The sequence below is a fragment of the Bombus bifarius genome, unplaced genomic scaffold, assembly GCF_011952205.1.
Source record: "Bombus bifarius isolate JDL3187 unplaced genomic scaffold, Bbif_JDL3187 scf7180000007966, whole genome shotgun sequence".
NCBI classification, from domain to species: Eukaryota; Metazoa; Arthropoda; class Insecta; order Hymenoptera; family Apidae; genus Bombus; species Bombus bifarius.
Window position 1 is genome coordinate 6,104,870 of NW_022884352.1, and position 62,865 is coordinate 6,167,734.

Below are 62,865 nucleotides of genomic sequence, written 5' to 3' on the forward strand. Positions count from 1 at the left end.
ATAAAGAACAATCTTTCAGAGTTTTGGAGCCATGGATATAGAAACACATCTTATCTGACGAATATATACAATAGATTGAGAATAGTAAAACATTAGCTGAGCAGGTTAGAAATATAAGAACTGTAACAACAATTATTTATAGCATTTTGCATCAATTCTCTAAAAATTGAATACAATTTATCCAAGTAGAATAGTAAATCCTAATTACGTGATTAGATAGACAATTTCGAGACAACTTCAATAGTTGTAAATAATGAATTGTACATATTTTGATATGGAATTGACAATGTTGAAAATAATCAAACACTAAAGCCTACCGTCGTCTGCTGTAAAACTGCATCGTCTGAAAAGCATTCACAACCTCTATTTACATTATTCAACGAGCAGTTTAGACAAAAGTGCAGAATTTCATAACGAAGTAATTTCCATTATATCTTTACACAACTGAAGAATATTACGCAGACGATTGAAGTCCAGGTCGAGCAAGGTAACATGGACCGTTGAACAAATGGACTACTATGAAATGTCATCTACCATTCTTTTGTCTTTGATCACCTAAGTGAGTAGACGCGCGGACAAGAATCGAAGAACCAATAGGAAATAAAGCGGGAAGTACAGAGATGATTCGAAAGTGGAACAAACGGTTGTACTAAGCATGTATCGCAAAAGAGTAGATTGCCGGGACTGCGGCCGAGGATAATAAAATTGTACGGCCGGTATTAACACGAGGATATTATGTATTCGGCGAGTGGCGAGAAAAGTATGTTGGAGGGAAGGGAAAGAGGGTTCCATTAGAGTAGCAGCCAATCCATAGGCGTAACAACCTCGATAAAGTTAACTCCGTGAGTGTTCGCTTTCAGTACGCGACGAGACATCTCTTGGTGTGGTTCTCGCAACTAGATCCTCTGCTGATTCATAGTGCACCCATCAAAACAAGTTGTTCTCCAACGTTGTTTCTCCAATCAAATACACCACACCAACAGTTATTTTTCACGGTGATAGAACATACAGTAGAAGGAAAAGAAAGAAAACTGAACAGGATGAATGAGAGAGATCTACAGTTGGCTAGAGCAATGGTGGATCTTGAGTTGGATGAAAATGCTCCGAAAAAAACGATTGTCATCAAGATGCACGATAAACAGCAAACGTTCAGGTAGTGTTCGTATCAATATCTTGTTAAACTAACCAATTAGTATTCTGTTAAAATAATTGACGCAAGATTAAAGTCGAAAAATGGTTTGATTATAAATTACGATTATGTATTGATTGGTGAACTTTAATTGATTCATGAACGATCTATAATTTAGGATCGATAGGTTGTTCCAATTATGGAATATCATTTAAATTTTATGAATCGTGTGTGAATCTACGTCACCGATTATAATGCGCGTTGCTTGTTACACGTATTAACTCGCGTATCGTAATAGTATTTGATTTTTGTCGCGTGTATAATTAATAGAAGCTGCTGGCCGAAAATAAATTGGCAGTCGCGTCTATCGGGCCCGCAAGGAGCGCGCCTGTGGAAGACGCGTTAAAAATAAGAGATACGCTCATTGATTGTGAGGCACGGCCGTGACATCCATGGACACGAAATTTCCTTAGAATTGGTGTAAAAGTCAAGGCCAAAGAATGCTCAAACCTGCTACGATATCGATTAATTTATATTAAGCAATAGGTCACAATGTGAGGCTGACTTTATTTTTCGAATGTTTTTGTGGTGTAATGCTCAGCATTCTTGCCTTAAAAGCAATTGACTGGAATTCGATTCCTAACCGTCGCCCATGATTTATTTTTTCCTTTCTTCCAGTATTATTATTCAAATGAAATCCACAAGAGAAACTCGTGGTAACCACCCATATTTCTACCTTTTCAATCAACCAAGTTCAAAATTGTCTTTTTATTTGGTTTTAGATTTTTATTTACTTTTTATTTTGTTTCTAAATATGTGATTTTGTGAGTATCTTGAACGTTTAAAAGATGGTGGCCTTTATAAATAGACTGAGGATTTCAATACAAATTTATATTTGTATTATTATTATACAGTCAAAGAAATGAGACTCAATCAGAGTTTTATTTCACTTACTAAATATTGAATAGTTTACTTTGAATATACTTTTGTACACACTCTCAGATATATGCATGAATATCCTCACTCTAATTATGAGGCTAACTATAATATTATACAATATTATCCCGCTTAAATATTGGTTTATTGGTTTTCCATGATAATTTGTAAATTTAAATCTAATTATTCGCATTTCGAATATCTCATATTAACATACATCCTTTTAGTCATTAAGTGGCTTTAAAACCAGAAAACCAATAAAAATAGACTTATTATGTCTTTTATCCGTGATCTTCAAGTATGACAGAAAAATCACAACAAAGATGTTTATCTTTCTATCAAAGATCTTAATTTCTTTTCCTTTTTTTTTTATATAGTCCTAATACTTTCTACGTACTACAAGCTTAGATCGAAACTCTTCACAGAAATGAATTAACCGATCTAGAGCAAGGCCGGAAACGGACCTTGCCATTCTTATTTCTAACAACGCTCTCTATTTTGGAATAGTGCATACAATGGAAAGCTACGTATAAATGCACTCAATCAATAGTTTATCAACAAATGATATACACACTTGTTAATGACCCACAGCCTCATTTCAAATTCTAATGAGATCTCTATATTATTAGCAAACGGAGTGAATTACATAAGTCATTTTTATATCTATTTTAATATTAATGTTTCTAACCATCCTTGTATGCATACATTATCTACTTATCGTTCTCGTACAAATACAAAATTTCTATGATTCAGTTTTGAAACAGCTGATACTGAAAGTTCTTCAAAATGTTAAGGATTTGATACACGTTACTTGACTAATCTATTCTTCACTGATATCTAACCAGTTCTCTTTCTCTTGAAGCAACACGCGGTGCGAGTTAACAGTCGATTACTTGGAGGCAGTGGAACCGCGAAGGTAACGCAGATTTCTACTTTTTAACATTCTTGTCCTTGTAACTAGCGCCATCAGCATGACAAAAGAGTCCTTGTATGATCTTTTGTGCTTTTTGTGTTCCGTAATATCTTAAACGAGATATATCTGTAACGCACCGTTTATGTACAGTGATGTGCAAAAGTTTTTGGCCAGACAGATTTTTCACTTTACATTGCAAAAGCAATATTTTAAATTCTGCCAGAATCAAAATAGGTCCAATATCTGTCAGCAAAAAGATAAAGAAGCGTAATTAATATTATTTTGCTATATATGTATTGGTATTCTTTTTACTCGCCATATCTTTATACGAAATATTAATCAATATTCTTTTATATATTGCTTTTGCAATATAAAATACAAAATCTGTCCCATCTGAAACTCATATCATGACACTGTATACGTTTACAATGTTTGAGTTTTTGCTTGGAATGCACATCCATTCCTCTTGTTCCTGTTTTCGTAAAGAAGCAAACTTTCTCGTAACACACACGAGAACGCTTCCTAACCCGAATTGCTTCCCTTCCTCCTTTAGCATGCTGTACGATGTTACTTCAATATTTCTATAATTTAAGGCATGGAATTTGTTTCGTCTGTTATTGTACATGTGCTTTCTAATTAGTTCTAGATTAGTTCTAGATATGTTATAGTCATAGCCTTCATCGAATTGTCTATGCTTGTTTGTTAGTTAAATACGATCACTTTATTTGCTAAATACCCTGAAGCATAGTGTAGCTTTTCATAACTGGCGTGACCGTTTTAAAAAAGAAACTAGCTTTCGATCGACCGAATGTTGCAAATTAACCTTGAGCCTTAGAAGGAACTTTCTCGCAGTGCAATTGACACGCACTGAGGATACTGGTTTCCAAGCGTTCGAGAACAAGTTAGTCCTGTCGTATCAAGAAAGTTAATCCAATTCACAGTCGTTCTAGCTGCTTTCATTTACAATCATCGACGTCAACCTGGTTCAAAGATCATATTCCTCGTTACGATTCCTCGTTATTACTAAAACGCTTAATCAACTAGGAACAATAGTTTGGTGCATAAAAAGTTTCACTTTCATTTAGAATAAATGAACATTTAATTAACCTTTGAATGCATTGTATTATTATTTGACAATATACATATGTATATTTCTGAATATTATTATAATAGCTATTAGAATATTTTACGCAAATCAATTCTTTGTGTTATTATAGTAACTGTTATAATATAATAGTTGATGGGTCTGTGAACCACCTGTTGAAAAAAGAAAAAGTTGCCAATATTTTTAAGTATCTCATTATACAAACATGAGAATATGCATTTACGTGTTACAATTTACAAAATCGAGGAAGCAAATATTTAAGTGAATAGCCTGTAATATCTCGCAAATGTCGATTAAAAAATGTTGATTAAATAATGCTTCTGCTTCTATGTAAACAGTTATTCGAAGAATGTGAATGATTACCACGTAACTTATCCGAGCATGGTAACCTGCATGCAGGATCGAGATCGCGGTCGATCTGCCTATATTTGTCAATACTCCACTATCATTTTCAAGATCACAATGTCATTGTCGTCATTCGGCGATAATAGTTTTTCTTCGTCAGTTTATGTGTACTTGAGTGACTAAACGATGATCTCCTTTTCTCCATAATTATTGTAAACAAAGTTTTATAACAAAGCAAATCGACTAGTAGCTAATTATCGGTAACTTTTATTAGCGATAGATGATAAACTTATATCTTATTAGCCAAGGTTATCGCTCTGTATCGCTGATTTTTCACATCGTACATCAAGCAAGAAGATACCCAAAAAGCAGGTTGACAATTTTGTTGCAAAAAAAATACAGATTCATCTCACTTATTCTTAGTTTATCTTGTATAATTCAATTAATATCATTAGTGAAATGCTGAAACTTACGTGTCACGAATCAGTAATGCCAATTGATTTTCTTAGATAATTGGAACAAGCCTAGTAATAATCGTATTTATTAGAAAATAATGAGGTCTATAATCTACCATATGACTTGTCAATTTACTAATATTGTTAATTACTCAATTATTGTGCAAGATTTAATCCAACAGAATAATCTTCATCATCGTTTAACACAATATAACCACACGAAAACTCTTAACTGAATTAGGAAAGTCTATCGAATGATCTTTGATAACGTACTAAAATAAGACTGAGCATGAAATCTGATAAGACTAACAATAAGCCTATTGTCAGATTGGAAGCTTTGTTTATTAGCTAGATAAAAATACTCGTGACTAGGTCAGATTCTTTAACCTCTTCACTGTTAGGTCTGTTATTACCTAACATTTACAGAAACTTTCATAATTATGAAATTAAAAATTGCAATATGACTTCATTTTTTGGAACCAAATTCTAGTCAGCCCTTAGATGATTGAATTTCCACCGATTGAATTCGTTTATCTGAACATGAACTATTACTATATTACTCAGATTATACGAACTAATTATCTTAATAAAGACAAAAACAATTTCAGTTAGGTCAGTATTACAAGTGTAAATATGACACAATTAATTTCCTATAAAAACAAAAGTACGTGTTAAAAGATAAGGTATCTCTAAATAAAGAAATTATCATTCAAATGACGAGTTAATTCCTTTATAACGATACTTAAATTGCAATATAAAATTACATCTTCCTTCGAGAATACGTTCGAGCTAATATGGCAAGACTATGACTAATTCATAGTTGCTTTGAACTTATATATCACGTGTTCAATTTGTGGTGGAAAGATAAGGAAGCTGAGAGTAAATTTGGAGGGGACAGCGGCTTGGGAATTCAGAATCCTCAGGTCAATCAAAAATCACGACGCACTAGTAAAGCACGCGAACACGATCTGTTTTTATCAATGTTCGTTGGGTTATCGCTAAGGTTCCGTCTTATCATTGGAAATTTTTGTTTTTCTCCTTTGTCCAGCAAAACGCCGATCGAAAGTGTACGTTGTCGAGTCGTTTCAGTATAGTGGTACCCGTTATATAGTGATGCAACGTAGTGGCAGTGTGCTGAGTAGGGCGGTTTTGCTCAAACGATATTCAAGTATCGATAAAATTATCAGGTATGGTACTGTTATCGGTAATGAAACAAATCCTCCAAGTTAACCGGGCTATTGCGGATAAAATTTCATGTCGAATTACCATGATAACGAAGATCAAAGTATTTTCAGTTAATCCGCAGAAGTTAACCAATGCAAAATGGTAGAATACGTTTACATTAAATGTGGCATTAAAATATAGAAGTACGAATTTAACTGGCAAGTGTAGTGATAAAAGCTATAAAATACTGGTTAAAACTTTTTGAAAATGAAATTGATAACAGTCATCGTTTTTGCTCTAAAAATTCTATTCGAATATTTTCGCTTAAAATCTGACATTAGAACATAGGAGTGATAAAAGTGATAGTAGTAAGTGTAGTAGTGATAAAAGATATGAAGTATTGCTTTAAATTTTATCATTAGAACGTAGAAATATGGTTTTAAATGGCAAGTGTAGTGGTAGAAATTGTCAAGTAATTTTCTTTTAAGAAAAGATTAATATGTCACGGTTTCAATACATTAAATTATTTATATTTAAAAAATATTGGAAGGACATGCGTGTATTTCTTTAGAAATATTTTCCCAAAGAAAAAAAATATATTTTGCACTGCCCGGGAATCGAACCCGGGTCGCAAGAATGGGAATCCTGCATGATACCACTACACCAACAGTGCTACTTGCAAAGCGTAGATTACTTTTGTGAAGATAAGGTCACGAAATTCCAAGTATTTTTATACTGTTATATTTAGAAATACTCAAAATACAAAATAATTATATAAACATTAGCAATAACCTTTCATCGTTTTATACGAAGAATCCTTGCTCAAGTTTGTATATACTGTATTGTATATGTAAGTATGTATAAAATCTGATGTAGTAAAGTACTACATATATGCAGTTGCATAAAATTTTCATTAAATACCGTTGAAATGAAAATGCATATTTTAGCGCTTGAATTTTTACGATCTTCTTATAATATAGATAAATCTTAAAATACGTAAGAATTTTTGAAAAAATACAAAATTAGAAAATACAAAAACAATCAGAAATACAATGATCAGAAGTGAAACACAACTATGCTCTCGCTTATACAGCAGTGCATATTTAATATTGATTCTACTGTATGTCAGAGAATTGTACAGTATAATATTGAATTTATTAATTCTTATTTTTATGATATATTAAAATTTTAATGTATATAAAATTTAAAATAAATAATCTTCCCTCGCATTAAATTTTGATTTTGATTACACAGAAATTTGATTATGCGAACAATATATGTCATTTTTATTTCTACTGTACCTCAAAATTGATCCCAATTTTATTTCATTCGATTTCATTTTTTATAACACATTTTCCTTCAATTGTAAGCGATGTCATTCGTTAAATTTGCATAATTTTCCACTTTCCTGCTCATCGTGGCAATTTAACTGGGGGAAACGCGATGATCGCTTGTACGTTCGTTTCCACTTGCTCGCCACTTTTAGCGTGTTTCTAAAAACACGTAATCTCACTGTTAACCACAATATCATCCGCAAGCCACCAGTTTTGTATTCCTCCGCGAGAAAGTATTTTATTTCACGAAATGCATAAAATAATAAGTCCGAGCATTATCTTCCTGTGAAAAGCGCTTGTCTGTTAGATCTTATTATAGAAATGTTGCAGACAGATTTTTTCTTGAACATGTAGAGTACTAAAGAAGGTTGTATTTAAGGACAAAATAACAAACCATAATTCTCTGATTCAGTATCTCACAATTCTCAATATTTTCAGTTTTTATTTTTCAAGTGATTCTATTAACCACTCAATGATTCACACAGTACAAAAGCTATATTTAAGAACGAAACTTCCAATTCTTTAAAATTTTCTTTCTTCAGTTTTCGAGTAGTTCTATTATCCACTCTATGATTCACACAGAATAAAAGCTAAATTTATAAATAAAATGGAAATGGTAACTTCTAGTATACGTAGATCCCGAGTTTCTCAAACTTGTCTCTAGTTGACTTTCAAATGGCACTATTACCTATTCGACGATTCACATAGAACTCTCTTTCTTGCTGACACCATAAATCTACTTTAATTTACGCGCCTCAATCGCCACAGATACACCAGCATAAACAATTCGATTCTCATTCCTTCAATCCTCTGTCGTTCCTCATTTACACGAATTTTTGTTTCCACCAATATAATCATGGCAATCGTGCTTCATTACAGTGTTAATGAAATATCAAAATATTTTATATGCTATAAAATATTATACGCTTTCTATATAATAAGTGTTTAAATATCTTCATAAGTCACTGTATGTATTAAAAATATCTATCTTTATCTAAAGTATCTTAACAGAAAGCAACATATCGTAAAAAGCGTAAATTATTATTTTTAATCGCATATCGAGAAAAAAGTGGAAATAATGGTACAATCGGTACGGCCCTGATGAGACGCTTGTTTCTCCACGGGACACTTCACTCTGTTTCTCGCCCATCGGTTTTGCAACGCCGGCACTGGCGGCCGCAATAAATTTTGATCACTTTCATACCATAATTGCATTACACGCAACTGGTTTACAGTTATGCCTTACGACTTGCTTGTTATATATATTCTCGCAGAACGTACCACTGTTTATTATGCAATCGATGAAGCATCGAATGGAGCGCCTCGTATTCGCGAGAAATATTTTCTTCGCGATGGAGCTTTACTGACATATACACCGTGGGTTTAAATCCTTGTTACAAGCGAAGTCAAGGAAATTTTACAGCTCAAGATAAGACGAAAACCAAAAATAACAAGATTGCGTTGTAGACTTCATTTTCAAGAAAATCGAAATTGAAGGCTTACCAAGTAGTTATACGTGGATTTGCTTACTTCCAAAGTAGATCGAAATGAATGATCGACAGGAAATTATCCTTTGTGTGGAAATAAGTGCAACATATCGAATAAATTTTTCTTTTATTTTCTCGTGTTTCCTTAAATTTAAGCCCACGGTATACACATATTTTAGTCTATTCGCAACTGTCTGACAGAATAGGCGACAGAAATAAACAGCATTGTAGTTGCGAAGTCGACGACCGGAAGTCGACTACGGTTTTTCTTATCAAGATATAACGCCGGAGGGAAAACGGTAGAGGAAATAACAATGGACATGAGAGGAAAGGAAATTTCATTCTTGGAGACTGTCTTTCTATCTAAAGATATATAAAATTAACCATTGTGGAATTAGGTAATATGATGTGATTCTTTATTAAACAAAAAATGAATAAAATTGATCGTTGAAAAGTGAAAATAGATAAAATTGATCGTTGAAGAATAAAATTAGTCATCATACATACGTGTAAATATCTATTATTAATATGATGAACCAAAGTCGGATATCCTATTAGATTTTAGAAAGAATAATAAAAATAGGTCGAGTTCAATTCGATTTAGGCTGTCGAGCAGCTGTATGGTCTCTTTGAAAATGAACCAGTTAATCGTTCGTTCGCCTTTCATTGTCGCTTTTACCACGATTAGCGACTAGCTTAACTTAGTGCCGAGACTACCATGAAAGGAACCTTTCTTCTTTCAAGCATTTCTCTTTTAACAATGGGAGAACAAAGGGATATGTCGTGAAAAGGGTATCTAAGTGCATATGTTATCTGAAAGTTCCAGAAAACCATATGGAGCGCAGGCGCAAAGCAACAAGTATGTACATATGAACTCGGAATCTTTGAAAACAAATTAACTTGAGTTTCACGAGAAAATCTCACTCTGATAATAACCAATAATTAAACAAAATTAAATACGTCATGTACTATATACTCTTTGACTTATGTTAAATAGCAAATTGGTGAAATATCACATCCAATAAGATCTTTGTTTACTAATGTAAGACGTGCAGTTTAGAGGTGTTTTTGAACTTAAAATTATACAATCCGACTATACTACGCTGCTACTATTGCCAAAATGTTCTAATGTACTCAATACGGTCTGATATTCGCTAGGGTCCGTTACGAAAACGCAAGGGCCTTGTTGCCAGATCAATAAAGGAAAATTCCTCCGTTCTCCCTTTCCCGTTATTTTAAACTTTTGTACATAGTATGTAGAATATTCCAACCTGGTGTATCCTTTCCAGTTATATACCATATCCAGATATATACGGAATCCATATATATATACACTAATATACACTATTATATATACACTATACAGAATATTCATCTTGTATTGACAACAAGCATTATAAAATTTTAAAGTTTTACGAAGAAACGCAAAATATGAATACAATGAAGTAGAATAAATGGAAATTTCGGTGATACTCTTTCGAAAGATCCTGTTGAAAGGTTTTAGACAAGGTTTACTGAATTTGCCACTAATAGTGATCATCCCTAATTAACAACATTCACTGAATCGTTCTGGAAATTTATTGCGGATGGAAACTCAGCGAGGAAATATACAATCATGGAATAAAATAGTGAACTGTTTTAGCTATTACAATCAAATGTTCATCTATCCAATCAATGTTCAATGTACCGTACCACAGGTCCTTTCATTAAAAATTTGGAAGTTGCTGAAACTTTGCAATCGCAGAATAATGTTATAACAAATGTTGATGGCCACGATCGAACGATCCATCGCCACTTCCCCTACATGTTTTTTATCGTGTACTGCGTGTACATTCAGATAGTTGGTGCAGATTGGTGGGGACGTGTGTGAGTTAGAAAGTCGTAAGTGCCTTTCAGAGGCTGTAGCCAGTACAGTCTTGGTTGCTCAGTGAAATCGGAGCAGTCGTCGATCGAGGTACGCTCGTTACTGTATACCGTATACACTTACGCGATCGTTTCATTCACCAGAATGAGAATTCCGGCTTCCAGACCTCGTTTCTATACGACGCGTTCGATTTCTATCAAAATGTCCCCCTAGGAAGCACTGTTATTTGCGAACTAGCTCGATATATCTCAAACGAGCAAAGACGCTCGCGCAAACATTTCTTTAGTCGCGACGATACGTTTAAAAGCTAGAATTCACGGCCTTGTAAGTATGCTTTCTCTTTTAAAAATAGTTGTGTGTAATTTCGCGATTTGAACGATCGACGAGCGACTTTGTGCGATCAAGGAAAATTATCTTGAAAAACTGACCGATTTCTCGTCGCAATCCATGTAAATTTCGATACCAAATTGGAGACAATTTAAAATAGGATATTTTTGTCTATTTAGGCGATCGATCCTTAATTGCGATTGAAACAACCATTGATATAAAATTAAAATTAGTTTGAAAAAATAAGATGAACCATATTAGTGATCTGAAGATTCCTAATTACGACCTACGTGTATACGTAATTACTATAATTTTTGTTTCCAAAATCAATACTATGCATATATTTTATTTCCATATTCACACGCATCCATCAGAATATACATTTGTAGAAAAATTTGAGATTTACATATAACCTTCGGTACGATAATAAATTCTAAAATATGGTATCGTATATATTACATAATACTTGTAACATATTTTTGCTGCTACTATACTGCCAGTTTAGAAAATAGACCGTTACCGAAAAAATAAACTGAAGCGGACGTTTTAATAAATTGTAAATCAAAACGATGAATAATACAAATATTTTCAACGAGCCATTAATTACTTCTAAGTGCAATCTTTCTGAACTACAAGAAGTAGATTCTAATCATGTTAAAATGAAGACAAATAAGTAGAATTGAATCTTTTATAGAAATTGTGCCAAAAAAAGTTGTTGGCTTATTATATTTGCAAAAATAGTCATTCGTTTGAACGTTGAAAATTGTGCAAATTGCACGTCAAGCATAAAAGATGGAGGCGAACTTACAAGCGACAAGTGGGAATTGCGCAACGCTTGCAAAGTTTCATTTACATAAGCGTGCAAGTAATATCAACTAAACTCAATCTAACAAATTTTTTCCTTATTCCAACTCGCTCTTTGTTAAGTCTAAGCTGGCATAATAATCTTCTTCGTTGCGCAAACGAAAAAAGAAAGAAAGCGGTGCCTCATAGGGCGTTCGAAAGTGGCGCGTTAATCAAGTGTCACGTGATAGGTAGTTGATTAATATTGGAGATTCGTCATGGTCGATCGCGTGTGACAAAAATCGTCAAAGGTGTTTACGACTTCGCAAAGGTCACTGTAAAATCTTATACCAAACGCTATAAAACAAGGGAACGTAAAAATAATTTAAAAATTATTGAGACATTAAAACTATTAAAGTGTTGAATATGTGTGTGAAACCACGAAATGTTTGATTTGTGTAAAATGTGTTGCTTCGACGGGGAAACGTTTAGACTGGCAAATTATTGAAAATATGCAATAAAATCCATGATTCAGCACGAAGTTACTAAAACTATTCGAGAAAAAAAGATGTTGCATAGGTAATAAACATGGTGGGAGATAAACAGAGACGTCGAAGTGTGAGCGAAATGCTCGATTGGCGATGTGTCGTCAGGAATAAAGGGGACGATATGGACGATACATGCATGAACGTGCCCTTCCTCGAGGACTACGACAAGGATACGAAAATGCGTCGCAGGAAACGTTCCGGTACTTGGCCGTGAGTAAATTACTTTACGACCCTTTGAAAGATTGGAATGGAAAAGTAATTCCTTCTTGGGCTGCTATAATTTAATGAAAAATGATAAATACGCGAGAATGGTAAATTTGATAAAATATTGATAAATATGAGACTTAGTTTTAAGGTAAAATTTGTATAGTGGTTGTGAACTAGTGATTGATTGATTGCAAATAATTTAATTACAATTAACCGATTAAAGTATATAAAATAGTAAATTAGGGTCTGCTTAAAATTCGAAATTTTTCTGTATAGTAGTATGTAATCCGGTATGGTCTAGTGGCTAGGATACCTGGCTCTCACCCAGGAGGCTCGGGTTCGATTCCCGGTACCGGAAATTTAATTTTATTTTTGGCTATTTAATATTTTAATCTTAGGTTTATGTAAAAGGCAAATTTTAAACTATGAATAATTAAATTAATTAGAATAATTTTTTGTTATATATAATTATGTATATGAAGCGAGCGTGAATTTTGTTGGAAAGGAAATGAAAAGTAAACCGAATGGTATAGCGCGACTATCACGAAACCTGTACATATACAGCTGTTCAATTTCGTAATTAAACTGGGACCTCGCGTAATCCGATTCCAATTCGTGCGAAACTTGAGCGAAGTTTGCTTGCTCAACATTCTTGTTAGTCAGGGACACTTCATCGCGACGCCCGTGCAAACTGACAATTTGTCTGGCGTATAAACTATACATATTGTCGAATAATCGATGAGTATGGTCTGGGAAAAGTGAAAAGGTATTAAATAACAATTACAGATACATTTACGATTACTGTGTAATGTTATAAATTTTCAAGAAAAGAAATTGTAATGTATTTATCATAAATTGAAAATAGAAATCAGATTACATTAACATAAATTGATTAAAAAAAATTGTGAATGACATTCATAATTTATGTTAATGCAAATTTGGCTGTTAATGAAGTAATACGTATAATATAATATAACTGATTTAATACTCCATTCGATTATCTTTTCTGCTTCGTTTTTGTTAACTTCACATTGTCACTTTCATACTCTAAATTGCGTAAAAGTAGTTAAATAAAATCATCAGAACATAAGCGTATATCCGGTACGCAATTGATTGGTCCACAGTGTTAGAGCATGCGTGGCGTACGTCAGGCGTCGCGACGCCAGCGTCGATCCGCCCGTAGCGTCAACGAGCTTCGTCTATTTATTAACTTTTATTTAATAATGAAACGTGCCTGCATCAATTCAAACCCTTTTCTCTGATATCTGAACATATTCTGTGTGCATCATTGAGAACCTCGACGAAACAGGGCGTCTGTTTTGCAAATCGGTCAACATGGACGACGCAGAATTGAGGTAGGACTGGAGGTAGGTGTTGGTTAACCTAAATCTCGCGCGGGGACATGTGCTCGTGCCGATATCAAACACTGTTCGCTTTTTCCAATCTGTCGTTTATGTAACAGAGGCTCGTGATGCAGGCGTGATGTCGTTTAACGATTAATTAACAAAAATAGCCGACGCAGAAATTATAGAACTACAACGGTGCTTAATTTCGTCGTTGATAAGACCACAAAAACAGGGGATTAAAGTTAAAGGCGATCAAAAAGTTGTGATTTAATTGGTATATACTGTTATCGTTTATGTAAATAAGAATTGAACTGTAGTGACCCATGCATATTTTTAAAAGACGTTCTACGAACTCAAACGTTGTTGTTCCACTGTCTAAATCCAAAGGAACGGGACTATTTGTCCTAGGTTATGTCGCATGGCAACGAAGTAGACCGTTCCAAGTAGAAGGATGACGTTGAGGCCGGCGGAGGTAGACATCATTAAGGGGGCACGCATTGCACCTCGTTTCGCACACGTGTACAAAAAGGTCGGAGTACCTGTTGGAATCGGCATAGTGGGAGTGTTTTCTGTTGCTCCTTTCTTTTGTGAGCGAGAACGCGTTCACGTTTTGCCAGGTAGATTCCATTTTTCGCAGCTTGTAGGTCGGTCACCGATGGCCCTATGGACTACCGTAAGCCTTTACACACCAATAGCGGCCCCGTTTACAACCGTCGCGTTCGGAATTTCAGAAATTCACGTTCGATGCAATCGATTACCGAACCGGACGTAGCCGTGAGCCGATCGTTTTCTCCTTTAACAGATCAGAGTCGAAGAGAGAGCCGACAACAGGTTGGGAAAGAAAATCGATCATGGTGTTTTGCAAGCTTTCCATGCACGGCAATCTGGGCCAAGCCACGATTAGGGATACGTGATCGTTGTTGGCGAACAAAAGGGCTCTTTCTCTTTCTTTCTCTTCTTCCTTCGTTTCTCATCCAGCGTGTTCATTTTTCTTCAGGCTTCTCTTTCTCTCTTCGAGTTTCTCAATCAATTGAGAGAAAGTTGTATGTCGAATAGTTGGACCGAGTGAAACCGAGAGGAAAAAGTTACCTAATGATGTCCGAAAGATCCTTGTAATAATTTGTAAAGATTGCTTCTCATTTTACTATTTTTTTCTTCGATTTCTAAATAATTCGGGTTCTAATGGTTCGAGTATCTGTCGTCATTTGAGATCAATGACACAGCTCTACGATCTATACGTTTATACAGAAGCGTACTATAGAAGATTCGTTGCAAGATAAGATAATATAATACGATATAATTGGATATTATTACGTAACGTTAGTGTTAGTGTCGACAAGAACCATGAAGTTTACGGTATACCGACGGTTCCGTGGAAAGAATCCCATAATTGTTGGCTACCTCCGATCTGATCGTCATTCTGCGTGCAGCCACCTTGGGATTCGGTCCTTTCTAAAAAGTTACTGCCTTCGAGAGAAATGTTCGCTGATACATAATGCTACGCTTGTGACTAATATCATTTCCCTTGGTTCTGGACGGTGACAGTGATGTGAAAATTTGATCGTGTTTGTGGAACAGTGAATTTCTTCGAGATCTCTCGATAATAAGAGAGAGACGCCGATTCTATACCACATAGAATCATTGGCGTACATCGATTGACAAGATTGAAATAAATAATGCACGAAAGATGGTTATTGATGGTTCGCTTTTTTGAATAGGATTTTCCAACATGAGTTCGGAGTTAACAAATTAAAATCTTTTATCGTCGCCGATAAATAATTCGTACATTGCTGATTTAATTATTAAAATTCATCGAAAAAGAGAAAGGTCGTGAAACTTGTTGCGAATTCTCAACTAATTGGCGATCGTCAGGTGCAACTGATCGGTTGATATCGTGAATCTTGAACGAGATTAACGTTCAAGGTGGAAGTAGAGATACGGAGTAGTAGTATGTTTAGTTTATTTATTTTCACTCTTTAGTATATACGAAGAAAATCACTGGCAAGTTAAGATGCTGAATAATGTTTTGTTTAGCTAATTTAGTTGCACTGTTGACTAACACAAAGAGCATGACGCTCTGATGAGAAGACTGTTCTAAGACTTCCTTAAGGAGCTTCGTCTGGTCCTTACAGACTAACTCTCTGCCCCCTGGTTTTCCTTCGTACCATCGTTTCTATGGGAAGGAAATCTATTCTTTCAAATCTTGTAATTGTGTATTCTCGTAGGCACATATCCTCTGGTTTTGTTGTTTGTTTACTTTAGACAAGACTCATCATGACATAGAGTTAGTTTGGGTTAGGTTGGGGTTATGCTTATTACTCTCTTTAATGACGTCATCATCGTAAAATTTATAACCATAAATCACATCAAAAGTAGGAAATTCGGACTTTCCCAAAAAGGAAAAATGTATCGTCCGAGTCAGAAACGAACGGCGACTTCAAATCCCGAACAAAATCCTTTAGAACCGTTCGACTAATTTATTCAACGTACACATAATTTTGCCAGTGCTATACTGTAAATATTAAGCAAATTAGTGAAAAAGGATATGACGAGAGAGGCTCGATGCAAAGAAAGAACGCGCCCTTGAGAGTAAATCTTACTACTTCTTGGTAACTCGCTTAGGGGACATCGCATTAATTTCACATTAGTCGACCTTCGGATTTTAATGACTGCATAGTTCCGCAAAACAAAGACGATTTTGCAACGTTTCAAGAATCTTCGTGTTTCCAGGCGAATGATATCCTACCGTTGCGACTAAGCTTTTACTAAAGTTTTCGCGTCGACTCTATCATGAAGAAAAATTGCTGCTATTAGCGGTTACTCGAGCCGTATCGAATGATATATCTATTTCATCAATTGATATAACTGTTGTACGCCAACTACATATTTAGGGGAACAACAGAGTGGAACACTTCTAATCCAACTGAATATTTAAACATTATATTCTGCTCTGAATAACGTTATATGTGTATATGTATATCGATGCTAAGAATAAGGAATAAGCTAGAAGATAAGTTAAATGGACTTTTTTATGTAAGATCTGAGAAAGGAATTAAATTTAACGTAGAACTGATTAATTCGATAAAAGTCTTACAAAATGGCAGACCAAGTCTCACCTTTACTGGATATTCAGTGCAATGACCATTTTCATTTTAATTGCGATATGCTTGATCGTCTCAGGAACGGATCGATCACCTCGTCGGCAGACAATATTCCACGGAGCAGAGTGCTCAGGTAGACACTGTTTTTTCTTCGAAGATTTATAATCATGTGTCACAGTTATGAGCGTTATGAATTAGCAATTCTACTAAGTTTCTGCGTAAAGCAATTACCGTCCAATTTCTTTATTATGTATATACATTACGTCGAATTGAAAAAAGAAACAAAATATTCATGTACTCGAATATTGCATTTTAATATTTTCACATATATATGTATATTGTATATGTCTATTTGCCAGCTTCTAATACATTGGCCGCTCAGTTTTCAAAGGACTCATCAGTTTTTAGTTTTTAATGATATTATATAACTAACAATTTAATCTCATTCTATATGTCATCGATTAGTTATCATTTTTTTTATCGCTACTTCTAGCTATTTCAATTATCATTTATCAAGTCATTCATGCAAATGTATCTTTTTCATATGATGTTTACTATTAATTCTCTATCTTGACGTCAGTGCCCGTTTGTTACTCCGTCAAAGATTTCATTAATAACAAAATTATAATATAATTAAAATACAGGTTTCTTTTCTCGTTTTACAGCGATAATAACAGAACTTTGTTATTTCTTACGGAAAGTGGAAAACAGATAGATTAGATAAGAATGATAAAATGTTCGTAACTGTCATAACGATGACCTTAATTGTTTATTCACTTGTTTTTTTTTTATTTGCAGGAGAACTAGAAGTCTAAATGCACCTAGTCCCATACAACAATTTGGGCCATGCGGGCGCATCATGAAAAATTCAGCAATGATCATGTGAGTACATATATAAATTTCGAAAATATGTATTAGATCATTCCATAAATAATATAATATACATATGTAACTTTAAAATGTAAAAATTTTGTCAATTTTATCGAGGAATAATATTATTTATTTTCTGACGCTATGCTCCACCTTTCTAGGCTTTCTTACACAACTGAACTGATACTGTTATCGGTTCAATATTAACGCAATTTGACGCAAGTTACAAATTATCGGTGTTGATAGATTGTTTTGCATAACAATAAAGCGCGTAAATTCTACGCGCCAATTTTACAGATCACAATTTGTTTAATTGTCTAAAATAGTAAAATTGTTCGGTAGAAATCCACAATCTGCAACTTGTCATTTATCGATCCATTAACATGTTGAATGTCATGCCAGCTTTGCAAGGTTTGGCCGAGTTACCACGATGAATTTTTTATTATGCGATATATATAATGCTGAAATATTACCCCCCCCCCCATAGCGCTATAGTGCAATTTTGCTCGATTCACTTATTTTTTGAGATTATCAATTACCTCATATTGTTTCTTCGCGTTGCTAAATAACTGTTCCATGTTGTTATGTCCAGAGACTTATCATAAACCCGGACCCGAAAATCCTAAAGAACCGTTACAAGATTTAGCATTTTCTACTTTATTATCAAGGCTCTTAATTGTCACCAAACAGCTTTCAAGTCGAAACGTTCCTTAGGGTTATTGTTCATTAAGGTGAAACACGGAAAAAGCGGGTGTTTCCATGTTCTACAGCCATTGGTGGGGGGCGCACATAATAGATCTATATTTCATGTATAAATAAAATTATTTTCATACATTTTATACTGCATTAATTTCGTCACACCATTGTAGTAACGATGGTAATGATAAAAAATGTATATCTATTGACGTTTGTTCTTCTCTCTTCATGACTCATCTTGGTGCTCCGGCCACCGGTGACCCCCATAGCATTCAACGTGCTAACATTATTAGTTAATAAATTATTGTGCAGGAACGCCCCGATAATTTTTAAATTCTTTTATTGAAAAATTCCAAAAATTGTGGTGTCACATATTGCATTATTACTTTAGAAAGTTGTTTGCCGACCAAATGCAGAATTTTTAAATATATCCTTTTATTCTATCCAATGTTGAACATTGAAACGGTAAAATAAACTTGCTTCTCGACTCTTATTATTATACCGATTATTTCTTTACTAATAGCTATTCATAATTCCATGTATAATTCTTCCAATTCCCATAAATTTTAAACCTTATCTGATTTTTTATTAATGTTATTCGTACTGTGCATGTGAACTGTATGTGTATAATGTCGAACGACTTTACTGTGAAATGACTCGATAATTCCAAAGTTTAAAAAATCATACGAAATTGGAAAGTATCTTCCTCTGGTCTTTTTTTTCGTCTCGGTTAATTAGAAGGTGAGTTTACGAAGCAAAAGAGAGCGTACCAAATAAAAACTACGCTGCACGCGACTATTTTGACCTAATTATCCGTGACAATGACTTTTTAAGCGAACCTAAGCGTTGTTTTGCCAGTGTGAAGTAGAAAGCGGTTTTATAAACTCAAGAGGTACGTTGTTAGCGAACACATTGAGAACCAAGCAGAATATCTCGATCTTCTTAAGTAATATTATGCTAACAATGTTGCTGTCATTGTGACAATCACATTATGCAACGAAAGAATCGAGAAACAACTATGCACTGCGTTTGATTCTGGATGTGTTTTGTACACATCATCGTCAGGAACTTTACATAACAGTATCTAGTTTCATAAATTTTGTGAATTAAAAACAGTGCGCACTAACATGATTATAATAATTTAGTGATTACTGAACATATACAGTTTATGTGCGTAAATGGAAAAGAAGTCGATTAACGATTCTTTTTAGCATATCATTATTTTTGAATGTAAATCAATACGATTCGTGTGCTTAGATAAGCTTTCATTTCAAGCATTTTTAATATGAAAATTAAGACGATTCATCCATTTACATATACATGCAATTAATATTCAGTTCTGTCTATCAAAACTGTTTAATTAATAATCTTTCGTATCGATAAATCCAATGTATAAAATTTTGTAATGATCAATTAAAGTTTTTTTTTTTGTAAATCTGTTACGTCAAAATTCCAGCCAATTTACTTTTTATATCTGAATAAATACAACCAAAGACTATAAATCGTAGTTGAACTTTGCTATCATTATTGAACGATTAAAATATTAACGTGCATTAAATATTTTTGAAATTAATGAAATTTCTTAGAATAATAATGAAGTCAATGAAGGTACGGAAACAAATAAAGCCGTGCACGTGTATCAGTTATTCGCGTCATTTCAAGTATTCTGCATATAAGAACGCCCCACGATGCTCTCACGTGCATACGAAAGGTCTCGTGCGCTTGCGCATCGTCCAACTGTTTACCGTTAAAATACGTAGCGCTGTGTTCGGTCCACGTTCAGTACGAGTACAACTCTCAGTCTAGTGTCACCATGGTTGGTTCTATCAGGTAGGTCTGACAAACTCCATAATTTGACAGTAAATTGCCAAATCAAGAATTACCTCCGTTTTCGCTTTAGTCACGCACATCAGTGTATACTTATCATCGGCTTTCTATCGCGACTACTTATCAGTGAGAATTTTTGGTTCTTACGTGATTTGGCAATTAAAAGTTACACAACGAATTCGACACAGAAAAATAAAAACATTACAAATTGACCTTAAAAATTACACAACAAACTCAGCACAGAAAAGTGGAAACGTTAGAAGTGAATCTTTGATTTATGACAATTGGAAATTATACGTTAAATTATATATTTCTGTTGAGTAATGCGCAAGTATATTCCCTACGAAATAGTTTCTCTACACTATTTTCATTTGTATATCTTATCATTTTTTCCAAATGTTTTTAATAAAATTGTTGACGTAAATCATCAAGAATCGGTAGCAGTAATGAATGATATAAAACCAAGACAATGACCGCGTTCGATCATAAAATATGTACATAATCACACGTTTGATCCCCGTGACCCTAATTTACTGATAAGATTTGCAATCGATTACCTTTATGTTAACACTTAGCCAACCGCGCGCGCTGCAGCGAGCTATACGTTTCCGCCGCGCTCGGACAAGCCAACCTATACGATGTCAACCGCATATTTTTCCAAGTATCTAGGACTAATATTCATTACTTGAAAAACAAAGAAGTCTAAAAATTATTTAAGTGGTTAATTATATCTGGCGGTAATGATTTTATTCAACGATTTCACATATTGTTTATCCAAAAGATCAAATTAGAAGTTTACATTAAAAGTATAAAATAATATAGGTAAAATTAAAAACATTAAAGATTGATAACACGACTTGAGCGTGAAATTACAAATTCATAATGCATTTTAATATTTTTTTACAGTGTCGTATCGTTCGATTATAACTTTGTTTAGTCATAACTGATAGTGTAACTTTTTAATTAATTTTAACACCACTAAATTCCTGTATTTTATTATATACTATACTTTATAAAAGTAGAAAAAGTGGCGAATTAATTGGGAACGATTCCAGATAAACAATAACTGATAATAACAACAGCAACAACAAAAATGAGAACGCGTTGCTAAAGTCAAAAAGGGAGATCTCCCTGTTCGCTTACGCAGCGGTGTTCTTCACAGAAGGGAGGTCTCCCTATTCGGTTGGCTAAGTGTTAAAAAGAGTTCGAGTCGCGCGCGGTAGCTCGTAAAGTATGTTAAAGAGTTCAACCCACCGTATCTTTATAGATTGACAACATTCATTAGGTATAAAAGTCCAATTCATCCTGAAACGTAAAAAAATTCCTATCAATCAGAGCATAAAACTTCAACGTGAGAACTTGTCGATATTATCACTAATTACACCATGTCATGTTTAAGATTAAAGTTTTGTAATAATAAAACCTCCAGAAGAATCTCTTGATATTTTATCGTTAAGAAGTGTTTGAGCGATCAATATTATTGTGAATATCATTGCCAATATTTTGTGTCCACGATATTATTGTCAATATCATCGCCAATATTTAAGGTACTTAAATTATCCTACGTAATAGACATTACATCTCAACATTATCCTACGTAAGAGACCTTCTGGACTCTACAGAATCTTTAGATAATTCGTATACGTATATTGTCAATACAATGTTGAAACCCTTAAATATCGACAATAATATTGATCGTCTGAACGATCCTCTAGAATTTCGTAGAATTCGATTAACAAATTTGCCGTTTATTTTATTGCAGGACCATTCAGGATCCAGCCTCTCAGAGGTTGACGTGGTATAAACCCCCACTTACTGTTCTAGTCATCAAGAAGGTCCGTGATAACTCGGTATTGCCACCGTTTGTACAATTAGTCACATGGCTAATAGAAGTAAGTATTATTCTCTCCTGTCCGACCATTTTGTATGTATATTGTATAATTGATGCGAAAAAACTCCATCGATTCTTTGACTGTTCGATAATTTTAATTGTGCAAATCACTGCGCATAATTTGAGGTTCGATAGCCAGATCTACTGGACAAAGAGGAAAACTATATTCGAACGTCCGTATATATTATTTAGACGATATCATACTTTCACTTGTGCAATCATAGTCAGACTAGTTTCTTTGCGAAGACTCTGTGCTCGTGCTCTAGTCTATCGATTTGAATCACGTGATTGCACTTTTTTCATACACTTATCTACACTTAGTCACATAGCTTTGTAATATATTTCTTGCAGAAGCGAGGTTACGCATTTTGTTAATCTAATGACCAACTTATCTAAAGACCAACGAGCATTTTTAAATTTTCTATGTTTAAAATTCATGAAATTTAATGTTTGAATGTTTTTGTAGGAAAAACGAATGGTAGTGTTCGTCGAGGCGTCTGTTCTGGAAGATCCAGCCTTAGCTAGGGACCTTAGATTTCAGGCGGTTCGAGATAGGCTACAAACTTTCAGAGATGGCACGGATGACCTTCAGGTAATCATTTTTAGCCGCCATAAAACGTTTATTTGTGCTCTTATTGATTCTCAATAATTAAAATATGTTTCTATTGTATTATTTTATATTATATGTGTCATTATTATATGTTTTTATTCAAGGATCGTATCGACTTCATCGTGTGCCTGGGAGGCGATGGAACTCTTTTATACGCCAGTTTATTATTTCAACAATCCGTACCACCAGTCATGGCATTTCACCTTGGGTCATTAGGATTTCTCACCCCTTTTGAGTTCGATAATTTCCAGGAGCAAGTAACAAATGTACTAGAAGGTAAGCACGTAGAACTTCTCAACGATGATCTCAGCGATAGCGATGATCTACGTCCTTCAATATTTCCCTCATTTCTTCCTTGTTGATAGCACAAGGCTTCATAATGTTTAACAAGAACGCGAACCCTTGATATATTTTGTGCAATTATTATATATTGCTAACAATTCCTCCACGTGATCATTCGTTATTCACATTAAAAAGCATGACAAAAAACGAAGGATTTAGAAAAATACGAGACTTACCACAGGCTGTATTTTCTAGCCGTCGCTCGCGGCCCTATGGTGTCGCAGGCAGATCGTTTTATCTGCCCAACGGATGATATACAATGTATCGACGAGCGCATAGTTGTAGCCAAGCAGCGAGCTCTAGAAACGTCGATTTTTGTCCGTTACGTTTTCCAGCATATTGGGGGTCGTCTTCCAAAGAAGACAAAGAAATGATCGCAGGGCAATCAGTCCCTTCTGACGAGCCAAACGTTATAAATCGAGAGGTCTGACGAGCAAAATCAAAGACGCATAGTCTAACGAATTCATTGAGAGATATTGTAAAGTCGAGTCAATTTTCTGTAACATATTACTTCATTCATTGTTAAACAATTTGTGGCGTGTTCATCTATTAATACAGTGTTAAAGTCAGTGAACCACCTCTGTTATCTTAATCGAAACAGGGGAACGACTATTTCGCGGCGTCGATTAACAGAATCGTAGCGAGAATTTACGCCTCTCGCTGACGCATTTTCCTAGCGACCGCGTCTCTCCGCGAACGGTCGTAACGTAAAATAAACGTGTTGATCATTTTACTATATAGCAATTATAGCGCTATTAACATCATATTTATAACCGCAACCATTGACATCATAATTGATTCAACTCTCCGCTCAAGTTAGCCTGGCATTTAATATTCTTTATTTCTTCAATATATTCTTCTAAACATTTGCATAGACAAGAAACAAGTCATATGAAACAACTAAGTTGCTTATTGAAAACCTATTAGCACCCGAGAGTTGTGCTTGAAAGTTGACAATGTGATAAAAAGCGGGTTATAAATCTGACGATTGTTTGCCTTGCTTTAGGCCACGCGGCCTTGACCTTGAGGAGCAGGCTGCGATGTATCATCATGAGGAAAGGAGAAGAAGATAAGGAGGCGAAGCCACCAACGAATTTGCTGGTGCTGAACGAGGTCGTGGTGGATCGAGGCCCGTCCCCATACCTCTCGAACATCGACCTCTTCATCGACGGAAAACACGTCACCAGTGTGCAGGGTGACGGCCTGATCGTGAGCACGCCGACTGGGTCGACTGCGTACGCTGTTGCGGCTGGAGCCAGCATGATTCATCCTTCAGTACCTGCGATTATGATCACTCCGATCTGCCCTCACTCTTTGTCCTTCAGACCAATCGTTGTGCCCGCCGGCGTCGAGTTGAAGGTATTTCCGAATTTTTTTCACTATCCTACCAATATGCCGGATACCTTTTATAGTCAGCACAAGTTTCGGTACAAAAGGTCTTGAATTGCGAAAAAGAATCGAAAACGTAAACTCGGAAAAATTTCGTAACCGTAATTGTAGAATTCCACGAAATTTTATTTGCAATAATCTATTTTTGTTGGAAGATTCTATTCTAGGAGATTCTATCATATTAATTGAGAGATTCTATAGAAATCTTTTGATCAGAGATTTTAGATGTTCGCAGTCCAATATCATAGAATTTTTAGAATCGAGAAACTTCAAAGTGATAGTCAATACTGTAGTCGTAGAGTTACGTAAATTCAGATTTGCAATTGTACAATACAAGTCGATGTTTATTATAATGTAGAGGAGGAGCCTTAATTAGAGATTTGAAGCTATCACGGTGCATCAAATCAGACATTCTGGATGTGAGCCAATTCTTGAGGGAAATCCGTTTCAATGTTTTATCATCATTGCAGCTAGAAAACCACGATTCTAGAAATTAATGTAGCGTTAACATAATAGTCTTTCCGTGTGAGTCACTAAAGGTTCCTTATCATAGTGGTGTCAGTATTTTATGATGTTGCCATAGAAGGAAACTTGGTGGATATCGCCCACATTCTCAGACCATGCGCTGCTTTGTTATCCTCTGAACAAATTTTCAAACCGTTGTTCCAACATATATTCTAGAGAATGTATGCTACATACCATCAATTAGACTTACTAAGTTGTAACATAGATTCATCCTGTTTTTATATTTATTGCGATCTGTGACATGTGTGTAAGAAAAGAATGAATTAATGTCACAACCCAATACATTCTGTTGATAAAGAAAAGACAATTGTTAGAAGATATCATGCTCCGTTGTTGAAGATTAACTGAAAGTTCTTTTCTATCATAGATCTCAGTTTCACCAGATAGCAGGAACACCTCATGGGTATCGTTCGATGGCAGAAATAGGCAGGAACTTTTTCATGGCGACAGGTAAAGATCAATCAATTTCTGAATCTAACTCTCTGCATTTTTGGCTGTTATTACAGATAATGGCTAACAGCAGGGACTGTAGCACAGCTTACGTCTCCTTTGATGGTCGCAATCAACAAGAGCTACGTTACGGGGACAGGTCCGTCCTACTATTAAATACTATAAGACTTTCTGTCTTTTCTTATCTTCATCAGTTCTAAAAATTCCAGCTCTTCTAAAATATTGCAACTTATTACGACATTCCTTCATACATTTTTGAATTTTGTTCTTCCTTCTGAAGTACGTTTCATTTTTCAATGTTTCCATGGTTTTGGGTTCATGAAGAGAGATTTTGATTTCATGGTTTTGGTTTCAACTCACTTGGAGAGTTTCCTTACAGCTACAACTGATTGTTTCTCAGATTTCCAGAATGTAAGTCAACTTACATAGCTGAGAAAATATGATATTTTCCTAGAAACGAGACGTTAGCTGTACTGCAAGCTGAAAGTACTATCGATGCTTCATCTGCTACTACTTATCGCTGTTATCATGTTTTCATATCATATATCTTTTTTTTACATATTTTTAATGTTTTTCTATTATTTTCAGTCTTAGAGTAACCACATCCATCTACCCAGTGCCCAGCATTTGCGCTGCGGACCAAATTACCGACTGGTTCGATTCATTGGCAGAGTGTTTGCATTGGAACGTACGCAAGAAGCAGAAACACTTGGACGAACTAAGTGATTTGACTCATTCATCCAGTAATGACACTTTGGACTCTCTAGATCGCGACAGCTAGGCCAGGCAAGAAAGTCACAATGCACTGCCTTTAAACCAGATCCTAAAAGATCATTATGATTTATCAGTAAGGACTGGTCTCAAAGAACTTCAATGACTCGCTGCATGATACATGAAAAGAACAAGCCTAACCTGTGTTCATTTTATCATAAGAATAGAGGAGAATGAACTCGTCTAGTAGTCGCTGAAGAAACTGAGAAGAAATAGTACGTACCCTCTAAGCGTCATTAGTGGTGCATAAATTCATGGTACACCGCAACTCAAAGCTACCAAAAGAACCTAATAGTATTTGGATGCGTCGTAAAAAACATTGGATTAGCTATGTTGCAGAATTGCAAATTCTTCAAGTCGGATTCGTTTTTACGAGATAAAGGATCATCAAGAATTTACGTATAATCTGTAATTAATGCATCAAAAAGCCGAACAAGAGTGTTTTCCTATATTTCCAACGCATAATTCTACGCTCTACGACGACGTTCTAATCCGCGAAATCATTTCGGAATGGATCTTTATTTCCTTTCTTTTCTTCTTCCTTTTGTTTTTCTTCTTATTGAATTAATAGATTTTTATTAACATAGACAAAATTGAAAATAAAGGTAAAAAACGCAAGGACTATTGTCGTTAGTGATACTAGTAGTAAAAAATTATTTAAGAAGTGATTACATCAAAGCTGTTGAATTGATTTGTGAAAAAAGCATAGTTAATATAATTATTAATATTCCTTATAAGTAAACAATATTAAAGAAAAAGGTTATGAAAGACACCTCACATCATACATATATAATTATTTATTTTTTATTAGTTTTGATGCATTTTAATAAGTCTGTGTTTCCTATATGGATTCATATTCTGTTAATGTTATCAAACTGGTTCTGTTAACTGCAGCAAAGAACACATAAGCGAGAATCAACTAAAGATATTGTTGTTGATAAGTTTTGTGTTCTTACAACGAATATGATCCGGTTAAGGATCATTTTTTTGTAAATGTTGAATGTACTTTTCCTATAAATGAAAATTTTTAATAAAGACATTTTTGTACTACATATAAGGTCTACATCAATAACATCGAGCACAATAATCTAAAATACTTTCAGACATTGCAAAAGATATAAACCATGATAAGAGAAACAATTTATTTCGTTCAATAAGGAGTAATACACCAAAATATAAAACTAGATTAAAAGACAAATTTATGCTGAGATATAAATGAAAGTAAAAACAATTTGAGATATAATAGATATAATATAAGGATAATACATATGCTTGACAGTGAATTAATAAAATAGTATTTTCAGTAAACAACTTATACAGATTAACATAAAGTTAATACTTTCTTTAAATAAAGAAATAAGCTAATACACAAAGTTTAGTTTAGACACTGGAACATTATATAATTTCAAAAAGCTCTATTTCTTAAAAAATACCTTTTTTCATTAAAAAGAAAATATAAAACAGCTAAAAGACAATCCATCATATAAAAGGTAGGAGTCAAACTTAAAATGTGTTCAGTATAAAGGCATCATAAATTTCGACATCAAACCATTTATTTTTAAACAACTAGGCAATTAAATATACATTATGTACAGGAATTATGTAGGATTTTTGAGAACGTGTTGTCTTCTTTGTTAAACAACAACAGCATATAATAGTAAGTAACATAATCTTTCAGATGGGCCATTACAACATAGTGAAGTACTTAGTGCTTGTACCAAACTGTAATATTCTATATGGTCCCACCTAAAGTGTAGTAATAGAAATTCAGCACGGATTTGCGCTGCTTAATTAACGTAAAACATAAATATCTATGTCTAAGCTCTTACATTTGGTTGCATCAGTCGTGGGCATGACATGTATATGCGCGTATTACTTTGCACATACATGTGCAACGTGTACATGCATACATGTCAAGAGAGTAACCTATTCGATAATCTAACATGATCTAATCTAATTTAATATTAATCAATCTACTGATTCGATTTCACTGGTATGTACATCATTAAATCATACTAAAATTTAACTCTAATATTATTCATAAAATAACGGGTATTTCGATGTTTTTCTCGTAGAAGCCACGGTCTGTACGCATACTACAAGAAATGATAAAAAACAATAAAATACAGCTTACCACTACTGCACTTAAATAACACGGCATTCCATCTTTAAGTTAACATCTTGTTTAAATTAAAAAGCAGTCTATAAAAAAACTTTTACTGGGATTATACTCACTCTCTCACCAGTTCGCCACTAATGCAATTTTCGCGTGTTTTTTACTTCGTTACTGCTACGAAACTAATTACAGTGGTGACGGCGCATTTGTCTGCGTTTTGTATTGCGCGCGCTTAGAACAATAAAAAACCCCAGAATGTCGTCAATATGATTTTTGTATAAAAAATATTAAATTTTGTTTTATTATATTAATGAATTTAACGCATTCACTTATGCAAGAATAATTGCATATGCATTGCATAGCAATGGAAAAATTGGTTTTTCCATTTTCTTAACGAATTTATAAAGTATGTAGTTATGATCGATAATCGATACAAACACGTCGCAGCTTAATGACGACTATTCTTTCTACAAAAGTGTATTTCACACTTATTGTTGGTATGTGTTTGAATCGAGCAACAGTTCAAGGATTATGTTCTATGGTCTTCGTAAAAATGATCCTTGTTTTTTCCAAGGATAAAGTGCAACGTGAATGATTGTCTATTTTCTCACAGCATGTAAGTGTTTTTCTCTTCCACTCTAATGCCTGCAGTTGACGTACGTCTCCGTTTTTCCATTTACGATGCGAACGTAACGAGTACAGGCTCGTACGAAGAGTGCAGGTACTCGCTGGTCTGTAGAAAAAGAAGGCACTGTTGTAAATATGTTTTATAATAGGTAATTCCATTAATTATACTAAGACTAAATCTTTAAAGCTATCTCTCAAAATATTTAAATAACTACTCCAAGTAAATTATGCGGTACAAATATTTTTGCTGTTACATTATGAAAAATGTAGCTATCTATGAAATAAAAATTTAGTCTCAATATGATGGAACTGGCTGCGCGCCAGCGTGAAATCACGACAAAAACCACACAGCATCGCCAATACAGCAAAACTCGCAAACTATTAATCGCGATAGTCAACAATCGCGATTGTTTGAATCATTTAACTTATTCAAATGATCTAAGGCATCCAAGTCTGTTATGGCACACGATGTTAAGTGTCACGCAGGTATGCAAGCAGGCAATCGAAATTGTCACATCGGAGTTAGTATTGTTAGAGCACACACTCACATGCCTTCTGATCTGAATCCTGATCCGCGCAAGACGGTTGTTGAATATATAGAGCCGGTTTCAGCGGCCTGCCATCTTGATCTTCAACTTGTATTACCAGCCCATGGTTACTTCCGTTTCCATGAGAATTCCGTTGGTTAAGTCTCCAGAATCGAAGGCTTTGTCTCACATCCAATGCCAAATGGGTACCTCTGGATGTGAGAGGAGTCACAACCGAATCCATCAGGCGTTTCTTCGCTGTTAATACAAATTTTTATTCAGTTAATATTATCATTCGCTGTTAATAATACATTTTTATTCAATTAATGTTATAGATCAATCCACAACTTACATCGATGCCTCTTCAAAGTTTTCGTGTAATAGTAGACCGATATCCTGATCTTCTTCTCGTCTTCCTCCTCCTCGTCGAACGTGCTTTCCGAAGAAGATGTCGTGTTTTCTTGTGGTAATTTGAATATTCTTAATTTAGCTGCGACCACGTGATCGCTGGAAGTCAAATTCAATTGAAAGTGCATATTCATAGAGAATGAGTCCGTCCAGGCATCTTGATCCGTGTTCCGAGGAATTTGACCTGGTGAAAGAGAACGATACATATTTTATACCAGAAATATATTTAGAGTATTAACGAGATATTAGCCTATTAATTAGAAAGCTCGTCAGATATAATAATTTCTTTATTTATGGATCCCCTATTCTTTGATGCATTATTTCATTTATTTTCTCTATTGTTTAATACGTTATTTCGTTTTTATTAAAAATAAGTTGTATCACATTTATATTTTCGGACCCTGAAAACTTAACTGAAATTGATTTATCTATATTAAATTTTTAATCCGCGATTACACATAGTTAAGAAATATTGCTGTTAACAAGTTAAGTAACTTACAGGTCGGTGAAAACATGGTGAGTCGTTCGCGTTGAACTTGGTTGGCATCGGTGCTGAGGTTGAATCTTCCGGTGAGAGCCAGAACCCGCGTCTTGATGTCCTCGATGGCTTTTTCACCCTGGCTGCACACAGAAACAAAGATTTATAAACCGATATAAACTAGCAATAAAAAGTAAACTGGAAAATAAGAAATCACAGCAGCCGACAAATTCTCAATATAAATACTCGAATAAAACAATAAAAAAGGAGAGTTTGCAATTTAAATCTATTAGTAGATAGAAACTGAAGTTTTAGATTGAATCGAGGATAGAAATTGATAGTTAGAGAGTAAAGTGAAATAAAAGAATCAGAAATATTCGAAGAATTCCGTGCCTGATGATGACGACGTAAAAATTTTCACTTGGAGATACGTGTAAGCTTTCCGGGCAGCAAGGCAGACTAATGGATGGTGGTCAGTGACCTATAGGGCCCATAGTGTGGGTCACAGATATTTATTATACGTTCTAGACATTGACTAGACAGCCGACACGAGCACTAGTATATACCTCATTCGTCTCGTCTAGCAGGGAAGTGTTAATGCATTTGTATTATATCTCGAATTTTAATATCTCCTATTAAATGAATTTTTACTTTCGAATGTTTCATCGAACAGAGAACAATCTCATAATCTGAGCTTACGATAACGATAAATACTAATTAACTACTAATTAAACTTACAGAAGAGAAGACTTTCAAGTCTATCTATGTAGAACTTGCATCGACCATCAGGTGAGATTACGGGATTGCATAATGGAAGCTCTAAGTCATTAAACCCGGCAGGAAAAAAGGAGGAGCGTCTTTTCTCTACGTCACTGGCAAGGATTGCTTCACTGGACGCCCACTTGGACCTTTAAGCGCAGCCAATCGCGCGTCAACGACCTCGTTGTTGCTCGACAAACAACCAGAAGTGGTTTTCCTAAACAATCGACTGGTCAGGTTACGGGAATGGTGACCACGTGCGGTTAGACGTCCATGAGAAAATGTGAAAAAAATAGATTTCTTTTTTACGAGTTTCAACTTGTCCCACTTTTTTTTGTATAGGAACCCCTTTAGGGAAGCGGAGAACTAGAAGGATGAGAGTATTCGGACGAAATCTCGCCACGAAATCTTGACGGGTTGTATTCCATTCTAGACATGCTCCTTAATCTAGCCACGTCCAAGTCACGCATTCTACAGCGTCTCGTTGCGTACGTGTCACGTCTGTCTGCCGTCTGGGAAAGGGAAGGACTCGGGTGTCTGGAGGCCGTTGCATCATGAGAATGAATCCAGTGATCCTTCCCGAGTACCGTATTAAGAAAATTGGCTACGTTACGCCGGTTTTGTAACAGCCTTCGGACGAACACGAAGTAGCGTCGGCACGTGGAAATCTAGTCAAGAAGATTTCTTCAATTTCTTCAAGGATCTTTCATTTTTATCATTATGAAGAATTTATTGTATAGTTGGACAGGTCTTCGATCAACCAGGCGAATATTGTATTACAGAATAATCTTTAAAATATTATAAAAAGTATCATAACTTTTAGGAGAAAAAACTTGGAAGCTGTTCTGGACGAAAAAAATTAACGCGAGAAGATTGGTAGGTGGCGGAGGTCAGAAGGCTGAAGAAAATGTTAGATCCCGAAACGGTGAACGACGACCTGATTAACGACGTCAAAAAATGCACGTTGCATCGTCTGGCGGTGAGGTGGGGAGCCACTGACGAAAACTTCCTCCTCGCTCTCCGTTGCGCATCTCGCATCATCTTTGTCGGCATAGGAAGAGAGACGCATAGACAAGGTCAGCGCATTAAATTAAAATGTATTACATAACCTCATAAGAGAGCAGTCCTAACTGCAGTCTGACTAGACACCCGGTGATTATGAGGGTGCTCAACTTAAGGCTGCTGCGTCGTTGCGATCTAACTCACGTCCGCTTTACTATAGACATTGTAAGAAATAAATTAATCCGTCTGATACTATAGAACCACTTTACATCAGCCTCTCCCCTTGATCTGCGTCCCTAATCCACGTTGTTACCGTTGAGTAACACGTATAATTCTTTAGATGAAGTAACTGCGATTACTCTGTTCCTTTTCCTTCGACTGAAACCAGGCTAACCTTTGAAATCGAGCAAGAGGATTCTAGTATCGGTGGATTGTCCAGATCACCCTGTAGAGTCCCGAGGAAGAAGCGGAACGACGGGTACACCGGAGGACTCTCAGCAGGCTACGCCAGTGCCGACACGAATGCATTTACGCGTCTAGACTTAATAAAATAAAAGAAACGCCTTCGCACCAGAGGCCAAGGTGGTGGAGGAGAAGGAGGGCGATTTAAAAACATAGCTAGGGACCACGGCGGAATTTCCACAGCGCGTCCTTCCTGGCTTGCTTTTCGTTCCCGCGTCTGTCTTTCTCGACCACTCTGGTCGATAAATCATTTTTCGCTGGCACCAGAAATCTCTAAACGATATTATGAATCACTAATTTTGTCACGAAATCTTGACATAATCATTTTAAAATAGTTTACGTTCGTAACTGGATTTGTTCAGGTATAAAATTTTGTCAATACTCTTCTAAAAAATTTGAACGATCTTTAATTAATTTTTGAATTTTTTGTTTAGAAAAATATCAGCGAGGAAAAGGGAGGCGAAGCGGTTGAAGAAGCGGACGCTGGTCAGCCCGAGGCGTAGAAATTCAGTGGCGCTTCGTGGTTCTTCGTTTCATCACGGTATTTTTACGGGCCATCGAGATATTTTTACGTGGCGGGGGCAATGATTCGTCGAGAACGCCTTTGTCGTCAAGTATTCGCGAACACAGGTCTGGGTTACGTCGTTGGAAAACCGTTTGCCTTTTTCTTTCATTACGATAATTAAAGAGAAGATTGCCGATTTGGTTTCAAGGGAAAGAGTAAGAAGGGAAGAATGCGTGTTACCTTTTCATGCAGACACAACATACCTCTGTGGAGAATAGATCTCCTGTTGTTATCGCAATAAATCGTATCTCATGCAATACGAGCAATGAGATAATCGTGATGAGAGAGAATGTATTTTTAGATTATGCAAGCCAAGCCAGAAGGAAGGCAGCCGGTCGGCCGGGGGAGCAAAACAAAAAGAGTTCGACAGAATGTATCTGTCCATCTTGCTCGGTAAACCGAGTCCCTTACCCAAAAAGCATCAGATCATAGTGCCATCAGGGTGAAGCTTACCTGTCGAAGCTTGAGGTTAGGTTTCCTCTAAAAGACACAAAAAGCACATTGTATAGATTTTTTTATTAGACATTTTTGCAAAGCGAGACACACGATAAACAACATTTAATGTGAAAAATGAATGAGACAAAAAGGAACATAATGAATGAAAAAAATATCGAGCCATCTACGATTATTGAAATTTATGATCTTCCCCCATGAATCGAATCTGTACTGAATTAATTACATAGAAATATATCTTAATTATCAAGAGCATAGTGAACTGAAGCATAGATTAGGAAAACGCCGAATCATAAAACACATTGATTAGCTCACTTACCCTCGTCGATGAGCAATGGCTAGTTGCAGGTAGGACGACAAATTGGCTAAGGGAAGGCTGCCGGCGGATACGTTATTGTTGGCCATGAAGAGCTTGACAGAATCAGGAGTGTCGTTTAGATACCCCAACGTATCATTTTCGTTATCCTCCGGATTCCAATTTAGTCGGGAATCGCGAGTAGAGTCTTCATAGTCAGATGTCTCATTATCCTCGGTATTCTCGAAACCAAGGGAATCCACGAATTCAGGGATAACTCTGTAAACGTCATCCTCGACCCATTCGAGTCCTTCGTATTCACTGATCCTTTTATTCTCACTAAGTTTCTCTACACTTTTTGAAACTTCTATTTTATCAGTAGAATTGGTAACATGAACGACGATATCTGTACCATTTTTGTCCTCCGAAATTTTATCTGAAATGGTACTCTTGGTGGTACTGACGCCACTCGATGTTGAAAGTGTGGTTGCTATAGGATCATTGTTTAGATAGTTACCCTTTATGTTGGTGCTGCTCAATTGATAAACCAAAGGCACAGTAGTAGCAGTAGTTGAAGAGAGCGGTGACGATGTGGATGCATGAAAGGAATTGCCAGTATTCCTCGAAGTTGTATGTCTCATCATCGAAACGTGATGTTTAGGCATTCTAAGATGATTTTTGTTACTTTCCTCGGAACCTGAGCTGGAATCGAACTCAGAGTCATCGTATCGGATCTTAAAGACCACGTGAGGCTCCATAGCTCTGTCAAAGTCACGATGAAGATTATTTGCGACATCCTGCTCCTTGGAAGCTTTGGTAGCTTCTTCGTAGTCGACAACCGTGGGTTCTGACCAGGATTGCTGAAATTCTAAGTTGGAGGGTAAGTTCTCGTAATCGAGGATCGCCTGTCGATTATACGCCTCAAAGTCGAAATCTTTGTAAGAAGGTGACCTATCCACGTGACGATTCTTTTTACCTTCTCGTTTAACGTTTTCAAAATCAGGTTTCTTCGAAGACGAACGGTCCATGGAATTTTTATTCCAATTTCTACTTTTCTTTTCTCCATCTCCGTACAACACCTTCGACCAAGATTTCATATTTTCCTTTTTCCTCAGTTCTTCGTCTTTCTTCTTGTTCAGCTCCCTCTCACGAATCGCCAGAACTTCCTCTAGACTGTAATTTAGGCTTTTTAATAGCAACATGTCACCCGTGCTGAGATCGCCAGTGATTATTTTTAGGATAGCTTTCTCCAGCATCTTCTCCAGCCTCCTCTCGCTGAAGGGAACGGTGCCTTTAGCTTCTTCGCCCCTCAGACTCCTGCTCTTGTCGCCCTCGGAGAGCACCACGTTCTCGTTGTCACTGGCCGCGTACCTTTTCACGTGGTCCATCAGATCTCCCTTCTTCTTGTCGTCCGCGTGCACACTGCGGTGATGATGGTGGCCCGAGACACTGTTTGCAATCGAGACGACCAACAACAACACGAAGAACCCAGAGAATTCCATGACGGCCACCATCAAACTCTTCTTCTCAGACTGAGAAATTCTCACTTGTTTTGTCCCTTTCTCTCTGTCAGGATCGTACGAAGGCAGAAAATGCCACCACTTCGTTCATTGATACGGTAATGTAGCCACTGTTATCGTTCAATGGAGTCTTTCATTTTTATCGCGCGAGGGAATTCACAACCCCCGAAAGGTAAGCAATCGTCGTGACGAGGTAGGTTCGCTGAAAACCGCGTGGCTCTTCTCGTCGTAGCGAGTGACCCAGAGAACGGATCGACAAACGTTGACGGAAGACGCTGGCTGTGTATCCGCGTTACGAAGAAGTGTTAAATAAACTGGTCCGTGATACTCTGTGACGGGTGATCGCGGACTAGTCTAATCGCATCAGGAAGCCGCGGTATATATGTAAGTAGGAAAGATTCGTAGCATACGTGTGCACGGGCTGAGCAGTAAGTCTCAACTGAGCCGAGCTGGTCTGCTCACGGACATAATTCTGTCTACTCACTAATTCCGAGACAAGCACGAAGCCGCGAGAGGAGACGCGCCGGTGTTACTACGATCACTCGCTTTTTTCTTCTTCTCCTTCGTCTCCTTTCTCTTTCTCTTCGTGCGTCTGTTCCTCTCGCTCCACCCGCCGCGCGCGTGTGGTAATCCCTTTCCCTCGCTCGCCCAAATCCCGCGGTCGACTGCCTTTTCTCGATCTCCGTGACGCTTTATCGCGCTCGCATCTTCTTCTTCTTCTTCGTCTGCTCGATTTTTCCCTTTTTCCAACGATTCTTATCTCTCCTGTTCGCCCCTTTGTCTTTCCGAAATGTCAAAATAGGTATCTCACAGACCCACTTTTTGGCAATGGCGATGTTCTATTCGATAAGATGCAGACCAATACTACTTGGAATTCTTCGCCAGATGCAGACGAGGATTCAGGATCAGTATATCATGACAGATCTAGGAACGTGAATTCGCCCCATGTGACATTTTCGGAAGAATTTTCGTCCGGTGAAACGATTTGTTCGTGGTGTGGGAAGAGAAGGGAGACGTTTTCACGTGTTCGAGAGGAACGCGGACTGGCGTGACGAAGGGGCTCGCGGGAGAAAAGAAGGAAACGAAAAACGGTGGCTCGGAGGCGAGAAGAAATGAACGAGAAGGCACCTTGTATTCGGTTGCTTGTTTCAGGGGCAGCCACGTACGACTTTATAGGGTGTCTCCCTCTCCACCGTCTAGACGAATCCCAAGATATGATCTTTGAATCATAATGTATCGCTTTTAATAAATGCAGCCTCCGCGTGCGTGCGTGAAAATACGTGGCAAAGCACGTCGACGACGGGGCCCAAAAAGAAGAACGGGAACGAGGAAAGGGGGAAAAAACAAGCGCAGACTGAGAGAGACCGGGAGAGACAGAGCGGGACGAAAAATAAACCCGTGCTCGTGATCGAATCGGTCGCCGGGATCCGTGTGAAAATCCATAAATTTGGCTGCAAACGAGAAAGATTAGAAAGGTCGTGAATCTTTTGTTTTTTCGACGGACGACGTAAATTGTGGTGACGCGACCGAATCTGAAAATTAGGTTAAAGGATTCGGTTCTTTGAACCTGTCTGCTGTGACTGTCTCTCTGCTGGACAGACATCGGCCAGGCGACCGTCTGCTTTCTGAAATAAATCATTTGCGATATGTTATAGTGCGCCAGGGCGAGATTTATCGGAAATGGTTCGCGTCTAAAATTCTTCATAACAGTCGTTCGTATCTATTCTCAGACTAGGTAGGGTTAACTAACACCATATTTCTGAATAAGAATGATAGAACGATAAAGAAGTTGCTAAAAGTTAAGATTTTACATTCTATTTTGTATCTTAGATTATGCTCGGTTATCCCTGTAACAAGTTGAAGGTATGTTGCAACAGTAGAAATGTATCTTTTAACAAGAATGCTAGAATAATATAGAATAAATTTTCATGCTAAATCTTTCTCAGAATTAAGATAAATTTAGATTCTATTCTGTATCTTAGGTTATCCTCGGTTATCCCTCGGTTTGTCTAAAGCGAGTTGAAGATGTGTTGCAACAAGAAAGCCTCTTTATTAATGATTGATTTCTCTTGGCAGGTAGCCATCGTCCAGGATAAACTTTGCTAGACTACACCTCCTCCTCCTTCTCCTCCTACACACCTTCACATCAGAAGATGCCTGGAAAATTCTGAATCAAATTTTCGTTGAACGCATCGTGCGTTCGGACCAGTCTACCAAAAGGGTAAATTTAGCCGGGTGTATGCGATCTTTCTGGAATCGAATGAATATGTGGCAGCGGCAGGATCACCTCGATCGTAAACAAATGGACGGGGTCACGAAAAGAGAAAGAAAATGCGAGGGATACTTTATTCACCCCCGGAGCTACAGCGAGCGACTGTGTTGACCGATGCGTTTGGATCACGGGTGCATATAATCGCAGGTCGCTGCGCACACGCAGACACGTGCACGCATTTAAATGTACAAAAAGAGGGAGGCCACATGATACTGACGGACAACAGAGAAGTTAGATGGCAGACGTCGGGTGAAAGAGAGAGAGAATGCAATTTGATCCGGCGAAGAGAGACAAGTCGAATCGTCGAATCTCTCCGACGCGACGATGCAATACAGTCACGTCTGACGTCACCTCCGAATCCTCCGTCGCGATTCGGACGTACGGACAGACAATCTGGCGTCTAGACGTACCAAAATAAATAACGCGGGGCCTTGCCTCGCCATCAAACTGTTGTTTGCAATCGTAACACTTATCTGTCGGCCTTGTCAGGCCCCTCGCGTCGCGGATAGGGATGAGGAATAGAGCGGAACCCTTTCGGAACCGGCCCGTGGACACCCCGTGTCGTATTAATCTGGATCGTTCGATTAACATCCTAGGAGACATCCATTCGTGACTGGGTGCTTTTTGAAATCAGTAGAAATTTCAGTTCAGCGAGTTTGTAAAAGAGTGATGAATTTGGGGTAGCTTAAGTTTTTAGGAAAGTTTACTATTCAGGAAGCATAAATGTAATTAAACTTGCTGCGTTCTTTTAGTCATTTTAGACCCAATCGTGTTTTCTTATTTTTAATAAATTTCTTAACCATTTCAATCTAAATGCGTATGAGTTTTAGTCACTTGTTTTAGCCTAGTTCTAAACTTACTCTAAAATAAATATGTATATACTTTATGAAAGATATATATATATATGTATATTATATTCTCAACTTCATTTTCATATTTTTGTGATAAGAAAATATAATCATCTTTGCTTAATCGATAGAAAGTTTGTAGATTAGGAGGTTACACTTCAGGAAATTATGGAAAAGTATGAACTATCTCTTAGATATCTTCTTGTTTGATAAAACAAAAGTAAGATCAAGATATAAAAATACGATTCGCAGTACAATTATCAGAATCTATTTCTGCGCAATTCGCGTAATCCTTGTAACTTATATATTCTTACGCCAGCTCGGCGGAATCATCGATTGTTCGATTGACGCAGAAAAACATTGATAATAGTAGCCGGGTTGTGAGCTAGACAAAATGTGATGTAGGTTCGATGACTTTCTCCACGAACCCAAACTCTGTTAAGATTTCGACAAGTTGCCAGATTCTCTTGATACGTCAAACGACTGGTCAGATTTCCTTGATATCCTGATGTAAAACGACTAGTCGCAATTCGGGGAAAAACTATGGACGTGTTTGCGTCGCCCACGTTTGTCGAATTATTTCTCCGTTTGGAATTGAAACGTGCGAAAATAACAGTGAGAGAGAAATGTTAAGTGTGATACAGCTCGGTCAAGGGTGAAAAGGCAGCGCGAGAACACGTAGACAAGAAGGAAAAAATGGAAATGCTGCAATTTACATGACTCGGATACATCTCTCTTCCTCTGACACCTTCACGAAGGCAGACAACTATCGAGATAAGGAATATACCTGGAATCCGGTAAGAAAGGGAGATTTGGTCTCGCCTGCTCGATCCTCGGGCTTCGTGGAAGCGAAATTTGAATTTCGAATTGTATTGCGCAATCGCACCCACGCATAGGTGCACTCGTTCCGCCGCCTCGCCATCGCACGTGGAATCTTATGAAATCGAAAACATCGGTGTCCCGTCCACCCTTTTTGTAATATTCCAGTATTTTTATTAGACGAAAGTAAAATATTCAACATGAACGATCACGCTCCTAGACGATTCTCGATCATAGATTTCACAGGTACCGTTACATCATGCATAATTACAATGACTGACAAAAGTATCGGGACACTTAACACAGAAAATTTTGACAAATGTATTACGCGCGTTAGATGAAACTTTTTGGAGTTTCATTAACATCGTAATCAGAGTCGACTGTCGCGATTATATTGGCACAGTTTGATTGCAATTTGAAAATGTATATAAAAGTTTATTGCCACAGTTTATTCGTTGTATTTGAGAACAGTCAATTATTTCCTGCTGATCGTTGATCATTGAATATATGGTATTAGATTCATTAAATTCAAACCTCGAATAAATGACATTTCATTTTTACCAACCAAATGATTAACAGTTGACTGTTCAAACGCTTTGATAATATTTTGCAAAGCACGTGCTTGTAATAAATATATTGTAACTTGTACATTTTTTCAGAACGGTTTCAAACTTTATCCAATATAATAATGTGTCTGACTGCAATGTTAATGAAACTTCAAAATGTTTTATACAACACTCGTAATAAATTAGTCATGTATTATTGAGCAGTAGTAGACCTTTTGGATTTTTGCATTTTTCAAACATTTCCCCCTTTTTTAAAGAAAATATTATTTATTATTGCCGTCCGTCATTATCGATCTTCTTGTCCCGATCGATAAATTTAATATAAAAAGCAGCATTTCGTATTAGATGGTAATTTATAGGATGCAGTCTGGTTAGTCGGAGATCAGAGATAAAATAAATTCGCTGTCAGAGCACAAATTGTTCCTACCCGTCGATTCAACGCGTGTCCAGCGCGGAGATTAATTTCCAGCGGCTACCAAGCTTTCGGAAGATGATCGCCAGTCCAGATAACAGAACATAGGAACTGACGCAGAGATGATAAAGGGCGGAATCCGACTCTTCCCGCCTCGGGAGAAAAGTCGCGTGCTGCGACGAAAGACGACGGATCGGATTCGTCGCATTCCGGCGAGACGTGCCCGAGACCACGAAGAGAGGAACATGAGTATTCCAATTTTAATGCGTACTTGTATTTCCCTTCTCTCATCCCGTATCAAACGTTATCGATACCTTTTAATAATGCAGGAATAATTCAAGAATCGAATTAAAAATGCATTGCCAGTGTCGAGAAGGGATTTAAATCGATGCAATTCCTGAAGAGAATCGAGGAATATCAATGAGGCCAATCATTCACGACTAATTTGAAGTCACAAGACACGAATATTCCAATTAAAAATGCATTACAATCGCCACACGGCGTTATTTAAATCGGAGTCGTCGATGATAAATCGCTCAGGATTTCGTCGAAACAATCGTCGCAACGAAACTTGTTCCTGGCTCTGTCGTTGGCATTTCGGGGATTCTTTTTTAAATGTTCCAGCAGAATCGCGCGAAATAAGAGGAACAGGAAGATGCCTCGGAAGAATCTTCAATTTTCTTCGGTTCTCATCTTCTAGGACTGGCTGGCCATCTGGTTTACTGTTTCCATCGTGGCCAGCAACTACGCATTTCCGCGCGTTAAATTCCTCTGTGGGAATCACACTGTTCACTTGGATCAGATACGATACGTTCGGCTGAACCAGATCCATGTACCAGAATCCGGCGAGTCTCCGATCGTAGTGCAGTCAACGTTGTTTTTTATCTTCCGGCATCGCATTCCCAGACTCTCTGTATCTTTTCAATTTGTTACGTTCAGCGACTTTCGAATCTTTAATTAAGGTTGTGTTTTCATAAATCGTTTTCTACAAACGCACAAAAAGGAAAGATGACAAAGATAAATACGATATTATTATCAATTTAATACGAATGAATAAGCGAACCTAATTTTGAGCTGGCCGACATTAAATGAAATTATTCCAATACTTTCGTGCGCCACAGTATGATCTCCAACTGGAATCGTTAATGCGTTATTTTAATTAAGAGGGACAATTTTTTGCGACCCTTACGAGAATTGATTGTCGATACGCTGCTTTATCCTCGTACTTATCTCTGTCATAAATTTTGATGAATTACCATGAATGAAAATAATTTAGAAAATGAGAGAACATTGAAAACATCTTCGTACAGTCGCTTCTTCTTTTTAGAAATTCTAATTATTATACATCGTTATGCTCATAATGCATTGTTTAGAAACATCCAAATTCGATTAAAATTGTAATATGGTTCATCGATGACAACTGTGTTCCACGAAATTTTTGTTTAACCTACTAAGGAATAAGCTAACGACAGCATAGTTAGAGGACAAGATTGGTGAATTCTCGCACTGGAGGTTCCTTAGAGACGATTTTTCGATCCGGGAGGCAACGTGATGCCGCGACGTGCTGCACCGCGCTGATGTTGAGAAGCATGTGTAACGCCGATGTTTATCCACAAGTTATGCTCTTCGGATTTCGCTATTCTCAACGGGCTTGGCCCCGTGCCAGGGACCTAAAACTGGCTTGCTTAACTTCTACTACGTAGAACAGGAAAATAGAGGAGGTGTGTAGAATTATCAAGGCCGTAGACAGTTCGGCGAAGCGGATAGCTCCGAAAAATGCAAATTGCGCCTGAGTGGCGGGAACGTACGTCAATCGTTCGTTTGACGCAGCCATTTATCTTGAAATAATTTCGGTCTACTCGTTTTCTCTATTCTTAGAAAGAACATTCTCGGGGATTTATCGAATGATTAAGGAAAAACTAATGGTTGAGGGAAATTCTTAGATCGTCCTGAATCCGATCTCTATTCTTACTTTAAACAGTAATTTAATTATGTCTGTAGTAACTCGCACCTCCTTTCTCTAAAATACCTACGAACTGATTTGTTTTCCTTAGCTGAAATTTAGCATCTTCTCATTTTTCAAGATATGTTGAAATATTTGAAGCTCCCTGCGTTTAGCGTCCCTTTAAGGAACGTCAGAAGGTATACAGGTTCGATATTTTTAATCGAACGAAGAAAAACAAAGATGGTATAAAACTTTCGTTTTCTTCAATGTCGATATAGTAGATGGGGCATTTTAGTTAAGAAGGGCAATGATCTTCTTTTGCTCAACAAGGGGTCGCAAACTTTACAAATATCTTATCAATTTGTTATTGATGCTTTACTTCATCCCTCGTGTTTCTTGAATTTTTACTTTCCCTTCGAATTTCTTTTCTCCGAGTAGATTGTCAAGGGCGTGCATTGAACATCATAAAATTTTATTCAAATAAAAATGTCCTTCAAAAAATAAATGGCTTAAAAATGACTCAGATACCAGGAGAATGACCTAACAGAATGGACGTACGTTGTTTGTTTGATCGATGAAACGATCGATCAAGAAGAAACTCTTCTTGTAGACGTTGATCAAGGACTGTTTATCTCTGTTTTTTAACTTCCACCTCTTACGACGCATCGCAGTCGCTGTATAAGCACTGTCTACCTAGACCTAGACTGTCTAGGAAATCAAGTTCTCCGCAGTTAGGGTGTCAGATAGCGCATGAAAAACATGCGGGCCTGGTTTCCTACAAAAATTTGTACGTGACTCGTGTTCCTGTCTCGTCTCCCGTCACGTCTCGGATAGATAAGAGGCGACTCATCTTCCTGATCCACATCGTCTTAATCTTTGCTCCGCCGAATTAATTTGTTAATCACTTCCTATAATCGTGAAATTAAAAATTCGCGAAAACAAATCAGTTTCAGGTAGTTTGATTTTAATTCTTCCAAAGTATGTTAGTACGATATATATATATATATATATATATATATATATATATATATATATATATATATATATATATAATTTAATTATTCATAAGCATGATACAATTTATTTTATATAGAGATGAAACAACGTGCACCATTTTGCGCGATTAGACTAATTAAACTAGAACTACTGATCTTTACCATGCATTCAAAGTATGTTAAATATAGCTAATTAGAACTAAATAAATAAGTACATATACGTAGTCATGTTTCTGCTTCGATGAAAGTAAAAATTAAATTACAATAATTTTCAATAATTAGGAAAAGAAAAAATTTGATACCAATCATTTTAATTGGTAGTTCTAGTGTTAACAAATAGCCGTGATTAACAGATCACTTAGATCTTGAGTAATTGGATTTTTTTGTCAACGAAGGGCTTTCTTTAGCATATTCCTGTCTTCTTGCGAATCGATCTGAAATCGCATCTGAAATCAATTCTGAAGGTTTTCGAAGTTATATTATTCGTGAACCGATCTTTTTTTTTTTGGAAAGACCTTCGATCGGTCCACGTGCGCTTAAGAAATCCGCCTCTCCCATTATTCGGGTACGCGGACAAATAAGCCTCGTTATATAATTTGATCGAAATCTCAGGCAAAGAAAAAAGGGACGATTGAAATCGATGGCATTCCGACTTACGCTCCAGGCGACACATTCATCGTAACCTTTCCCTAAATAAATGGGTGAAAGCTTCAGCGTGCAGGAGTGACTAATTATCTAGTGGCAACATACTCGCAATCCTCTCGGAGGTCGCCGATAAAGCGTTTGTTTGCGCGAGTGAATATTTAACGCGCTGAAGTTCCGTAATACCCGTGTTTTTCAAATTTTACATAGATTAGTGAGCAATTAAAGGAACAATATTATTCTTAGAAGGTATTTGCAAATTACTTTTGTAATTTTCCACAATTACATAATACTTTAATTTTAGTATTAGAAGTTATGTAAAAAATATATGAAGATCACAGGAGAAAATATAATATTCTTCTTGTTGAATTTCTAATCCTAATATCGCCTTCTGGTTAAATAGAAGAATTTTAATACGACATAATTGAAAACTGATAGAAGCTGCTGTGTACAAGGATGTAAGTCTTTTGAAAATAATTGATAATTATAATCATTATCATTATTAACACAAACGATATGTCAATATTACGGAGAGCAATATTTTTAAAGTTTATGAGGAAGACGCATATTTCAGCTCCGTGATCAAATACAAAGGTAGAAAATCATTGAAATTACGAAAAATGCATCATTGTAAATCTGTAAAATTTCTATTTAAAAATTACGAATTGATAACTTTATAAACTCTGATAATTCTAAAGTTAATATAGGATTTTAAGATGTTTCTCAGAAATTCGCTATTGTCCAACGATCTCATTACCTTGTACCATCAAAGAACGCAAAATCTCAAGAACGATTCTTGAAATCGACGTAACTCGCAGTGAATTCCCCTAATTCCTTCTCAATTATTCGCGCGTCCGTCATTAGGTGATTACGGCGAAGGTGATTTCCTTTTTCAAGGTATACGCCGTACGATTAACGCAATACTTCTCGCGCACGATAATTATTTTTATCGTCTAGGAAGCGCGTCTCGCAATTTCCTCCCGGTCAGTCATTACACGGAATGTCGTAGAATCGTCATGATCCTCGTGACTCTCGCCTGAAATCTGAATTGCGAGCAGATATCGTCGATTACGAGCACGGTTTTCCGGTTTGCTGGTGCACGCGGAGGCCGCCAACGACTTGTGCGTGGCTAAACACGGCGGAAGAATTTTGATGGACCACGCAAGAGAAAGTATCGACAGCCGTCGCGACGTTCACCCTGTTAAATTGCGTTTCGCGTCCGCCTTCACCCACGATCCGTTACAACGACGCGTCGTCACGTGACCGACAGCTACGTACCAGACTCGTGTGAAAAAGAGCCAGGAATTTTTTTCGACCTGTCGCCGATACAATTGCCCTGTCTCCTCGAAATTCACGGGTTCTTTTCGAATTCAGGGCTCGTAGGGCTCGCTGGATGAACGAGGCATTCGAATCGACTCCTCAGGATTGTCGCCCTTTTCTGTTATTGCGCAGGTAATTTTCGAACCACCGAAAATTCGTGGCTGTCGGAAGAAATTCGCTTCAAGGTATTCTCTCGTTTAGGTAATTTTCGAGCCATCGAGAGAGAATTCATAGTCTGTCGAATTAACAGACTACTGAAAACTCGTATCCATTAAAAAAAATTCAAGTTGAAAGAAATCTATTTCAAAATACTTGCATATAGCGGTGGCCATCTGTGTACGTAAGACCGCTTCGTAATTTTACGAAATAAACAAGATTAACGTTTCCTACAGATCACTTTTCACAGATCAAACTCGATGGTAATAGTATCGTGTGGCTCTATAGCGTAATTTTATTTTATTTTTGAATCTATTACGGTTAAAAATGAAAAATAAAAATGATTCAAAAATTGCTTCGGCTACAATGATGGACTATGTATCGGTAGTCAATTTTAACAAGCATGTATAATATATAACATATAACGTAACAACATGTACGATAAGCATGATACTCTATTGTCTTATCGCGCTGCAGGTGGAAATCTACGATAATTAGCGCGCTTAACCCGTGTCCCCTACGCGACACGAGGCCGATCGTATGAAACGAGGTCAATTGTAAAATCTTGTACTCGAAATTCATTGTTTCCCCTACTATCCATTGATGGTAATGATTAATAGTCATATCATCTTCAGTGATACAAGAGGCTTATCTGAGTGCACGCGTCCGAAGATATCGATGCCGTAGCATTTCTGATCCGTCGAGCGTTAGTATAGTAGAATTCTTTTCTTTGCCCAAGACGGATCGTGACTAAGAACTTTTGCTTACTTAACGTTCTATAATTTTACATTCAATTATTATTAAATTTGTGCGTTACGTATCGTAAAGGCTGTGATCGAATACGTGATATAATTTGATCGGTATAATTAGTGTTGATAAAAAGAACAGTTTACTCTTCTTTTTCTTATATATATATTTTTTTTCTTTTTTGTGTTTGGGTAAAAATTATTTTTTGAAAATTAGACCATGTGTTGTGCGAAATTCGGCAATTAGTGGACTTACTCTTATCAGAGTTATCTGGTATCGAAATAAGCAATTATTGTACCACTTATCAGTTGCTCGTACGAGTAAGGTAACCCTGCTTCTGCAGAAATAATTGCCTTTTTTTCTCGATCACAATGCGTTAGTTATCTTTATGCCCGTTAGTTAGTTAGTAACAAACTGCGCCTGACAAAGAGAGCACATTTCTGTTGGAAATATGTCTGGGACCCTAAATCCCGGGTTTGAGGTATTTTATATTTAGTTTATTCTGTACAATCATTTCGAGTATTTCAGATATTTTATACTTCATTTCTTCTATACAATTTCCTATTATTTTCTATAATTTTTTCCCTAAAAATATTTCCTCTTACTTTAATTAGTTAATTTCTGAAAAGTATTATCGTAAAACGTTATTTCCATATTATATAAAATATTCTATTGCGTCGAGATTTCAACTGAGAGTGATTAGTATTCCTCAAGCGATTATTTTTAGCAAGTTTCTCCGTTTTTACAGAGTAACGAGTTTAACACATTCGAGATTGAACATCTGACAAGCGAGGAAATGACAAGAAACGTGGTATGCGGCGCGCTTGTGTCTCTTCGTTTGTAATGACAATGATAAAAGATTGTTAAAAGAATGCTATTGTTCAGTGAGATAAATTATTACATAAAAGTTTCGTCAAGTATTTATCAATGATAGTCATGTTTCTCGTTATCTAGAGTACTAGCGAAAACTGTGCAGAATTTTTTATATTCATATTTAGCGCAATATTATTTTCGTTATCACTTTGACTATAAAATAGACTTATATTTTCAACTTGTGTTTCCTTTTTCAGGAAATGGCAGAAAATTCATCTGGTTATTTGCGTGCAGGACACGATGCCTTGAACAATTTTTATTCAAAACATCAGCTACTGTTCAAGTGTCTGTATTTAATTATAGTAAATGCTGTGGTAGTAATTTATCTTGTTTCTGCCACATTATACTGGAAAAAAAACAGTGAGTAATCACGATTCTGAAAATTCGATTATTTCGTTATTTTTATTTAATCCAGACTTTTATCAGATGACGAGAATTACTTCAATTGGTGCGATGGTTACGGACTGCTAATCATCTTATTAGCGATCGCTTATGGCGGACTTTTTTATCATTACTTAGGGCACTTAATTCTCAGATATTGTTGCCGACCATTCAACAACGTCGTCAAAAATCTCAACAAAACAAGGTAAAAATCTACTCGATTTAATAAATGCATGATCGGCCATGTTATCAATGATTCAATTGATTATACCGAATGTTTCATTTCTATTTTTGGTAGATATGGAAGCATTATTATTCAGACGGTACTTTATGCCTGTTTCTTAATTGGAATCATAGTATTTCTCATTATTGACACTGCTAATTCGAGGGAGAGATTAAGGAGTGGACTTGGGATCATTATATTGCTCGCTATCGGATACATATTCTCAAAACATCCTGGTCGCGTGAGTAAATCGCATGTCAGATATTACAAAATTACAATTTAATACACACACTATCAATTCGATATACTACCGAAATTTTTCATCAAATTTTATTTTACCTTCACTCTGAGTAGATTATCGAACGGATATCTTGAGATATAATGACGAGCGTATAAATAGGATACTTATTTCTAAATTCAATGAGTTGTATTATGGAAGTTCCATTTTTACCTTTTCCCTGTAATGTAGGATTTAAAAGTACGCTTTTCATATTCTAAAGCGCTTTAAATATAGAACGGCTTTTTATCTTAAATAATAACAATATTGTAATAGCGTAGATATGGATTTAAAGAATATGTAAATGTGTAACCATACATAGAATGCACATGAAATGCAAAAACGTACGAAACATTCCAAGTAAAGTATTCATTATAGTATCTGATAGGTGAAACAAATTTTTATTTAGCTTCCGATTCTTTATTTGTATTCATAAAGGTATGAATTTGCACAGAACCCTTCCCATTTATATGCTCGCCGCTATTAAAACAAACGCTTAACATTACATGTTCTATTTTACATAAAAATCGGAAAAGTTTGACCAAGAATTGATATTTATTATCTTTACAAATTCAGGTCAAATGGAGGCCAGTTTTGTCTGGATTGATTCTACAATTTCTCTTTGGTCTCTTCTTAATTCGATGGCCCTTGGGTCGATCTATTTTCCAATGCCTCGCTAACAAAGTAGAGGGGTTCTTGAACTTCGCCAAGAGCGGTGCAAGCTTCATTTACTCCGACAAATTAGTCACCGATGGTGTCTTCGCTTTCAGCGTCAGTGAATTCCCTCTTTTAGCCCACAAAATAAATTATCCTCGCTAACTAAAATACTTTATATTTCAGGTGCTGCCTGTGATCTTTTACTTCAGCTTCTTCATCCAGATTTTCTACTATTTAGGTACCATGCAATGGTTCATTTTCAATTTAGGTAGAATACTACAGAGTGTCGTGGGAACTTCGATTTGCGAATCAGTAACATGTGCTGGAAACATTTTTCTTGGAATGGTATGAAGGTAGACCGGTATTTTTTTTTTTTTTTTTTGGATATTGTGACTGTATATTTATTTTCAGACGGAATCACCGTTAATGATCAAACCTTATTTGAACAAACTGACTACCTCGGAATTGCACACCATTATGTGTTCGGGTTTTGCCACGGTGTCAGGTGACTAAACAAAATGTTCGATTATTTCCCTTTATCGAGAAGATGCTAATTATAATTTTTAGGAACCGTTTTCGCCGCGTACATAAAGTTTGGTGCAAATCCTGCTCATCTGATAACCTCCACTTTGATGGCAGCACCAGGAACTCTCTGTTACTCCAAGTTATTTTACCCGGAAACCGAAAAGGTCATAGTCACTTCCCATAATGTTAAATTAGAAAAATCGTGAGTTTCTTTGCAATATAGTGTACTACGGTGATAGTACTTCAACGAAATGTTATTTATCATAGAAAATTTGTTTTAGGAAGGACTCTAGTTTAGTCGATGCTGCGAGCAAAGGAGCTGTGGCAGCGATTCCTCTGATTTTAGGCATAATCGCTAACATCGTCGCGTTCGTGTCCTTTATGGCGTTGGTCAACTCTCTGCTCTCTTGGATAGGGTCATTGGTTGGTTACGAAGAATTGAGCTTGGAAGTGAGGAAACATTAAAATACTCAGAATAATTTCATTCTTTCTGTTTTGTTGAAAGGTCATTCTTTTCTAGTTGATCCTATCGAAAGTATTCATGCCACTTAGTTGGATCATGGGAGTGCCCTGGGATCAATGTGACGACGTGGCTACTCTCATAGGTCTGAAGACTGTGGTTAACGAGTTTGTGGCCTACGAAACTCTAGGAAAGTATAAGGAACAAGGTCGAATTTTTGGTAGAACCGAGGCCATAGCTACTTTTGCGATTTGTGGATTTGCGAATCCTAGCTCAGTGGGAATCACCATGAGCATGATGAATTCTCTAGCTCCTGATAAGAAGGAATCTGTGGCCAATGCTGTCATGAGAGCATTCGTGGGTGGCAGCATTATCTGTTTCATCACTGCCAGCATTGCTGGTAAGATTTGGAAGATCATTTTCCAGTTAAGATTTTCTCTACTGATGAACTTTCATTTTCAGGAATGCTGATATCCGATGACTATTACTAACAATGAGTGATCATATTGCCATGGACCGTGACTGACAGTCTAGTGATCACCACAATATCTATTGATTACCCAATTATCAGAAAACGCCATTGGTTTACCGTTTTGTAAAATATTATTGTAAATAGGTAGGTCAATAAGGAAGACTTAGTTTCCTCGACAGACTTAACTGATATTATTGCACAATATTATATTATAACATAAATATTAAAATCGACAAATAACTCCCGGCGGCTACATCGAGTTCTTTAAATCACTCTAAGTAAGTTTTGAAAAAAGTACGAGTAACATGGAAATCTAAGCTAGTGCATTTTGTACATTTTCGGTGATCATAAATGCGATCGTGTATAATAATAAGTAAAGAAATATCACAAAAGACATCGATATAGGTGCTATTCAATGTATGGGATTGGCAATGTATCACATCTTGGATGTGGAATGTTTGTGTTGTGTTGTGTACTTTCTCGAACAACAAGAAGTGGGTGCAATATTATACGTATCCTAAATGCATTTTTATGGTAGACTGTGAAGTTGATGGACATCGTAGAGATTGTGTGTTCGATTGAACACATCAGTGGTTACCTCCAACATTTTTGGCAAAACATCGACGTTTCTTTGAACGTCTGTACCACAGACCTAAAAAAGAGATATGAAAAGAATGATTAAAATCCAGAATGGTCTATTATTTTTATATAAAAACATAAATACCTTTCTGAATAATAATTCTCTGGTAGGCATTGTATACATGGCAACCACCGCTGCCTTTCTGACTACCCATGGATGGTGCTTAGCTAATGTTTTATTGTAAGCATCCTGGCAACAGCTGGATGTCTTATCACTGTCCGACAATTCTCCCAATTGTCTTAAAAACTCTCTAATGAAATCTACAAATTCAGAAGATATTAGTGAATAGAACACAATACATCCTTGCAGAGAAACTTTCATACATTGTAATACCTAATCCTCTATGAAGTCTCAACAGCGTACGAGCACCATTTGAGTGATCTCCTTTGTCCAGAATCTTGTTTTCTTTCTCATATTCTATCATAGATTTTATCGTGGTATAATTCCGGTCATCTTTGTTCATTAAATCATTCAATACCTGGATTTTTTCCTTCAAGTCAGAGGATACAAAGCCAAAAACACTGCCCATCAATTGGAAAAATCTGCAAACAAGAAATAACATTACACATATGTCATTCTCAAATGAAAACAGATGGTAAGAAGTATTTAATGACAGGGATTTGTAAATTTAGATCAATAAAGGATATTACACGAATTGTGGACATTACGCATGTCATTGACATTACGACAATAATTCAGACTTAGGAGAAAGTTATGAATGACTATTAATTAGATGCAAAGTTTACTTCCAGCTGATTATAGGTTATAGTTAATAGAAAACACAATCTCTTGCCACCTTACTTGTAAAGTTCATTGTAGGCATCCAAATAGGCTCTGAGGTCAATATCGTCGTCTTGTAAGAGCGCTCGATCAAAATGGTCGTGAACTAGTCTAAGATCGAAATACAGCAGTTCGGAGCCTTCCGCCATTTTCGCGTTTCCGTATTAGGCACAGTAAATGACGACTAAACTCATTTGCCACTTGTTACTTGCCACGCAGGTAAAATTTAAATCATCTTATCTGATCAAAGATAACATACTAATTAAACGCAGTTCTGCTTTTATGCGTTCTGTTGTTCGTGCAAACTGAGATAACGAAACGAAGATGATAAACCGGGCTGTAGAAGTCAATTTTATTCTGCTGTTAGACTGGATGGTAGTTAATTATCAATGTCGATAAATTTTAGTATTTATGTATATTGAAAATTTTAGGAGATGAACTTCATTTATAAAAGTGTTATTTTGATAAACTTTATTTTCTAACCTAGTGATTATGGTATCACATTGCGCATAAATTTTAGGTTTAATCCTTCAAACCGTGGAGGAAATAACAAAATATCTTTCTTCGTATCATCGAATATGAAATTTCTTTAGTTCTATCACAACCAAAATACAAAATAGATGTGACATGTAATGATTTATTGTATACAAGATTATCGATTCCTTAAGTAGTGGTAAAAGCAGAGAGATAGAACATGAATCGTTATAGAATCAAGCACACCCTACTAGTAAATCTTGTAATTAAAATTTGAAATTAAATCTTATTGAATCATCTTTTTGGCTGATACATTTCCTTGGTAACTCATACAATGAGATTTCAGAAGTACTTTAACCTTGATTATTGCTTCACTTTAACATAATTTGTTCTTTTTATATCATACCAACATATACCATAAAATATACCATTTATTGTTTTTTAGATAAGGGTAAGGAAGATAGAGAAGCGAGTTGCTCGGTAAGGTAGGAAATGTAACAAAAGTTGAACTCGTAAATGTAATTAAGTTATTAGTATTTTAATTTTAATACTCTACTATAAATTGATGGGTGCAATAATGTTGCAGTATATGAACGTAACTTGATTTTTGAATCGTTACCTATCAACACTACAATCGGTAATTGATAAATAGTTTACCGATCGTAGTTTCTTCACAGGTTTCCAAACATCTCCAAGTGGGTCGCTGTACACTGTCCCTCTGTTTTCTCCTCTGCAATCTAATTCAATTGCAAACGAATGACCATTAAACATTTCAAACTTGCGCTACCGCATATTCATTCGCGTGAAAGCAAATGAATAGAAAACTCTGAAGGAACATGTACTTTGACAGAAAAATCTTCATCTCCCTTCTTTTCAATCTTCTCCTATCTTTTTATAATATCAAGGAAGAATATTTTACAATTTTATCATTGCTACGTTTTATCAATTGAAATTGGCAATTCGCTAAAAATAATTAATTCGAAAATCGACCATAATCTCCACGACCATGAACCTTAAGAAAAAAAGTCCACGGCAGTAATTAGTATTGACCATTACGTAATCGGTTACGCATACGAACAATAGCGTACGAACAAAAGAGTTTGAGAATCTGACTGACACATAGATATACGTTGGTAACTGGTATCCCTGGGGGCGTTAAATAATTCACCGCAGCTGGGACTGAGGGTTAGGTAAGAGGCGAAGCTTGTGGGAGGGCGAAGGAGGCGAAGGTTGAAGGGCCGATCAAATATTCACGTCTACTTCAACGCGGATGGAGCTAAGCAGCGTCGAGTATGGAGAACGTAACCGAGAAAACAAGAAGCAGCAAAATCGAGATTGACCATCTCTCATATCCTTTTTCCTTTCGAAAACCTTCGCGCTGCTTACGAATCACCGAATTCAGAAATCCAAACATTCCGGTCTATGCCATATGTCTTAGCCTTTCTTTTTTTACGACGGTTACCCGTATTCAGTCAAGTGATCTCACGGGGGTTCAACTCGAACGACCAATCACGCTGAGGCGCATAAAAATGTGTCACTGGGGTGTTGTAACGTCCGCCGTCCAAGCTTGACAATAGCGATTTCACCAATCGTCTTGATAGTTGCCCGCGATGTGCCACGAATTTGGTCAGTTTCAGCGTTTTTCCCCCTTCTTTGTATATCATTCGAGTAAGTGGATAAGTGTTCCATTGTAAAGGAGATGACGAGGTTACTTTTGAAAATATCTGAATTCCTGACGGATCATCCATGATGTGTCATAAATCCGGTCAGTTTCAACCTTCTTCTTTTCGTAATTCATAGTACGGAATATCTTCTATTACAATAGGCACATTTTTAGAATGTTGTTTTATCGTCAACTCGATGATTGTTCTGTTCTTTACTTCTTCAACTCATCTATTCTTCGAAAAAGGCTCGTTCTTTGAACACACTCCATCCACCGATTCGATGTGTTTCAACGTTTCTCCTTCTTTGTAACTCATCCTGACTTTGATAACTATCCCGCTGTTTAGCCTTTCTCCCCATACAGCTGTTGTGTTCATGCTTTGAAAAAAGCCCAATTTCTTACGTAACTCGTCTATGACGTGCCACTAATTCCATATTTCTTTTCTTAGTTGCAAATGCAGAGAAGTCCTCCGCTATAACATAGACACGCTGTGGATGTTGTTTTTATCGTCGACTCGATAATCGTCCCGTTATTTACTCTTTCACCCCATTCAGTTCCGGTGACCCTTTGTAAGAAAGCTGATCTTTCGAAGGCAACATCGTCCGGATGAAGGGCGCCAGAAAGAATTGGTCAACGAGGCGTACTCCGCTCCTAATCATCATTCTAATTATCCCGGTAACCCAATCCGGTGTTCGTGTCGCGCCTTGGCTTCTTGCCTCCATTCCCTCCTCAAATTCTCGATTCTCTCGTCCCAGTCCGCACCCTGTCTAACAAATTTTCTACCCTCCCAAGCTGAGTTGTCGGTCGTCTCCTTCTTCGTCGATCGTCATCGTTCCCTCCTGCTCCAATATCTAGCTTCTTCTCTTTCCTTTCAAACTGTCGGTTCCTTGCGCTCCTTGGTCCCGCGACGCGTCTCCTCTCTTTTCTTCCGTCTGCAAGTCTAGCTGCGGGATTGCCGACGACCGCCCATCTAAGTTTAACAATTAACGGCCGACTAGGGAAAAATAAATTAATTGCGAACTAGCGCCGCGTGTCAGAAACACGCGGCCTAATCTATTGGACAGACCAGAGGCATTTTCTCCAGTTCTGTTAGAGAGACTTACGAAAGCCCACGCGTTGAAGATACGCCGCCGATGATAAAGCGTTTTGTTGCGCTTTACAAACTAGTGATCGATACTAAAAGGAAGAAGCAAGAAAATAGAGAAAATAGCCGGAGAAGAGACAATTACATGTGTTATCAAAATCAACGTTCTGAATAGTTTCACTTGTACGTATAACCATCGCCTTCCTCGGTTTTAGTTTCCCACGTATAAAGCTATTTTTGCGGGTTTTGGGTAGATTTCGATTAGATTCGTTAATTAACAAAAAGATAGTGGCAGTTTATATAGAACTTTGTGGAGTGTTCTTATTAGTATTAATCTAATCGAACTCCGGTCTAAAAGAACACAGTGTATATGTACAGTACCAAATATACTTTGTCGTCTGGCAAGTAATATTAAATGAAAATAAAATAATTACCTCTTCTGTTTCTATAACTCTTTATCTTATCCTTTTCTATTAAATTTTCTAGCCCAATTTTATAAAACTCCGATGCTGAGAATTCCCGTTGTTTCAGACTCGACTCTCAGACTGAACAACCGCATCGATTATAGAACCAATCGAAGAAAACTATGTATCAGCAGAGTAGCGTTTCCCGAGTGGGAGAGCGACTGCTGAGAAGTAGAAGAAACACGAAGCCACGGTGGCTGGTCGACAGACACCCTTACGAATCTTTTCTTCCCTCACAGTCTCCTTTTGTTCCGGTTGTCAAGGCTGACAGAGAGTGCAAGCAGTCGAAGACGAGGTATTTGTCATACGTCGATAGGCGTCAGGATTGACATACTCCGCGAGCGTGAAACGGAAGCGACGTTTGGGGCGGCGACGATTGAAGGGTTCCGAGGGGAAGACAGATAAATATTTGAGGAATTTGTCGTCGCGGAAGACGTCGGCATCGGGAGACCTATCGCTTGTTTACCAGCTCCGTAAAAAAGGATTTCAGTCAATCCCCGTACGCAGAACGTACGAGGGTGAACTGCGGCGGTAGGGGTTGCTAACGTAATTATCGCGAGGAAACACGATCTTTTCCAATCCTATGTTACGCGAACATTACGCTATTATACTAAGAGACGCCGTTTTATTGAGATTTTGCTTCCTTCTTAACCCTTACGCAGGCAATCAAAGTACTGCGAAGCGTAGAATGCGTAATAATGTTGTAAGTGTAAATCAAAGTGTAAATCAATGGCTCGTAAAAGTATCCGAATGCTTGTAGAATCTTTTCATGAATATATTATGCAAAACATTTTGAAGATGTACAGGCACAGAAGTTACAAGTAAAAGATACAAACGACTTACTTTTAGAAAGTGTGTAAAGGCGGTAAGGCGATAAAGACAGTGAGCGGTTTTATTATATTTTCGCTCGGAAACAAGATAATCGTAAAGAATTACTTACACTAGGGCGGAATAAATTTGGAACGGATCGATGAAGTATAAAAAGATAAATGAATCACTAGTTGGATCATTGCATCGATCGGATTTCACAGAAAACTGTGGACGCTATAGCACCTGCGATTCGAAGAGGCAGGAGGGAAACAGGTCGGCTCGTTTCACGTCTGTCGATCGAGGGATACAGTTCTACGGTACATGTACGTCGGATGTAACGGATCGAGCGCGAAAAGCCCAGGTAGCCGGCGTAAAACGAGCCCGGGAAGTTCATTAATGGATTAAGAGTGCTGGGATCGATACGATTAGCGTGGCGCGCGCGAGCTAGAGCGAAGCAACACGCATCGAAACTTAAAACCGGTTTCCCCGGTGCCGATCAATTTTTCGCGTCGCGGCGGTGGACTCTCGAGTCTCTTGATTTATGGAAAACACCGGAAGTCGCCATGCTCTCTGCAGTAGCTGATATTATCGGCAGAGATAGATAAATCTGGATTATCAAAGGATTCCCTTCGCGGGCGAAGACATACATTCGGGGGTGAGGGTAGGACACGGTAAACGAGAATCGTGCGCCTCGCCGTCCTGACAAAGGAAAAAGAACGAGCAAGGCGATCTGTCAAACAAAGTCTATGAATACGTTCGCTGATATACAGATGAAGCTTTTGAAAGTCTCTGTTTGGCTAGCGAACGAATTTAAAGTACCTCCTATCGTACAACGGCGTCCAGAAGTATTAGGACGCCTGCTGGTTGTGCACGAAACGGCGACGATTAATCCAAAATATCGTGGAAACGATTGATCGATCAGAATTTTGTACGATTTGAATTTTGTAGTATAAGAATTTGTTGAAGCTATTTGGAAGAATTATATTTGGTAATATAATAAATTACAGTGGTTACGTGTTGATGGTGGTTTGTATAGAAAATTGCAGGAAGTCTGTTCGAAGCTTCTGTTCTAAAGAATCTGTGTTCCAAAATCCTTTGCGTATAATTTCTTAATGTCCTATAGAAGCCATGATGATCGACTGTATAAAATGCAAATAAAAATGTCGTTTACAAACACTGCGGGTGAAATTTTATCTTGAAACTTGCAATTGTGTATATTACTTCCTTCTGACTAGTAAATTCCTGAAAAAAATTCTTTATTGTTTAAGATAAACGCTGGTTTTACACCTATGAATTTTATTATATAAAAATGTAGTTGATCAGTTCGGCTTCTAAAAGTATCGTTTATAGACTTGGGTGTACGTAAACCTATCAAACAGTTAGTGGTTAGCAGTTTCGTGGAAAGAAAGTAGCATTTAAATGATATCACTGTGTTATAGCGTTATGGTAATTGTTTCGGGATGTTTCAGGGATCCTTCTGAATCCATTAGGTGTAATTCACGGAGAATCGCCGATAATTCCACTACTAGCCAAGGATGGTTTTCTATTGATCCCTCGGTTTGATATGAGCACCGTGTAGCGTACGGCCCCTTAGACCTCGTATGGGGATTGAATTTTAAAACTACCCCCTAGAGAGAAACGGCAAAGTTGGCGTCAGTCCGTCTTTTTGAATCAGACTGCTACACGCCCGGCCTCGCTGTTGCGTGAAGAAATACAAATCCCATAGGGCCGTGTGTCGATACTTCTGTCAGCGTCGAATCGACACGCTATAATGTTCAACATATGAGCTATCTTTCACTTTTGCGACCTAAAACATATGCGTAGAAAAATGAATATGACGAGTCATAGGTAATTTATTAATTACTGTATAGGAATAAGAGATGACGAAGGATTTGCATAGATTTTACATTATACTATACAAATTATAATAAATTATTTAATATAACACATTATCGAATGCAATATTGCATTATTGTAAATTGTACATTTTATAATGCAAATATAGGATACATTTATTCAACTATACCATGCAACGACAAACTCATACAAAATTATTCCGTATCCCAAATTGGGATTCTCGATAACACCGCGCTCTTACACACTGTACAGTCGTGGACAGAATTAAGCAGACACTCTTCAAAACAGAATAACTTTTTTAAGATTGGGCCAGTCGATTTTTTCGTGTTTTCATCCTTTCGATGTCTCAAATCTCTGCGCATATACGAAGCATATGCTTTACATGATATGTTTTTCGTACAATTTCAAGTTCTCATTCTTTTCTTCTTTTTTTTTTTTTAACGAGAAACAATTATTCTTCTCCGAAGAAAGAGGCGAATATTAAATCTGGCTGAACACTCGGAATCTTTCGAACACAGTCTCGCGGAGGCCGTGCTCATTTGCTCGGGAGGATGGCAGTCGCCGTCGTTGCTTGGTGACCTCGTAGATTAAAGACGAGCGGCAAGTACGACGGTCCCAGGCGACCCTTTATGTCGAGCCACGTTTCTACGCTGCTTGAACTATATAGAAGAGAAGATGGTGAGGAGAGCGAGGGACGAAAGGTAGCCGGGTTGAAGATAGGAAGGCGACGGCTGGGTGGAAGGAAGCAAGGTGGTAAGACTCACGGCAGGATGGCGGTTGGTTGGAGGTTTCAAGGTGGAGCCGGGGCTGCTGTCGTGGCTCTAATAAGCTACCCCCAACCACCGTTCCACCTTACGACCCTTACATCCCTTTAGGGGCAAGCCTGGCTGCCCTGCAATTTGATAAACTGTCACTAGCGGAAGGCCTCGCTATTCGAAACTACTCCTCCCTAGCCCTATCACGTTTCTTCGACACGATCCATTCGATTAATCGTCTAATTTTTGTATTGATATGGTAATTTTGTTTATCTGTCGTAGGAAAGATCTGAGTTGAAGATTTATTTATATATTTATTTATTTATTTAGCAGGTTCAACTGGAACCTTTAGCGTATAATTTATTTATTAAAAAGTTAAACCGGTAACCGAAGTGTACAAGTACTTTCTTTCTTTCCTTCGATAGACAATGTATCGCTGACAGCCTATGACTGGTTTGCATGAAAGTAATTACTGCAGCGCAAGTACAACGAAAGCGTCGAGAAGAGAATGAGTTATTTTATCAATTGACCGATATTTAATTGATAATATTTCTAGTTGTCAGGTGTTTGTTACTTACTATAGGAGTGTGTTTGTACTAAGTAAGCAAGGAAAATTTCGTTTCTCGTACAGCAAGGGAAGTATCTCTTTTTGCCACAATTCATTCGGTAAATTGTCTAATTTTTGTATAATTAATATCGTATCTTCTATTTTAAGTTAGAAAGGTTCGAGTGAAAGGTGGCGAAGTGAAAAATGATTTAATAACTATTTATTAAAGCCATTCGGCGGGAACATTGGAATACAAAACTCATCTTCTTGGCCTTATCACTTGAATTATCATTTGATCTCAATGTCACTTTACTAGATTAACTAAGAGAAACATTTTTACGCAAAATGGCTGAAGGTGGAAAGAACAATATTTCAACACCATGACAAATACCTTTCTTTAAATTATTAAAAAGATGGGAAAATGTTTTACCCAAAAATCAAATAGAAGCGCAATGTACTGAATTTTAAAACTGCCGTCCCGTAAAGAAAAAAAAGAAAAATAGAAAATGTAACCTATACAGCGTTATTTCCTTATAATATTCACTTTCCTTTCAAGCAATCGATCTGTTTAACAATCTAATTTTTATATTAATATCGTAATCTTTTCCCAGGTACCGTGGAACAGGTTCGAGTTGAAGATGTTCGTGAAACGAGACATCCCATTTCCATGCAAATCGCCGGGCCATAATTCCAGTAGGTTGAATCTGGAAAAAATTACAGCATCTGTAGTTAGTTCCGGGCGGAAGATCGCATTTCAAGAACGTTCCACTTGCTTCTTTCTTTCTTCGTGGAGGATATCACGTGCGGAGGGAGGGGGGAGGGGGCAATTCCATTATCAACGACGACTTCTGTCGCGGATTGTGTTCCTCGTTGCGTGTATCGATCCGCACCTCGCAGCTGGACGGTATCGTACTCGATGGAGCGAAAGGGCAGCTGTGCCGCAGGACCTTGAAGACCAACGGACCCCAGCCTCTTGGGAAATGATACCACTTTGCAAGGAGCGAATGGAAATGACCATTGAATCGCCTCCGGCTCCGGCTCGCCACTCTCTTGGGTCGTTCTTGGTCAGAGACGATGACGATTCCGAGGGACAGGGTAACAGAACTACCCTGATTAAGGAGCGGTCGCGTTCCGGCTATCCTCTAACCCATATAATTCTCCACATACAGCGGTCGTATTCTTTGTAATTGCTGTGAGAAGCGCGCGTTAATTTCTGTACTGCAGAAATTATACGTTTATTATCAAGTTCGAGGGTTACTTGCCGCGAGATTAGTGGACGTGACTTATTTGACAATTTTATTTGACGAATCTGTTTACGGTAGGATTATCGGTATCGTACTAATTAATACTAGTAAATTCGGGGAATCGAATTTTGCGAATGTGAGAATGTTTTAAGCAGAGGTGCAATTGGGGAAGAATACAGGACGCGGAAAGAAGGAAAGGATAGAAAAGAACGAAGGGTGAAAGAAGGCGAAGACAGGGTAAAAAGGAAAAAGACGAAGGGTAACAAGGGAAGGTAGAGAAATGGAAGGAAGGTAGGAAAGATGACAAGTAAGAGAAGAGGAGGAAAGAAGGAAGGGTATGAACAACCTGGAATTTGAATCAATTAGATCGATGATGATTGTCGTATAGGTAAAGAAATACTTGAACGTATCAATGTAGGCTAAGGTAAATCCATAGAGTTAAAGATTATTATACACTTAAACAGATCATTCTTGTATTTAATTGCAATTTCAAGCGTAATTAGCAAGTTCAGAGGAAAGATAAGGTTGATTCGTAGGAGGCAGAACTTTAACGTAATCGAGGTAATCGAAGGTTGCTCAGAAACGATGAGAAACTTGGCTGAAGAGGGTGTGTGGATGTGCACCCTTCGTGTGACGAGTCGTTTCTTGACGCTAACGGACCCTCGTTTCTACGTCCAACGCGACATTACCGTCGTCTACGAGACATTTTCATCGTGGATCATTCCGGCTGCTAGTCTAACTGCCAGGAGATCGTGCTTGTAATTGTCAAAGAACAGCCATGTAAGTGTCCAGTTCCTAACTTTCAGACTTCTAGAATATCGAAAAAAGTATTACACGGAAGAAAGAATCTACATGAATCATTTAGATTATTTCAGAATTTATTTGAAATAGAATTCGAATAGAAAGTATAACAAACGAGCGAGATATAAAAATCACAGAAATCTTCTGGAAAGTTAAGATACTCCATATTCTAATGATTCGTGTAGATTATTTTCAAAATTATCGGAAATTAGAATTAGAGAAGAAAATATAACAGACGACGACTCGTTAAACATCGCTTGCTTTAATTTTCTAACTTGTGGGATAAGAGGAAAAGATCGCGATTCTTCTAGAACTTTAGAATATTCTATAATCTGGAGATTCTTTTACGTTGTTTTCGAATTTATTTGAAACAGAATTCAAGCGGAAAACGTAATAGACGGCTGACTGTGAAACTGAACATGAAACTTTCCACACCATAGGATTAAAGCGATCAAGCTACTCGAATGGGAAAATTGTGTTCCCGTGACGCAGTCCACAGTGCGGATTCCACCGACAAAAAGTCTTTTTAATTATCCTAAGTAACGTTTTTCGTAGATGCGTCCTCGAAGATCGCGCTGGTCATAATATTTAATCACTGTTCGCTTCTTCCCCTGGTCCTGTAAGAAGTTTCTTCGTTGAAAGATGAGAATAAATCGTCCATCACGTTAAAAGGTACACACTTCTTCGTGCAAACTTTTCACGTGAAAGGAAAATTTTACTTTTCTCAGACTTTCGTCACGGCGGTTGGAATTTAATTCTTGTGGCTACTCGTCGATGTAATTGATGGACTTTATCAATGAAGTGTCAAGAGGAACGGGGCAGCAAGTTCGACAATAGATTTTCAGGCACTGAGAGAGCTTCGAACCCTTCCGATCTTAAAGATTACGAAACAAACAAGAGCGCGAAGCCGGCGAATGGGGTGACGATGCAGAGGGAGAACACCACCATCCCCTTAGATCCCGCCCCTACCGATGTCTTCGCGAGAGACAACGATTTTCCGTAATAAGCTGGGAACGGAATTGATTATTTCTATAAAATTCTCGATGGGGATAAGAGTAGAAGCGTTCTTCGCGTAGATTTAAACGTTGAACATTACTGTTAATCAGTTGCGACACAAACTGAAAGCTCTGGATAAAAGAGGATAGAAGAAGGAAAAACGACTGTCTGAAAACCACAGAAGAAAATAGTGATAAATAAAATTCTCACCTTGTATGGAAAAATAATCGAACGTCAAGCGAAATATCATGATAGTCTTTTAAGGAGAGCAATATTAAAATGTAATATCTTGTCAACAACTTACACGTCAAACATACCTCGTGATCATTTAACGAAGTATTGTTTTCCACGAATCATCGTAGATTTATCATCTGCTTCGAAGAGGTTCGCATCTTCGAATATATTGGTCTGTTCCCTTTTTAAACTATTTTATAAAGTACAGTTTTAGTTGCCAAATGACAATGTCAGAAAACCGACAAAGATAGACTTGCCCTTAAATATTTGTATACCAATGTGGTCTTCATCTGGAAATA

The 62,865-nt window shown here is 37.1% G+C and overlaps 4 protein-coding genes, 1 long non-coding RNA gene and 2 other non-coding genes across 23 annotated transcripts; 4 read left to right on the forward strand and 3 right to left on the reverse strand.

The window, feature by feature from the left end:
* Positions 1–853: 853 nt before the first annotated feature.
* On the forward strand, positions 854–27,464 carry LOC117204630 (NAD kinase-like). 12 transcript variants are annotated; one of them, XM_033442220.1, is made up of 9 exons: positions 854–1,153; positions 2,928–2,981; positions 17,843–17,926; positions 22,200–22,329; positions 22,795–22,920; positions 23,043–23,214; positions 24,287–24,639; positions 25,562–25,644; positions 26,233–27,464. In XM_033442220.1, the coding sequence occupies exons 1-9, from the start codon at positions 1,041–1,043 to the stop codon at positions 26,423–26,425; spliced, it is 1,308 nt and encodes a 435-aa protein (XP_033298111.1). In that variant the 5' UTR covers positions 854–1,040; the 3' UTR covers positions 26,426–27,464. The 12 variants fall into 12 exon arrangements, 11 of the variants coding, with proteins under 11 accessions (XP_033298111.1, XP_033298129.1, XP_033298140.1 ...); XM_033442189.1 differs by lacking the exons at positions 854–1,153; positions 2,928–2,981 and adding exons at positions 10,797–11,056; positions 11,987–12,600; XM_033442199.1 differs by lacking the exons at positions 854–1,153; positions 2,928–2,981 and adding exons at positions 10,806–10,822; positions 11,987–12,600.
* On the reverse strand, positions 6,650–6,720 carry Trnag-ccc. The gene has a single exon. It is a non-coding gene; the product is annotated as a tRNA-Gly (tRNA).
* Positions 12,884–12,955, forward strand: Trnae-cuc. The gene has a single exon. It is a non-coding gene; the product is annotated as a tRNA-Glu (tRNA).
* Positions 27,465–27,946: 482 nt separating the features above from the next.
* LOC117204414 lies at positions 27,947–36,397 on the reverse strand. 3 transcript variants are annotated; one of them, XM_033441792.1, is made up of 6 exons: positions 34,132–36,397; positions 33,813–33,839; positions 30,593–30,714; positions 30,038–30,277; positions 29,711–29,943; positions 27,947–29,264 (listed from the first exon to the last, which is right to left on the reverse strand). In XM_033441792.1, the coding sequence occupies exons 1-6, from the start codon at positions 35,619–35,621 to the stop codon at positions 29,208–29,210; spliced, it is 2,169 nt and encodes a 722-aa protein (XP_033297683.1). In that variant the 5' UTR covers positions 35,622–36,397; the 3' UTR covers positions 27,947–29,207. The 3 variants fall into 3 exon arrangements, with proteins under 3 accessions (XP_033297683.1, XP_033297665.1, XP_033297673.1); XM_033441774.1 differs by having other exon boundaries at positions 29,707–29,943; XM_033441782.1 differs by lacking the exon at positions 33,813–33,839 and having other exon boundaries at positions 29,707–29,943; positions 34,132–36,396.
* LOC117204424 lies at positions 29,024–34,138 on the forward strand. Its single transcript, XR_004487091.1, has 4 exons — positions 29,024–29,147; positions 30,021–30,151; positions 31,312–32,406; positions 33,229–34,138. It is a non-coding gene; the product is annotated as an uncharacterized LOC117204424 (long non-coding RNA).
* Positions 36,398–45,146: 8,749 nt separating the features above from the next.
* LOC117205052 (solute carrier family 28 member 3-like) lies at positions 45,147–51,135 on the forward strand. Of its 4 annotated transcripts, XM_033443111.1 has the most exons (12): positions 46,801–46,830; positions 47,098–47,160; positions 47,420–47,582; positions 47,649–47,808; positions 47,902–48,067; positions 48,680–48,874; positions 48,944–49,105; positions 49,172–49,265; positions 49,328–49,487; positions 49,567–49,735; positions 49,806–50,145; positions 50,208–51,135. In XM_033443111.1, exons 1-12 carry the CDS (start codon positions 46,801–46,803, stop codon positions 50,234–50,236), a joined length of 1,731 nt encoding a protein of 576 aa, XP_033299002.1. In that variant the 3' UTR covers positions 50,237–51,135. The 4 variants fall into 4 exon arrangements, with proteins under 4 accessions (XP_033299029.1, XP_033299020.1, XP_033299002.1 ...); XM_033443138.1 differs by lacking the exons at positions 46,801–46,830; positions 47,098–47,160 and adding an exon at positions 45,147–45,578; XM_033443129.1 differs by lacking the exon at positions 47,098–47,160 and having other exon boundaries at positions 46,744–46,830.
* Positions 50,385–51,974, reverse strand: LOC117205073 (ceramide-1-phosphate transfer protein). Its single transcript, XM_033443147.1, has 4 exons — positions 51,659–51,974; positions 51,191–51,399; positions 50,942–51,117; positions 50,385–50,869 (listed from the first exon to the last, which is right to left on the reverse strand). The coding sequence occupies exons 1-4, from the start codon at positions 51,784–51,786 to the stop codon at positions 50,747–50,749; spliced, it is 636 nt and encodes a 211-aa protein (XP_033299038.1). The 5' UTR covers positions 51,787–51,974; the 3' UTR covers positions 50,385–50,746.
* Between the last annotated feature and the right edge of the window lie 10,891 nt (positions 51,975–62,865).

Bases quoted from the DNA above. Each gene is read 5' to 3' on its own strand.
- LOC117204630 (XM_033442189.1), top strand. From the start codon at position 12,431: ATGGTGGGAGATAAACAGAGACGTCGAAGTGTGAGCGAAATGCTCGAT. The intron at 22,330-22,794 runs GTAAGTATTATT...ATGTTTTTGTAG, and splicing joins TAGTCACATGGCTAATAGAA to GAAAAACGAATGGTAGTGTT. The intron at 24,640-25,561 runs GTATTTCCGAAT...TTTCTATCATAG, and splicing joins CCGCCGGCGTCGAGTTGAAG to ATCTCAGTTTCACCAGATAG.
- LOC117204414 (XM_033441774.1), bottom strand. From the start codon at position 35,621: ATGGTGGCCGTCATGGAATTCTCTGGGTTCTTCGTGTTGTTGTTGGTC. The intron at 33,840-34,131 runs GTAAGTGAGCTA...TGTGTCTTTTAG, and splicing joins GCCATTGCTCATCGACGAGG to AGGAAACCTAACCTCAAGCT. The intron at 30,715-33,812 runs GTAAGCTTCACC...TTCTGTGTGCAG, and splicing joins CTAACCTCAAGCTTCGACAG to CCAGGGTGAAAAAGCCATCG.
- LOC117205052 (XM_033443111.1), top strand. From the start codon at position 46,801: ATGTCTGGGACCCTAAATCCCGGGTTTGAG. The intron at 48,068-48,679 runs GTGAGTAAATCG...TTACAAATTCAG, and splicing joins TCTCAAAACATCCTGGTCGC to GTCAAATGGAGGCCAGTTTT. The intron at 50,146-50,207 runs GTAAGATTTGGA...TTTCATTTTCAG, and splicing joins CATCACTGCCAGCATTGCTG to GAATGCTGATATCCGATGAC.
- LOC117205073 (XM_033443147.1), bottom strand. From the start codon at position 51,786: ATGGCGGAAGGCTCCGAACTGCTGTATTTCGATCTTAGACTAGTTCAC. The intron at 51,400-51,658 runs GTAAGGTGGCAA...TCTTGTTTGCAG, and splicing joins GCCTACAATGAACTTTACAA to ATTTTTCCAATTGATGGGCA. The intron at 51,118-51,190 runs GTATTACAATGT...CTGAATTTGTAG, and splicing joins GAGACTTCATAGAGGATTAG to ATTTCATTAGAGAGTTTTTA.